Source organism: Schistocerca nitens, chromosome 4 (genome assembly GCF_023898315.1).
Source record: "Schistocerca nitens isolate TAMUIC-IGC-003100 chromosome 4, iqSchNite1.1, whole genome shotgun sequence".
Taxonomy (NCBI): Eukaryota; Metazoa; Arthropoda; class Insecta; order Orthoptera; family Acrididae; genus Schistocerca; species Schistocerca nitens.
Window position 1 is genome coordinate 707,097,317 of NC_064617.1, and position 72,089 is coordinate 707,169,405.

Here is a 72,089-nt window from a genome sequence, read left to right on the forward strand (position 1 = left end):
AGTCTGATGACTCACATGTACGTCACGCGCAACAGTTCTTGTGCTTGACTCGGGTCTATCAGCCACTATGTTCAAGATGCGTTCTTCCAGTCTTGGAGTGCGTACAGCTCTTAATCGACCAGCGTCATGTCTGTTGACGCCGAACGTACCTGTTTCACAAAGTTGACGATGTAACCGTTGAAAAAGTCTATGATCCGGCATTCGTCGATTAGGATACTCCGCGCGATACATTCGTAACGCAGCTCTGGCGTTACCATTTGCACGGCCGTACATGTAATGCATGTCTGCTTTTTCTGCATACGTAAAGTCACCCATCGTCTACGGCAGCACAATTGTGAATGGCGCTTGTCCCTACTGCGATACATCATGTTCATCTACTGCCCTCTACCGGCAGTGACACCAACCGATCACTCCATTTCTCTTTCCCCTGTTTACGCCTCACCGCGTCACCTGCGACTATACATTCCTATACAATAAATCCTTGTTACAATGTCCTGTACCTACCATTAAAGTTTGTACCATGAATTCGGGACCACCCTGTATAAACATCTATAGATGGGGTGCTAGGCAATTTGAAATGTCATCATGGAAAAATAAATGCCTACAAAAGCAACTGATTGCAGCTGATTTATTATAAATTACCTCCTACTTCAGTAGTCGCTGTGTTATACTACGTCCACAAGGGACAACAGTCATTTACTAACGTTATTACGAGAGAAAAATAAGAAAAGAGAAAATACTTCAGTGAGATACGCAATCATAGTCCTCATGGAATTAGGAGTAACTTCGTGATTTTTCGCCACCACAAGGTCATTCAAGTGAAATTTAGTTTGTTGTTTGGTTGATTCGGGGTAGGAAACCAAACAGCAAGATCAACGGTCCCATCGGATTAGGGAAGGATGGGGAAGGAAGTCTGCCGTGCCCTTTCAAAGGAACCATCCCGAGCTCTGCCTGAAGCGATTTAGGGAAATCACGGAAAACCTAAATCAGGATGGCTGGACGCGGGTTTGAACCGTCGTCATTCCGAGTGCGAGTCCAGTGTGCTAACCACTGCGCCACCTCGCTCGGTGAAATTTAGTGCGTAAATATCCACAAACACTGCTAACAAGCAATTTTTAAATATTTGTCCAAAAATACTTTTGATGAGTGATCACAAATGGCATGGGTTGTTTCTATGACACTAAATAAATTAAGTGCTCATGTTAGACTACAAACGTGTTTAATTTTGTTGTTCCATTCCAGCGGTGGTGAAATGGCTTGGGCGGAGTAAGTACGATATGAACTGCAAACCGGAGGCGAGCCGAGTATCAGCGTAAATATCCATAATATGCCTCCCGGGAGGAATACAATGAGAATACCTCACTCTCTCTCCCAAGATTTTTCCGTGGGCCGGATTGAAACCCTGTTCTCAATGAATTGATCTAATCATGGAACGAAAAGACCCCCCAAAAAACACCATAGATCTGCCCCCGGCATATACTACACCCCCACACATTAAGAGGTAAATGCCTGATTCGGTTTTCAGTGCATTCGGCGCCTTGTATCATTTGGAAAGAGGCAAGAAAACCATGACTTTTCGGAGCACACTACATGCCTCCAAACAACTGGTGTCCAGTTTCTGTGTAGTCTTTGGTCCTTTGGTCCACTGAAGACGAGCAACATTATGTGCCGATCTGACCAATGGCCTTCTGCGAGAGATCATAACGTCCACTGCAAGCACTTCCCTTCAGTGTTCCCTCGAAGATTGGTTTAGGCAGGCCTGCAATGAGCCACAGCAGCAATTTCTGACGGGTTTCAAACCCGCTGTCACTGACATAATGTGATGACCTTCTCGGGACCTCTGTCAATTGCGATCTTGTAACGACCACCGTTCTCAGGTCGTGTACTCATCCACGAGTTGTTCACCATTTCTTGCACTCACATGGACAGTCTACGTTGGTAGATCAATGAAGTATATAATAAAGATGTCGTAAGGTGTCCGAACACTGTGGTTCCTTTCTGGCATACGCAACAAACTGGCGTCTATATGCCACTTCACTGTCACGACTCATGTCGATAACTGAGGACCGTAGGACCTCCTCGCTGTTGTTCTACACCGTCTACAACTTTCCAAAACGAGCCCTGTGTTTTTGTAAAGGAGTTACTAATACTGTGTACTGCTAGCTTATATTTCAGCGACCTAACACTAAACGTAATTCAAATAAAGTTCGCATTACTTGTAAATGTCATGGTGTTATGAATATTCTTGTTCAGGAAACAGTAACAGAAGAAATTTTGGGTAATGATCTTCTAAGAATTGGTATTTCGGAAAAATGAGTTATCTCTTAGTTAAAAATCAAAACACTGTATTTATTTTCATACAACAACTAGCTGATCTCGCCCTCGCCTTGTTGTGGCTCGGTCTGTTTAAATGAAAAAATAAAGAAAAGAGAAAACACGCAGCTCAATAAGTATGGGAATTGGATGAACTTCCTAATCTCCTCCCCCCCCCCCTCCCATCTCTGCCCATTTCCTCCTCTCCCCTCTTTGACCACATCTCCTCCTCCTCTTCCTCTCTTGCCCATCACCTGGTCCTCCCTTTCTATTTTTTTCTTGTACGCCTCTCTCCATCTCCTCCTGCCCACCGTCTCTGTCTATCTTGTCCTTTCTGCTCCCACGCCTCAGTCCATGTCCTATTCACCGTCTTATTGGCATTGAGCCTTGCTCATTCTCATTGCAAATTCAGATTTTGTAGAAGTATTTTAATCAGAAGCGCATAAGCCATAAACAAAACTTCACTGTTTGCTAACTGTATGTATATGGTGCTCCAGTAGAGACCTATGAAGACGCTCGGTATTCGCATGCAGTGTTGTGTCAAATTTTCAAAGAAATCGTTGAAGAACTTTCGGAGGTATGTGAATTTCAAGAAACGTACTTTTTGTTTATATAGATTATAATAACACACATCATTAGTTCAGAAGGACTAATTCAATAAATAATAGTATTCTTTGTTGTGGGTACCCCCACTCAAGAAAATTTCATATGGAGGTAAAATACTATTGAGCACACTAAATAGATGAGTTCATCATTTCTCATGTCACACAGTTGCATATTTTGGTAATAAATAAATCAGTATCTCGATATATTTAGCGTATTTCCATATAGTGCGCAAGACAACCATCGGAAACGGTGAGCTTGTGTTCTGTCACTAACAATCTTATCGTCGACGGCACACTGAATCAGAATTAAGAAAAGAGACACATGTATTATCACTTTCATGTTGTATGTTTTTACATGTGTGATTGTAGCAGTTAATATTTAAATTGATAATTATGAAGAATTGTATTTTCATATTGTTTGTTGCAAAATATTTAAGTTTAATACCCATTATTGTGAGTTTCAAAAAGCTATAAATTAAGTTGAACTTCAGTTTCTACAGATTCTATATTTCATTTAGTTCAGTATTTCATACAGTGGAAATGACATTCGTTGGATCTTACCAAGACACAAAGGTCCTTCGAAGTCACAAAATCTGTAATTTGCCAAATTAACATTGTATATCCTTTATGTCAATGTACAAAATTCGATAGTTCTCTTCGGAATAGTTGGTAGTATTTGATAGATAGTAAGTGAATCGGTCGCTCACAACGTATAATCTTTCTGTTTCGGTCTCTATATTGAGGCTGCTGACATACTCCAAGCGTTCACTGTCTTGAGCTATCATGCGGAAGTTCTTTGGGTCGTGAGGCTTGGTCGTGTTCCAGCAGTAGATGGCCACATCATCTTGCACGGGGAAGAATAGTAGTTGTCCATTGGGATGCACCACCATTTCTCCGCTCGTCCCAGATAACTCTCCAGGCAGGTTAAGCTGAAACAGATACAAGAGCCCCTATCAGAGAGACAAGAAGTTTTGAAAACATACTGGAACTTGACAGATCTTTGGTTTATACAAGAATAAAAAGGCACAGCTTAAGTTAATTTCCATTAGTCTTACTAGTTGCGGCCAGTTTCGTAAGCAACTGGAGGCAGATGATGGTCTTACCCAGTCAAAAAATTACGAAGGGGTTGTGGCTAGGTAATAGGTAAGTATTATAACAGCATCGCTCTAACTTTTGCACATAATTCCGAATTTCTTTAATGTTACCAAGGAATCTCTAGCGCAAGTAATGTGATATTTCTGGACACACCAATTATGTTTCTTCATATTTATTTCCTTACTGATATTTAAGTTTATTTAAAGACAGTGAATATAATCGTGTTTTCTCTTAGACCGTAACAGTGTCCACAAGAGCACAGTCGTAGCATGCGTAGCAATCTGGCCATAAGACAGATCTACTCTCGGCTACATGATGGAGGGCCATGTGGATGGAAAAAGTCTGCAAACTGTGAGGATACGTACATCTAACAAGGTGGAAAGTGTACTTCCTATTATAACGATGTTTCCTCCTATTCAGAAATCTACTAATGAGAACTTGCGCACAATTATCTGAATTCCTACGTTTATGGGTGACGAGGGGATAGGCATAACAATTTGATTATCACATCGATAAAATAAAGCTTGGTAGGTACCGTTCTCGTCGAAGCAAAATCCCACTCCATCATTCAGCCACTTTCTCATAGCCCTTCTCAGTAGCAGGAGTCCGACTCTGGAGTAACCTCCCGGATTATAAACGGTCCAGTCACAGCAATGTTGCCACCGCGTATGCTCGACGTCAACGTGGAGTACGAGTGTAACACTTGTCCAACGTAACAGAGCGCCTGACAGCCCTAATTGGCTCTTCTAAAATAAAATGAGATGGCCCAGCCCGTAAATAAAGTGGTATGCCGTGCCGTAATTAGTTTTCTACATTTCAAGGGGCACAATGCAGTAACAGTCTTCACTGCGACGGTGGAAGAGTGCAGCACCAATGCACCATCATTGACTTTGTGTTATGTGTTACAGAAGCTTTTAGTGTGCTCAGATATGTCTGAATGATGGAAAACGAAAAGCCAAACTGACGTCTCTGCGAAGTACTAGAAATCGTCACAGAAGTGGGCCTCCTGGTGTTCAAACACCACCGTCTGGTAAAAGGGAAAATTAATCACGCATAAGTTTTCAACACCTTGCATGACATTCTGAACACTACACTGCTGGAGTGCGTGACTTTCCACACCCCTCTAATAAGCCAGCAGAACGTAAGTAACAGCAGTATTAGGTCAACCCAGATGACTACTATAGCTGTGTAGTCAGCATGAAGGAGACCGATGAAGAAAGCAAACAGTGGAAGCATATGGAGCCACCACTGCCAAAACAAGGCCAAGAACCAACCTCCGGGAAAGATGGTGCTGTCATGGTGTACTGTGCTGATTATGCTCCTAAGGGGCAAACCTACAGAGGAACAAGCAACGAAAGCCGAGCATCGTGAGGACCTGCGCAAGGGAGCTCTCCCCAGGACCACATCCCAGCCTGGTCTGCATTGGACACATCACAAATGGCCCTTCTTGGGCTATCAGACTTCGCCTCATCGGCATACTCTCCTGTTACGTCGCGCACTGATTTATTCCTCTTTCTTGGATGAAGAAACCAATGTGTGGGAGCCATGTCCCTGAATTGCCAAAATTCAAATTTATACACTCAAAACTTCCGACGAGCCGTCCGTAGTTGGGGAAGATGTTTGCATTTATAGACGAAGACATGGAGAACAACTAGCAGAATCCTCATGTTTCATGGTAGTAGCTTGGCTTTATAGATTATATAATGAGAACTTCTAGCCAGGAGATAGACGAGTGGCACTGGGAATTGCACAACAGAGTAATTGCGAGACTTTTCTCACTCAAGAATTTCAGTATCTGCTGAGGCTCAACGAAGTAACTTCCCTCTCGTTGTGTAACGCTTATAAGACAGTTATTTGTAATTCTGCCACTGATAACTTAGGACAGAATTAATTCTGCTTGGACGGTGTGGATTATAAGTAACTAGTAAACTTTCAAACCGTAAACTTCCATAAAACGTCCAGTTTTTCTTTTCCGTCCTCGATGGTTTGATCTGTTCCGCGACGAATTACTCAATAGCAGTTGCAGCCTCCATCCTCAATTATTTGTCGGATGTATTCAATCTCTGTTCAAACAAATTTCGGGCTTGCAGCCGGTCGTCGTTCAATACTTCGCACGATATTTCAACTGGGCACCTGCCAGTCATCTTCAGGTGAGCCGTCGCAGACTAGCGATAAAGTTCTCCGCTCCGCAATATATAGTGTACTGTACTTATTTTGCGCATGCGTCGAAAACTTGATAGTTGAACCAACACTGCCCGCCGGCAGCGCCCTCGCTGGTGGAATAGCGGAACTCAGTCGCCCTCTGCGTTGCTGTTTGCCACGGCCGTCGACGCACTCTGTCGTCTTCGATTTGAGCAAATCGTGGAGATGATGGGATTCCATGCACTGTCCAGCTGGTAGCCGCTGTCACGGTTTAACAGATTTTCCGCCAGTCGTATTTCTATGGATTCTTTAAAAATGGAGTCCCAGAAAGACGTTGCTGTAGACAAAATCATTGTTTTCTCATACTCCATTGAATGTCCAGTAGAAATACAATGTTCAGCAATAGCGGACTTGCTTGGCTGCAAAAGGCGGGTGTAACGTTGATGTTCAGTGCAGCGTTCTTTCACGGTGCGTGTGGTTTGACCTATGTAAGCCATACCACATTGGCACGGTATCTTGTAAATTCCGGCCTTTCGTAGTAACAGATCGTCCTTAACTGATCCCACAAGGTCCGCAATCTTCGATGGTGGGCGGAAAACCACTTTTACCTGAAATTTTCGGAGGATTCTCGCTATTTTAAACGAAGTGTTGCCAACGAAAGGAAGAAAAGCTAAAGATTGTTCCGGCATGTTCTCCTCTTTATTCACTTCCTGCTTCTTAGTTTTAACTGTTAGTGCCCTGTTAATCTGCCGGATGGAATACCCATTTTCGCTGAATACTGTCTTTAGATGGGCGAGTTCTTGAGATAAGCTATCTAGATCTGAGACAGTATGAGCTCTATGAACAAGCGTTTTAAGCAAACTCAATCTCTGTCTTCCTCAACCGTTTTTAGTCTCTGCTGTTCCCACCTTTACTACAGAAGCTATTCCCTGAAGTCTTGACACGTTTATCGTCCTCTTCTTCCTTTTTGCTACTTTTTCAACATGTCATTCTTTCGTCGATTCGGCAGAGAACCTCCGTCTTCCTTACCAATCCACCTTCAATGACAAACAGGAGTAAAATTATGTTTATTTCGGTTAATTAGATTTTTATGAATGGTACGGCAGTATGAAGGCCATTATCTGCAATAATCTATATCAAAAGCGCTAGTCTCTTTTGGGACAAATGGAAAGCAATGGGCTAGGAATGTTGTTCTGTGCAAGCTTAGTCTAGTACTGCAATGGGAGACAATGTAGGATTGCCACTCTGTTATACACAGCTGCGTAGTAATCCTTTAGAGTAAACAGAGGTTCACAGAAATTGACCAAAATAATATTCGAGATACCTGGCATTACAACAACAGAAAGTTTTCATCAGTATGAAACTCTTTCATATGTTGTGCGACAGCCCAACACATTTACCATTACCTGCGTCTTGATGTCCAATACCTCCCCGTCGGTTGCATCGTGAACCACATGCTTGTCCACAACGCCCTGGATGTTGCTGGCGAACGCTTGGAAGTAGAGTTTCCCGTCGCAACTCTCGCCCGCCGTTACACCACACAAGCCGTGCGGTATGTAGTAGGCTGGTCCTCCTGCCTTGGTGAAGAAGAAGCCTGGCTTGGGGTGGAAGTACTGGCTCTGCAGGTGTCTCGAGGCTCCAGTGGTGAGGTCGGTCACCGTCAATACATAGGCTCTGGTGTCGGAGATGTAGGCCGTCAGACTACCAGTGTCGCACGAAGCATCCACCTGAATACAAATACATGTCGCTGTGTGTCCTTTAACATGCCATCCCTGTTCTAATAGAAATACTGTTGAAGATTGTGGAATAATAGCTTTTAACCTCTGAAGAAAAGAGAGGCTGTGACAAACAATATGATTGCAATAACTAAGCAATAAGTATTAAAATAGTTATTTGAATAAAAAGAAATTGATAATAAAACCCGTTTTTGTATCGGGCAAAAGTATAATTTCACCCAGTTCCTTACGGATTCCTACCCCCACAGATCTGGTTCTCAAAATTTGTAAGATTTGCAACGGAACGCTTGGAATTGAAAATAGGAGTAACTGAGAGTTGAAGTTTTCATGCATCAATTACATATTTAGGCACCCCACGATTTTCTTCATAAATCTTATAAGTACTTTTGTAGGTATTAAAATGTCATGATGACAAATTTTCAGAACTATCTGAATTGGTTTACGAAGCTGTATGGGGCTAGGTGAAAGTACTTTACATTTTTAGTCTGATTTAAAAACATGTTACGTATTAAATTTCTTTTTATGTAAATAATTAGTTTCTGCTATTTAGTCTTGTGTGTGAATTTTCTCAATGGATTGTACACATTTTGCTCAAGCTATAAGAGAAACATGTGTTAAATTGGAGGTGTATTTCAGTGTCATTTCGCCTGATTGAAAGAGACTCGTACTATACCTACTTATTAACATGTGCATCATGTTAATAGGAAATCTATGGATGAATGATAGAGGACGGAACAGGTGACTGCCCCACCTAATCCTGGGAAGGATATGATGATAACGATGATGATTTATGTAGAAAATGAAATAAATAAGCAAGCAAGATTAATTTTTATGACTCTTTATATTTCACTACTGGAATTATACCCGTAGGTTTGCCCTGTATGCATATGTCATGTATGATGCACATATCTTCTCTTTCACCGTCTCTCTGTCCATCTCATTCTCCCCCTCCTCACTATGCATTTCCTCCTCTTCCCACACTCTGCTCTGCCATGCCCGTCTACAGGTACACACCCAGATACGCACTCCTATACCACCGGCAAATTATGCCGGTTCTGCAGGGCAGCCTAGACGTCAAATATTACCAAGCTCCTTTACCCTCACTTCCACTATACCGAAAAAGCCGACAGTGAAAATGAGTTAATACTGCACTGTCATCCAGTTCTGAGCTTGTAGGGAAGCAGCCTACTCACGCTGCAGCAAATTCACATCAGTTCCATTGTGTGTTAGTCAGTCTGCTAGCTCTGACGTCATAGATGTTGCGCAATACCTTAAAAATCAAGCAAATGACATAAAACTTTCCTAGTATGTCTGGAATAATGATAAATTAATGTGTGTTAAATATCAGCTTGATAACTTCAGCCGTTTCCTTTATTTGGACGTTTTTCTATAAAAATAATTGGCGGCACAGAAAAGAGCTAGAGACTTCAAATTTTGTATTTAGATGCATCTTCCATAATGATTTAATAAAAACAGTACTTTGGATTTCACAGATTAAGATTATAGTGTAAATTCATGATTTTGTGGTTTTCATCTCAAAACTAGAGGAAGCAAGATAGATTAAGTGAGCTTATAAATCATACTAGGATGTTTAGATTTTAATAGGTTGGAGGTCCGCTATGATGATGAAGCTGTAAAAAGTTTCTTTCAAATATCTATTAAATTATAGCAATAGCGGATCTCAGAAGGGACAGTTCAGAGCCCATCTGCTGCGTGCAGTGCAATTAAATTAATTCTCTCGCCTAAGTTATTAAAGTTAGCCACGTCAAAAATTTATTATCAATACTTCCCTGCGTGCTGAATGCACTGTTAAATTAGGAGCTTCATCGGCCTTCAGCAAGAGAAGCTAGAATTTATTATGTAACTTGAAGTGGTGCGTTACTAGCCCAGCGGCTAGTCGAGGCAGCCGACTTGGTCGAGCGTTCCCTCCGCCGTCCGCACCGCGGCTTTATATATAAGAGCACTGTGCGAGGAAAAAAAGGGCCCCAGTTCTCTCCAGACGCTGAATGACACGCCATCTGTGTCGGGAATCGCGCCGCGCCAGTATCAGTGCTACTAACAGCCTCGGGTGCCGTATTCTGTTACTCGAGATGCGCGTAACCAGTAAAGCGTTTCAGGTAAAGTATTAATTCGGGAATGATTTTCATTATCTAGCCTCAGTGTGCGTATTGTCGTATTTTCACGTGCCGTCGCGGGACAGACATTCTACTACTAATATAGCGTGGCGTTTGATGAGATATTTCATCAAATTATGGCGAGCATTCATTTCAACAATTATTTCGGACATTTATAGTTGCATTGGCGCAATAGACTCTGAACTGTTCTGTTAGTTAGGTTGGAGGGATATTTGTGTGTATATTTGTGATTTTGAGAATATACTCAACTATTTTGGAAAGTCGTCTTTGATTAGAAATCCCGAACAACTTCCTGACTCTACAGAGCTACAAGCTGCAGCTATAATTGTAATCTCAAGGAAGTGGGCACTAGGAACTCTATTTACAGGCTTCAGGTTTTGTCAAATCGCTTTCTGGGGGTCTACAAAGTAAATAGAGAGCCAGTGTTGAGAACGGCGAAAGAAAGCATTAACAGCATTTTAAAAGCTAGAAACTGACAGCAAGCAAACATTAATGCAGCAGTTATATATTTTACAACATCAAAAAAATTTCTACTCCTCCGCCGCCCCACAAGCTGTGTTTAAAATTTCATGTCTTTAACTCATCGGGAAATTGGTTTAAAATCAACTGAAAAATTTGTTTCTAACAGACAGACACGAAAGTAAGTGGCCTAATAAGAAATGAAATAACGAACTTGTGGATAAACCGTGAATCCTAATGGGAGGCAAAAACCAGGAAAATCAAATAAGGTGCTGAATATCACGTAGAAGACTTTATCGTTTTATGTTGTAACTTGGAATTTCAAAGTTAGGTCTTTGATTGAATGAAAATATCAAGTAGTAAATTTTGTTCATAAGATGTCCATCATCGATAAGGAACTGCAGCGTTCAGGGAACACGAATCCCAGATCCCAGATTGTGTAAAAAAAGTAATACAGAGCATCATGATCTCTTCCTCCCGCCCTTTCCCTCCGCCCTCCATCCACCGCAACCCAATACACCCAGACACATTTTTGGAGAATAAGAATGCTTTCTGGACCTAAAATTTCATGCTTGTATGAACTCATCATTGTTCTCAGTACATATACTCCAGCCTTGAAACTTTTCCAGGTTGCTAGCAAACGGACGACAATATGCCTTCAGGAATTACTGTAATCTGTAATATGTCTATTGAAGTACTTTTACTCAAGGAAGTCAGAAACCACCAACATGAGAAAGCCCAATTGACGGAGGATAAAAGAAGAGAACAGCTTGCTTGCGAAAGCGATCCAAACACCTATACTCAGAATGATTCTAGAATTGTTACCAATAAAGCTCATCTTTCAGCCTTTAGAGCTGCCAACAGCATCTGAGCTGATAAGCAACAGCAGAAACTTAAGGAACATCACAGAGAAGTAAAACGGGATTAAGGAGTCCAACGGCTCAACAGTCTGCAAGACATCCTGTACAACTCTAATCAGATGACGTTATGACTAAGGCATACAGATGGATCCCCAATTAGAACATTATTTTGATCTGAATTTCATTCAGAACAATATGATCAAAATTGCCCTCGTTGTTGTCACCCCCCCCCCCCCCCCCTCCGTAGGGGTCAGTTACGAAAGAGTCGTACTTAGCTCTTACTATCGAGAAAAATACAGCAGTGTACCACATACTACGTGCTAAGCCGACAGGGCGAACAAATTAACTTTGCTAAGATCATAGAGACCGAAAAGTCGGCTCGGCGTTAAGGTGCGCACGCAATTTTTTGTGGGGTAAAGGGCTAAATTTCACAGAATACGCCCCGATTCTAGGAAAAAACTAAAAAACATCTCGGATAATGTCGAAGAACGAACAGATACATCAAAAACAAAACACGGGAAGTGACACTATATAAAAAACTTTAACACAATTTTTGTCCTTACTTACTGAATGGATGGTGGTCATGGATCAAATCTAAACAACAAGTGAGTAGAATTAAGATAACAGAAATGAGCTGACTCAGAGCCGTAAAATGTAGACTAGTTTTATTTAAGGATAAAGACATTTAGAATAAATTAACATACGCAAAATACTTAATGGACTGAACACATTGATGGGATGACCAGTTAAAGATTACCTGCGAAAATCGTAAGATACAATTACATAGTTTATGAAGTGAATGAAGATCATGGATATCACTTAAGAATATGCAGAACGCTTGAAGTATAGAATAAGAATGCTAGACAGATGACCTCAGTAGTTTCGTCCCTTAGGAATTCACACACACCCAATAATACAAATCAGCAAACTCTGTAGACCTTTCTCATATTTTTAATAATGTTTGAAGAAGTAGACACTGGTGACGATCTTGCACCTCTACTAACTTCATGAAATCTGTGATTGCGGAATATTTCTGACATTAGCTGCATTAAGTATGAAGATATCTGTTGGCGACACATGAAAATTTGTGCAGGCCGGTTCTCAATCCGAATTTCCCGATTTTCGCAAGTTGTCGCCATAACCACTTTGGTTATTCGCGTGCTCTTCCTGGACGAACTCAAACATTCATTTATATCATACTGTCTACGACTGCATCGCTCACAACTTTTTACATGCATTCTCGTCACAAGATTTCCAGAAGCTAGAGTATTCGACGTTAGTATTATGACTGTCATTTTGCCCATCGAGGTGTTTTAATAGTCTTAAGTACTACTAGCCTCGACAGGAAAAATTTCGATTGTAATACTAACGTTAAATACGTTCGTCTCTTTGAAAACCTGTGGTGGGAATCCAATTAAGAAAGTAGCGAGCGATGGGATCGTAGACAGTATGACATAAGAAAGTTTGGGTTAGTCCTGGAAGTGCGTTCGGACTGCCGAAGCGGTTAAGGAGCCCCGTCGTGACAAGCGGGAAATCCGGGTTCGAGTCCTGCTCTGGTAAAAATGTTCATATCTCAACAACTGGTAATACCTTCATACATAACGCATCTAATATCAGCAAGATTTCGCTGTTGGGAAAAGATTTCATGAACTTTCTCATATTAGCATGTCACAAGAATATCAGAATTTGCAGGACGGGGTAGCCGCGAGGTCGGGGCACCATGCATGGTCGGTGTGGCTCTCCCCGTCGGAGGTTCGAGTCCTCCCTCGGGCATAGCGTAAGTTAGTTTAAGTTAGATTAAGTAGTGTGTAAGCTTAGGGACCGATGACCTCAGCAGTTTGGTCCCATAAGACCTCACCACAAATTTCCAAATTTCCAATCAGAATTTGGTAAGAAGTCAGTCGATAGAAAATGTAGCTGCTTTATTAATACATTGTCGTTTCATACAAATACTTACCCATAAAGAAGAGTACATAGAGTTGCAGGCTGCGTTCTGGATGACTATGGAGTTGATAACCTCATCGGTCCGCAGGTCGAAGGAGACAATTTTGGGTGGACACACATTTTTGGGGCTCGTTGTCAAATCCAGAACACCATTGTCAATGGCATACAAAGTGTCATCATCCGACCATGTTTTCTGAAACAAACGGTCAAAGATTGTATTCACATTAGACATTTATGACAACAGATGTCTGTCGAGGATCGCGGATTGCCCTGATCATTGCTGCACTCAGAAAATATTACTCGCTCCGTCTCTTAGAGCTCCTTGCCCTTACTTGGTATGTATCTACTGCTTTTGTACTTAACTGTCTGCCGTTTAAAGAATCGCAACAAAAGTGAGGGGACAAGCAGTGGTGGATGAAGAGTTGTCGTATGTTATTGGCTAGCTTTTAAATAATGAAATTCAGAATTCTAAAAGGAATACGACCCTTTAATTGCAGCGAGAAAGATTTCTATAATCAAATATTCTTGTTAAGTTTAAAGAAAAGCAATAGGAATGGTGAATGTTAGTGGCAGGTGACAATGAATGGACTTCTGTATTTCGGGAAGTAATAGTTTTCTATGGTGTGTCTGATATTACGCACGATTGCCGAATGTTTTCAGTTTCTTTAATACTGTTATATGATGATATCAAGGTAAATACATTGTTTGTTCTCTATTAATATCTTTCATTTGCTAACTATCCCTATCAGTAGTTAGTGCCTTCCATAGTTTGAATCTTTTATTTAGCTGGCAGTAGTGGCGCTCGCTGTATGGCAGTAGTGGGAGTAACCAAGATTTTTGTGAGGTAAGTGATTTGTGAAAAGTACAGGTTAATGTTAGTCAGGGCCATTCTCTTGTAGAGATTATTGAAAGTCAGATTGCGTTGCGCTAAAAATATTGTGTGTCAGTTTAAACACAGTCCTGTAAAATTGTTCAAAGGGGACGTTTCACTGTGACAAACACATTTTTCATAATACAGCATTCCCCCTTAAATAAAGACATACTAACAAACCGAGCGAGGTGGCGCTCTGGTTAGCACACTGGACTCGCTTCCGGGAGGACGACGGTTCAATCCCGTCTCCGGCCATCCTGATTTAGGTTTTCCGTGATTTCCCTAAATCGCTTCAGGCAAATGCCGGGATGATTCCTTTGAAAGTGCACGGCCGACGTCCTTACCCGTCCTACTCTAATTCAATGAGACCGATGACCTCGCTGTTTGGTCTCTTCCACAAAATCAATCCAACCAACGTACAAACAAAAAGATATGGCAGTAGGACTGGAAACACTTCTTGAACAATAGCGTCCTTTACTCCACGAAAAACGAAGATAATAAAGAAAAGACATAACGGATTAGTTTATGCAGAAAAAATCCTAGGATATGGAAGAGATGTGTTGTTAGATCGAGATGAAGTGAAAACATCTGGAAGAGTGTTGCCGATCGGATAAAGATGCTAGTTTCCTGCTGGAATGGAAGAAGAAGACAAATTAGTATACCAAGAGCATATGACATAAGGAAAGTTTGTTTGCCTCCAAATATCGAGTCGTATTATGCATTAAATTACCATAAAGAAAGAAGTTTTCGGAATTTTACGTTGGGAACAGGGCACCATATGTGAGTGAATGAGGATGGCATCGTATCAAGTAAAGGAAATAACAAACGAAACAACAACTCGGAAGGTGCGCTACCGATGGACACTAGATAATCATAGAAAACTTAAAGGAAAATTTACTGTCAGGAATAATTTAATGTAGAAGTAAACGATAATCCTTACTAACAGTAGGAATATGTAGTTGCCACATTGCATAGGAAGTTCTCAGGTACCCAAGTGAACAACACTAGTATCACCTTCATATGTTTTTGTTTTTTGTTACTAGTCGGGTTCCACTGTAGGTCATCATGTCCCACTGACTACGTTTTCATTCTAGGTCAAACATTTAAAATTTGTTTTCAAATTCGCTTGTTTTCTTCGTTATGCATAGTTTCTCTTTCAAAGTCAGTGAAACTATTAGTTTAATAAAATTTAACCTTCCTCTTTTAGTAGTCTAACATCACAGTTTCATAATTAATCGAAAAATATTTAGTCATTGTTATTGTGTTGCTTCGAAATGAAGTTATCCATCGTACTCAGTTTGCGGAAAACACATTTTTTCGCCAGGTACTTCATATTCTGTTCGTTTAATATCGTATGTTCAAGCGTATAAATTTTACATTCCATTCTGAAACTGGTTTCTACAGCTGGAATGAGTTTCCTATTTCCTTCTAGACGTCATCCTCGTGCATTACCTTGGCGTTTCTAATGTGTTACGTTCATTTTCATACCGTGTACTATATTTCCGCTACCACTCGCTGACAGAGTGTAATTTATTATGTTAACCGCAATACTTCGCTGGATTTTTTCGCATATTCAGTTGCCTAATGTTCACACACTTTTATCAGGTCTGCGACGTGGCAAGAGATACGAAATGATCGTATGCCATTATTAGCTGGGAGACCCCAGGCGCGGTTGTTCGCCCGGCCAGTCAGAACTTTTTTATTCGACGTCACTTCGGTGACTTGAGCGTCGATGATGACGAAATGATGAAAACACACTAGCCAGCTCCGAGCGGATAAAATCTCCGACCCGCCCCAGAATCTCACCCCCAGCCCCTGCCGATTGACATTCAATCTTGCTAGCTACTCAGAAATCTATGGTTGCATACATTAGAAGCTGTTTGCCCTTTGTTACTACTTCAATATTATTAAATTTTTCTGTCTGGATTCTGAATGTTTTTATATTTCATATTTTATAAATGACTGGCCGTCACAGAATAAGAGATTGTGCTAACACAGTTTTACTCAGGTTTTGCCGTGAGGCTTTTAAATGATTAGCATTTGATATCTTTCGTTGTATATTATTTTCATTTGAGCCTACAGACACGAGGCTAAAAGTTCGTTTTATCGACGCGACCAAATTAAGTGCTATTGTTTATGACTTACTTATTCCTACAGTTCCGTTTTGATTTATTTTGCTCTTGTTAACTATTTGTTTGAGGGAGGTATGAAGAATTTTGGCTAGAAGTTTATTAATAAGTAGAAGTATATTTTCAAACGGCATATCGAAGTTATATGGCTGACAAGAATCACTTACATGCTCGGGGAACCGCGCGCGGTATCCGCGCGGTCTAAGGTGCCTTGCCACGCTTCGCACGGCTCACCCGTCCGAGGTTCGACTCCTCCCTCGGGCAAGGTTGTGTGTGTTGTCCTTAGCGTAAGTTAGTTTAAGTAGTGTGTAAGCTTAGGGATCCATGACTTCAGTAGAGTGCTCCCTTAGGAACTTATCACCACCATGCTAAGTGTGATGGAAATAGATACACAGCGTTCTAAAGGTAACTTCGGCGTTGTCTGTTACTACATGCACGTTATACACTATGTAATACATGCGATGAGATAGTTTGCATGAGATAGTTTACATGAGATGGTTTGCTTCGGCAGGTACGACATACGTCGGTATGTTTGCATGCTTAACCTATACTTTATCTGAGATTATATCTGCAGCTTACGCTTCATTACAACAAATCATTAGCGTCAGGTAAAAAATAAAAGCAGTAGTTATTAGGGCCTAAAATAACCATTCAGTAAACGTGACTGTCATTAATTGTTGGCCGAAATTTTAATATATTGTGGTTAATGTACTGATTCTTTTATCACATCCGTCTTGAAAGCCAGGGAAATGCACCTCCTCTTTCTTTTCACTTTACTTACTTGAAAATTTGGCTATTAATAAATGGTAGAATACAAATAAAAAGAAAATAAAAACAAGTATACTCCACACAAGGAATTTTAACACACGAGAATACTAGTGATTTAAAAAGAGTATTTTATATGCTTGCCGATGTTAGTACTGGCGGAAACTTAAATATCGCGTCTTAGAAACATGTGTCGGACAATAAAGACTTTTTGATATAATGCCATTTGTCCGTTATTACAGCCTTCTACCTATTTGCCCTGCACGCTTTCCTTAAGGTTACAACCATTTATAAGTCGTCTATTAAAGAATCACCACCAACAACAAACAGACTTGTCTGACCTCAGATTTGACCAAATTCCAGTAACCTCAATATCGCGTTTAACTCTGCATTGAGTACAGTCAACGAAAACTGAGAAGACGATCACGAGAAACCACAGAGAAACCAAGAGAGTCTAGCAGCTTATGTCTATCTGCGAATGCAGCCATACCGTGTGAACTCGAAATCCACCGGCAAAATTCTCAAGTTAGTTCGGCATATTAGTATTTTGAGTGTTTTGATGGATGGTTCTTATAGTAACCGCAATCTGATACGACCGGGGTACGCTGGCGGTCCGGCCGGGGGCGTCGATGCCGAGTCGCCGAAAACCACCAACGATGGATGAACAATGCGGCAGCGCAACGGAGCGGTAAGCCCGGTGTGTAAGACAGAATGAGAGCCGAGACGTAGCAGCATGTGAAACATAGCAACGCTGTGTACAAGGAACGATACGTAAGTACCGTCGCTGTTACTCACGTAAGGCAGGACGTGGGCTCATATTTGGATCCTTACAACTACTTTGTTGGAGGGTATACTTCATTCAGTGTGGTGTGTAGCTGCATAGAGTGGTGGTGGGATGTGTGTTATCTTGAATGCCTTTGGACTGTTCCTACCATCCGCAACTGCCGAGTTGTGCCGCCAAGTTGGCAGTTGTGTCCAACATTTTCTGTGCTTTCTCTCTGACATTTGCTGCAGGGTCTTTTCCTGTACTGTGTCGTGAACTTTCGATGTGGGTGCCCCACCAGCAGGCTTCCCGTGCCATACGTAGACAACTGTTTTGTATTAAGTAAGGTATCTGAAATTCGTTGTACATGTTGTTCCTCAAGATGTCGGACCACACAGGAACGTAGGTTCCACTATTGCTTTGTAAAGCTGTATCTTCTTGTTGGTGTTCAGGTGAATGCTCTTGAAAAATGATACCAATGGTTGAAGCATGCGTAGTCACGCTTCTTTGTTATCTTCCAGGTAATGTGTGAAAAGATGCTTGTTATCGACATGGTCCCCCAAGTATTTCACTATTGAGGATCATGGGATAAGCTGGCTTTTGATTGGGTCTGGGCCTGTAGGCTGTTTGCTTTAGATCGCGGCCGAAGGCGCTGATGGGCTAGCGCTGGCGACTAGCGCTGAGGGGGCGACGGCTGCTCTAGCTAATATTTGGAGCGCTGCATAGCGGCTATCGTCTGGATTCGTGCGTTATGGCAGGCTTTCGAACCATTCATGCTGGGATACCAGAGGTTTCGTGCTCTACAACCCGTTACAGAGTAATGTGTTTTTTTTTGTTTTTTTTTGTTTTTTTTTTTGTTAAAATACAGCCGCGCGGATTGGCCGCGCTGTTAGAGGCTCCATGTCACTAACGCGGCCACTCGCGTCGGAGTTTCGAGTCCTCCCTCGGGCATAGGTGTGTGTGTTGTTCGTAGCATAAGTTACACTACTGGCCATTAAAATAGCTACACCAAGAAGAAATGCAGATGATAAACGGGTATTCATTGGACAAATTTATTCTACTATAACTGACATGTGATTAAATATTCACGCAATTTGGGTGCGTAGATCCTGAGAAATCAGTACCCAGAACAACCGCCTCTAGCCGCAATAACGGCCTTGATACGCCTGGCCATTGTGTCAAACAGAGCTTGGATGACGTGTACAGGTACAGCTGCCCATGCAGCTTCGACACGATACCACAGTTCATCAGGAGTAGTGACTGGCGTATTGTGACGAGCCAGTTGCTCGGCACCATTGAACAGACGTTTACAATTGGTGACGGATCTGGAGAATGTGCTGGCCAGGGCAACAGTCGAATATTTTATGTAACCGGAAAGGCCCGTACAGGACCTGCAACATGCGGTCGTGCATTATCCTGCTGAAATGTAGGGTTTCACAGGGATCGAATGAAGGGTAGAGCCACTGGTCGTAACACATCTGAAATGTAACGTCCACGCTTCAAAGTGCCGTAAATGCGAACAAGAGGTGACTGAGACGTGTAACCAATAGCACCCCATACCATCACGCCGGGTGATACACCAGTATGGCGATAACGAATACACGCTTCCAATGTGCATTCACTGCGATGTCGCCAAACACGGATGCGACCATCATGATGCTGTAAACATAACCTGGATTCATCCGAAAAAATGACGTTTTGCGATTCGTGCACCCAGGTTGGTCGTTGAGTACACCATAGCAGTCTCTCCTGCCTGTGATGCAGCGTCAAGGGTAACTGCAGCCACGGTCTCCGAGCTGATAGTCACTGCTGCTGCAAACGTCGTCGAACTGTTCGTGCAGATGGTTGTTGTCTTGCAAACGTCCTCATCTGTTGACTCAGGGATGGAGACGTGGCTGCACGATCGGTTACAGCCATGCAGATAAGATGCCTGTCATCTCGACTGCTAGTGATACGAGACCGTTGGGATCCAGCACGGCATTCCGTGTTACCCTCCTGAACCCACCGATCCCATATTCTGCTAACAGTCATTGGATCTCGACCAACGCGAGCAGCAATGTCGCGATACGTTACACCGCAATCGCGATAGCCTACAATCCGACCTTCATCATAGTCGGAAACGCGATGGTACGCATTTCTCCTCCTTACACGAGGCATCACAACAACGTTTCACCAGGCTACGCCGGTCAACTGCTGTTTGTGTATGAGAAATCGGTTCGAAACTTTCCTCATGTCAGCACGTTGTAGGTGTCGGCACCGGCGCCAACTTTGTGCGAATGCTCTGAAAAGCTAATCATTTGCATATCACAGCATCTTCTTCCTGTCGGTGAAATTTCACGTCTGTAGCACGTTATCTTCGTGGTGTAGCAATTTTAATGGCCAGTAGTGCAGTTCAAGCAATGTTTAAGTCTAGGGACCGATGACCTCCGCAGTTTGGTCCCTTAGAAATTCACACACATCAGAACATCTGTTAAAATACATTGAAGCGCCAAAGAAACTGGTACAGCTATGCGTATCAAATACAGAAATATGCAAACAGGCACGAAACGGCGCTGCAGTCAACAACGCCTATATAATATAACAAGTGTCTGGCGCAGTTGTAAGATCGGTTACTGCTGCTGCAATTGCAGGTTATCAAAATTATGAGTTTGAATGTGGTGTTATAGTAGGGCACGAGCGATGGGACACAGCATCTCCGAGGCAGCGATAAAGTGGGGATTTTCCCATACGACCATTTCACGAGTGTACCGTGAATATCAGGAATCTGGTAAAACATCAAATCTCCGACATCGTTACGGCCAGGAAAAGACCCTGCAAGGACGGTACCAACGACGACTGAAGAGAATTGTTCAGCGTGACAGGAGTGCAACCCTTCCGCAAATTGCTGAAGATTTCAATGCTGGGCTATCAACAAGTGTCGATGTCCGAACCGTTCAACGAAACATCATCGATATGGGTTTCCGGAGCCAAAGGCGCACTCGTGTACCCTTCATGAGTGCACGACACAAAGCTTTACGCCTTGCCTGGGCCCGTCAACACCGACACTGAACTCTTGTCAGAAGTGAGAACAGTGGGTGAGTGAGTGAGTGAGTGAGTGAGTGGCACAAGGATGGTTCAGACACGACACTCAGGGAATACCGTCGACATTCGCAATGTTGTGCAAATGTATTCATTGCCTTACAAATACGGAAGTTAAAAGTGGTAAGAAACAATATAAAAATTACTCTGTACCAAGCCCCAGGTGACCGTGTGTCCCTTTCAACAAATTACTTAAAAATATCTCTCAACAGCATGTTAAATTTTGTCAGTGGACTTAGCAGTCACCTTGTGTAGCAGTGGAGCTAATTTAAAGTGTCTAATACGAAATACATGCATAGAATTTCAGTTTCTCCTGTGCCTTGTAAGGATTCTGTAATATCACAGGTCGAGTTATTTACTATCATTTCTAACAGGTGAGAGTCAGTTTATCGAATTGCTTAGTCGCAATGACTTTGTTGCAGGTACCTCTGTTTTCGCCGAGATAGAATATTAAAGTAATTAATTCCCACTGACAGTGTTCGGAATAAAGTCCACTTTCTGTTGCTGAGCGCCACTGGTCAGCGCGGAGAAAATCTCCGACCCGGCCAGGAGTCGAACTCGAGCCTCTTCGCTTGGCAGTCGCAGCGCCGACCGCGCAGCTACTGAAGCGGAGCAGTTCTATTTTAATTATTTATTTATGTTTTTCAGAATACCTACGAGCCCGTAATGTTCTGTTAAAGTGGCTCATCTGTTTGGTAAACGACTAATCGCGCAGCGTTATTTCAGTTGAGAGTTTCACAATATAGAAATTGTTTAGTGGCACGCAGAATATTAATTATCTGTGACCGAGCGGGATGGCACAATGGTTAGTGCATTGGAGACCCATTCGGGAGGACGACTTTTCTATCCCAGACATCCCTGATTTAGGCTTTCCGTGATTTCACTAAATCACTTCAGGCAAATTTAGAAATGGCCCTTTGAAATGGCACGGCCAATTTCCTTCTCCATCCCTCCCTAATCCGAGATTGTGCTGCATCCCTTAAATGACTTCGTTGTCGACGGGACGTAAAACACTAATCTTTTCTTCCTCCTCCTCATTTATTGTGAATGTGTAAAAGTTTTTGCCGTGTCGTCTTTTCAATATGGACAACCGTCAGCTGAATATTGGAATAACAACAGTGAAAATTGGTGCCCGACCGGAACAAAAATCCGGATTTCCCACTTATCGCCGGCCGCGGTGGTCTAGCGGTTCTGGCGCTGCAGTCCGGAACCGCGGGACTGCTACGGTCGCAGGTTCGAATCCTGCCTTGGGCATGGGTGTGTGTGATGTCCTTAGGTTAGTTAGGTTTAAGTAGTTATAAGTTCTAGGGGACTTATGACCTAAGATGTTGAGTCCCATAGTGCTCAGAGCCATTTGAACCAACCCACTTATCGCCTTGCCGTCCTATCGGAGTTCGGTTCACGGCCAGACCCAAACTTCCATATGTCGTCAGCCCTGTGTCTACAACCTGTACTCGTACACCCATTGTGAATATTACCGTACAGCGGAGACGTTTTGATTGAAAGACGCATGCCCGGTGTTGGCGGATAAAAATGATATTTAAGTGCGAGTGTTGTTCAGAAATACTATGAAATTTCTTCAGACATGCATGTATGACGGAAGGACCGTTTAATGGTATTTCTGAACAACTCTGGCACTGCATTAGTGGATAAAAAACTACCGTTCGTGACTTAATAATAGTAATTGTTCTTTATAGTACCCGTCATTATCTGCTTCCCCAAAGCATCAATCATTGGGTTATATCAGTCTATTTATGAACACAGTTGGCCGAGGCAGCAGAATAGACATAACTGCTGCATCACCAACGCCACCCCGTTATAACCTCTTTAATCCTGATACTGCTGTGTGGCTGAGTAATCAGGCTGGCAGTCTACATAGAAGTGACAAAGGGTGTGAAATAACGATAGGCACATGTGCAGGTGGCGGCTGTATCGCGTACACGAGGTATAAAAGGTCAGTACATTGGCAGAGCAGTCACTTGTACTCAGCTGATTCATGTGAAAGGATTCCGACGTACTCCGGAAATTAACAGACTTCGGACGCAGAATGGTGGTTAGAGCTAGACCCATGCGACATTCCATTTAGGAAATCGTTATGGAATTCAGTATTCCCAGATCCACAGTCTCAAGAGTTTTCCTAGAATACAAAATTTCAGGCATTACGTCTCACCATGGACAACGCTCTGGCCGACGGCCTTCATGTAACGACCGAGAGCAGCGGCGTTTGCGTAGAGATGTCAGTGCTAACAGACAAGCAATACTTCGTGAAATAAGCACAGAAATCACTGTGGGACGTACGACGGAAATGTATTCGTTAGGACGGTGCGGCGACATTTTACGTTAATGGGCTACGGCAGCAGACGACCGAAGCGAGTGTCGCTAACAGCGCTACACCACCCACAGCGTGTCTCTTGGGCTCGTGGCCATATCGGTTGGACTCTGCACGACTGGAAAACCGTAGCCACGTCAGATGAGTCCATATTTCAGTGGATAATAGCTAATGGTAGGGTTGGAGTGTGGCACAGACCCCACGCAGCCATGGACCCAAGTTGTCAACAGGGCACTGTGCAAGATGATGGTGGCTCCATAATGGGGTGGTCCACGTTTACGTGGAGTGGACTGGGTCCTCTGGTCCAAATGAACCTACTATTGACTAGATGTGGTTATGTTCGGCTACTTGGAGATCATTTCCAACCGTTCATGAATGGAACTTTTGTAGATGATAATGCGCCAGGTCACTGCGCCACAGTTGTTCACGATTGGTTTGAAGAACATTCTGGACACTTCGAACGAATTATCTGGCCATCCAGATCGCCCGACATGAATCCCAGCGAACATTTGTGGGTTATAATCAAGATGTCAGATCGTGCAAAAAATCAAGCACTGGCAACATTTCACAATTATTGACGGTTTTAGAGACAGGAGACTCCCAAAGACTCGCTGAGTCTATTCCACGTCGAGTTGCTGCGCTGCACCGAACAAAAGGAGGTCCCACACGGAACTGGGAGGTATCCCACGATTTTTTGCACCTCAGTATATTTCAGCCTTCGTTTAGGATTGTATTTTCCACACATCAAGTGGATTTAACTAACGCTTCACACTTGTTAGAAATTGCCTCGTTGTTCACGAACGATTATAGAAAATTTGTCCTATAATCGAGCGAGCAACAGCTTGGAATGCCGATGTGATTGAAATTTCCGCCGGATGGTAGGTGGCAGCTCTGCAGCCTCTGCACAGAAACTGAGTATGGAGCCACACACTGTGACGGGGCTTGTAGAGCACAAAGGTAGATGTATGTGCCTCAAGAGACTCACCACAGTTGTGACGATGTCCACCAGCTGATTTTCGCAATCGGTGATGGTGTCCTCCGTGGTGCGGTGTATATCCAGGTTGGGATACGGCTTCTGCTTTGGATCCTCCTCGCCGTCGAAGGGGATGGTACTCAACGTTACCGGAATGCCTCGCCGCATGAGAGGCGTCGTCAGGAGTATGCGGTTCCGCTGGTAACTATCCACTGAAACCCAGTGAACGTAGACAGTTAATTTTGGGTTTATTGTCTGGTATCTAACAACATAATTCACTGCGACAGCAACATGATTACATCGGATCAAACGATATTGAGTGCACCCATAACAGCGTATTCAACCTATCCTAATGCTAAGTTGCCCTTCCGCTTTGTGCTCAGTTCTCCATTACGTCATGAACTTATGTTACAGCCTGCTATATTTTGAAAACCACGTTTTGGTAGTAGTGTGCTTGTTTGCTGCGATTGGTACACAGATCTTCACAAACTAAATTGGCAATCCTTTGTTTCGAAACCATAGTGGCGTGTATCAGCAACATACAAGAATACGAAGATTTAATGTACGGACACTGCTATTAAACCATCGCCTCCATACCATCGTGGTTTTTAACCAGTAACATATTTCACCATGATACTGTGGTGCATCTCTTATTGTGTTACAAACAACTTTCTCGGTATGGCAACCACAGAGAGACATTGTGAGTAACAATGAACAGAAAACACTCATCATTCAATCACCAGCAAAATATCATAAAAATTATAAAAATTAAAAGTCAAGAATGATGAGGTGTTTCCAAAAGCCACGTTGCTGTATGAAGATACTTTATTTGCAATGACCGGTTTCACGTCACTATGGACACATCTTCAGCTTTATCTGCGAAATCACTTTGTGAGACTGTTTTGAAATGGTATAAATTCAAAATCATGCGTACTGTAACTATTCAACAAAAAGCAATGACAAGTACTCACAATGCCTATATTTTCGTAATAGGTGGATGGTTACAGTGTCTCAGCATTCGGGAAGTTATCCACGTTAAGAGTCAAATCACACTGGAGGCTTGTCATAATAAAATTTAGTACATGCAAAAGACGCTTATAAAAATGTACAGAGCGTAACTGATCAATGAATCAGGCCTAGAGAAAAGCGGGAAAAACCAAATAATGAATGGAACGCTACTGTAACCGTCAATAAATCTCTAAAATTTAACCAACATCTACTGAAAGTACTATACGTATACAGGATATATCATCCAAAAATAATACTGTAGTATGGAACCGAAACGTTGAGAATGGAAGAAACCGGGAAAATAGCTTACCTGATAACACCATGCAGGATATAAGATATGGTAGACACCATCTGTATGAAATCAATGTAAGGGCGTACTTCCGCCGTATTGCTAAAAGTCCGATGTGGTGTGGGCAACACCTGTACGCTAGCAATACACTGGAAGGTGCAAGGCCATGGTGTCATGGAGGAATAGAAAGTAAACACACGAGCAGCTGCAAGGCGTTCCTAGTTATGATTTCAACCTCTTAATTTGTAACATCTCTCCACATCAGATCATTCCATATGCTATCGGTTTGGGTTTCTAAAAGTATCACAAGAAGAAGCTTTGAATTACGTTTTTCCAGTTTTGACATCTACGGAAAAGTAGTCTCTTTGTATTGCTTTGCATTAATTTCTTCTTTTTCTTATATACTAACAAAATATAGGGAAAGAAAATATGTAACTCTGTTGTATTCCCTTATTTACATTCTCTTTATCATTTTGCACTTTTATTATTTTTATCGATTTTTATAGATGTTGGTGTGTATTCTTCTGTCTCTATGGTTCTTCTACTTCAGGTATGGGCAACCTCTAGTGTCCCGTGCCTCTGATTTACATATTTACTTAAGCGGGCCGGCGTGTCGCCTGATGGTAGAGGGGCACCCCTAGCGATTAAGTTACAACCATAGTGTTCGTGAAGTTAATCTTTGTGAGGTAATGAATATATAGGAATGGCATCGCTTTCCCGACACGCTACCCAAAGAAAATACGCACAAAAAATCATTTTTGAAAGTACATCCATTTTGTGTTCACCCGATCCTCAGAGGTTAGCATTCGTTTCCGTGTGGTGAATAGCGTTTCTTTACTTAAGACAATTTTACGGTAGCTGTCTTAAAAAGTTCCATAGTAAAATAATGCAATGCTGGTAGTAAAGAAACAAAGGTCACGATACGTAAATAAGTGTAACCCTCGTAAGATGGGCTGCCAATTATCTTGAAACGTCACCATGGAAAAATGAACACCTAAAACGTCTAAAAGCCTTATTGGGATCCATTATACAGAAACCAAAATACGAACAACAAAATGGGGAACATCCGAAACTATGTAACGTGTGGAGTACAATGTCAGCGCCTCGCTCCCCCACGAAGTTGTTGCGCAGGCCGATTTGAAAACAATTGCTGGATCCATCCCTTGCGCGCCGTGCTGTCCACCCCTGTTCTACGCTTTCAATCGACGGAGATTTCTTTGATATCAACAAATCCAATGAAGTTGTTTTTCTTTTTCCTCATTCTTTCATTCATTTGTATCCATATTCCCTGATTTGTCGTGAAATGAAAGTGATTTGTGTCCAGTAAAGTTTTTTCGTTAGCAACGTACAGTCTTGATACTGATTTACTCACACTTCGTCAGCAATGAATTATGTTTCTCTGCACATCTTGTGATAAGTTTAATGCACTGTAGTTTTGGATGCCCCTTCAAAATACTGTTTAGTTACTGTACCTGCCAGACATATTACAGTTTTGAACGGAACTCATGACCGTTGTTGATATCCTTGAACTCAATTTATTCCGGTGAATTAAATATGTATCTTACTTATTTATTTTAGAGTAATTTCCTCCTGTCTCTGTGGGATAGATCTCGTGAGTATACAAGCTCGGCTGTCTGGAGGCTTAACGTAAGGGAGTTATATAGCGGTGAGATAGAGCTTCTATCTTTCAGCGCTGAGCACAAAGGCGAATGAGTCTGTTGCTCGCGGTTTTGAACGTATGCCCTTCTGTCAAAAAACGTCACTCTGCAGTCATGAAATGGAAACCTGCGATTATTACAGGTAAAAATATTAAAATTACGTAACATGTACCTACGAAACAAGCGACATCAGATTGTGCATTTTGACGTCACAAGTCGACTGCAGTACTGCACGATGCTGTACAAAATGTATTTTTTGACAGTCACTGATATGTATAAACGATAACTGAACCAGTACTTTACGTTATGCAGTTGTCAAACCAATGTTACCATACACGTAAACAATTGTCAGTGTATCTGAGCTGTACAGCACACGCATGCTAACCTAGTTCATCTGAAACTTAATTCGATAAAAAATAATATAGAATTTGATCACCAATATTCTAATTGACTAGAGCTCAATACAGCTAATGTCGGAGTGTTTTACCTGTACTTTTATCCTTCTACAAAGCGATTTCCCTTTTCGTAATCCAAAATAGACCATCATTTAAATAAGCCATAATTTGATTTGACGAGTGCCACGTAATAACCCAATGTTCCACGTAAATGAGCAAGAAATTCTGCTCTATCTTGGCATGACACACTTGTGCATATATACGTTTTTGTTTGTAGTTTGTAATTTTAAAAGTAATGAATGACAGCATCTTATTGTTTATTTATTAATATTCACCGAATATACACATAGTTGGGTTGGAAACCGACTAGCGTAGGAAGGTGTTCACGTCAATACGATTAGCTGCAAGGAGACAAATGTACTCGTATATTCAATTATGGTTATTCGAGCAACAATTTTGTGACAAGTCATGAACATGATTAGCGTTGTCTTGTTTCCGATTTGTGTTAAACTGGCAGCGCTGACATCCCTCCCTGTCATTTAAGATCGGTCGGCCTTCGGAGGTTCGCTATTGTCAGTCTTTCATATTTAGAACTGATGATAAGTCCGAGTAGTGTTCGGCCGGAAATTGAACTTGGCTGGAGGGCGGCATCGTAGTCGCGCTCATCAACAATTAGAAATTTTGTCGGTGCCAGAGTTTGAGCAGCACTTGGGGGATGTTGACTCTTTATGGTACTTTTCAGTGACGTATGCTGTCACGGCTGCAAAACTAAAACATTACACATATTTTAGTTTACTCCATAACGAACTTAGTAGAAAGAATGTGCATCGCCACCAAACAATTTCAATACGATGTAACCGGCATTCGGGCTTTGGTTTTACAATCTAGTTAGCTGATTCCACTGGGGACTGTTGTAAATATGATTACTATTGACGCAATCTACACTGCACTTAATTGTGATTTTAATTCGTTTACTGAAGGTGGAAACTGACATCAATTTAACAATTTTATGAATTTTTATTTTTTATTTATCTTTCTTTGTGTTTCTATTGCAAATGAACTTCGTTACTGTTATTGGTACAGTACTTAGTAGTTAGGTTACACACTTTTACTCATTTTATTTAGCTTTTTTAGTGGTAATTTATTACTGCAGTGTGTGCAGGAGTTCGTTTGTGCTTGCCTACCCAATCCCATAATAGATACGGAGGTCTGCAACTGCAAAGGCACACTTTGTTGTCGGCGTCGTTTACTGGCCCTGACTTCAAGAATCCTAGTACTAATCAGGGAACGCAAATGCAAATTGTCTCAACAAGGGGGAGTCGCCTTGCACTTTGGGATCTCTTGCGAACTTCCTAAGTTCTACTGTCGCTCATCGGCACTTCGGCTTTCACATACCAAACATTAGCAATTTGAAAATCGTAGTTACACGGAATTATGTTTTCATTCAGTTTGCCTGAAATTATGTTTAATCTCACAACCGGAATGTGAATTTTGCTATTATGCATTGCGTCTTGCATCGTATTTTGCTTAGTTAAACTTAATTTTTATGAGCTTTAAACTGCTGGCTTTGGCCTTATCATTTAAATCCAATAATTATATATAGTCATTAATGGAGAGCACTTATTGTGTTATCAGTATCTTTTTTAGTTCTTAAGTTTGCTCTTGCAGCAGTAATCTACGTTTATTTTCTCAGTTTCTTCTTCACATCTCTTGCTTTCATTTTTACACCTCGTCAGAAATGGTACAGAGAATTTCTACTTCGTCTTATAATTTTTTACTGTATCAATTTCTCACTTCATAGTTTGTTTCCTTGCTATACTCTTTAAGAATGCTGTGCAATTAGTAACCATAAATTTTTGCGTTCAAGGTTCCGCTGTTGTACGTTTATATCCAGCTACCGCAAGTGCACAGTGAAATGCATTGCGGAGAGTTCTTCCTGTTGTAGCGCGTTCTCGGTCCATTCACCAATGAAGAGAAGGAAGAACAACTTTTAAATGCCTCTATTTATGAGTATACTGTTCTTAGTTTAATTTGGTGCAAGCTGAGCGATTCTACTTCTGGGGCTATAGTATATAACTAGATAACGCTCTTAATACTGCTTCTCGAAACATCGTAAGTATTTTACAGTGGGATACTTGGCCTGTAGCTTCAGCAATCTGCCAGTTCTGGTTTTCACCATTTTCCTGACACTCCCCCGTGCTTCAGTCCGGAACCGCGCGACTGCTACGGTCGCAGGTTCGAATCCTGCCTCGGGCATGGATGTGTGTGATGTCCTTAGGTTAGTTAGGTTTAAGCAGTTCTACGTTCTAGGGGACTGATAACCTCAGATGTTACGTCTCATAGTGCTAAGAGCCATTTGAACCATTTGAACCACTCCCCCGCGAACCAAACAAACCAGCGACCATTCCTGCTGCATCACATATATAAGTTCATTATAACTTCTTTGTTATCTCTGCTATGAGTACTACAAAGGTGAGTAATATTCTGTGATGGTATTTTATATTTATTGCAGTTACAGACCATGTAATTAATTTAGGTCTGTGATAACCGCCTTCAGATCTGAGTACAAACAATTATACATCAACATCGAGCCAACATATGTTTGAAGTTTTTCATCGTTGACAAAACTTTATTATCTGGCATAAAATATAAATGTATAATACGGATTTTCTAACTATGTCGCAACTTGTGATATTATGGTGGTTTACATGAAAGTCTAGACTAGCTGCATTTTTACAGTATCCTCTATATGAACTGAAGTCTCACATCAACTCTACCTACGACTGAGCCCATTTGATCATTTAATTTTATATCCCCAGTGCTCTCCATTTTTAACTGTGACTTACCGATATCATCAGAACATATGTCATATTTACGCCTCCTACAAAGGGTATACAGAACAGCATACCTCGCGCAATCTACCCAGAAAATAATCCAGTGGTGCCAGCTAACATAGAAATTACCTGTACTACAGCAACTCGATGGGTCTGCAATTGCTCATTTAGACTGTTACAACTTCCCCAAAACTATTTTGCCGGATTTCTAAGTTTGCCACTCTCTTATATGTTTCCTCTTATTCCCTTCTCTGTTTTATTTTATGTAGGAATTAGGGCAGCGTATTTACCAATTTTATTGTGTTTGTGTCGCCTGCTTGGAACTGATCAGTTTCAGGTCACACGCCCAGCTGTGAAATTGTCATTTAAGCTGATTCCTTGTGGGAAGAGATCTTATAGATATACAAGGTGAGTCACCTAACGTTACCACTGGATATATTTCGTAAACCACATCAAATACTGACGAACCGATTCCACAGACCGAAGGTGAGGAGAGGGGCTAGTGTAACTGTTTAATACAAACCATACAAAAATGTACGGAAGTATGTTTTTTAACACAAACCTACGTTTTTTTTAAATGGAACCACGTTAGTTTTGTTAGCACATCTGGACATATAAACAAATACGTAATCAGTGCCGTTTGTTGCATTGTAAAATGTTAATTACATCCGGAGATATTGTAACCTAAAGTTGACGCTTGAAACATTGTCCTCACTTCATTGCAGGGGCCCAAACAGCTGCAACATACATCGCGTTTCTACAGAATGATCTGCCAACGTTGCTCGAAAATGTCCCACTGGAAACGCGTCGACGTATGTGGTATCAGCATGATGGTGCACCTGCACATTCCGCAATTAACACTAGGCTGACCCTTGACAGGATGTTCGACTGGCGTTTCATAGGACGTGGAGGACGCGTAAATTGGCCAGCCCGTTCTCCTGATCTTACACATCTGGACTTCTTTCTGTGGGGTACGTTAAAGGAGAATGTGTACCGTGATGTGCCTACAACCCCAGAGGATATGAAACAACGTATTGTGGCAGCCTGCGGCGACATTACACCAGATGTACTGCGGCGTCTGCGCCATTCATTACGCCAGAGATTGCAATTGTGTGCAGCAAATGATGGCCATCACATTGAACATCTATTGGCCCGACATGTCGGAACACACTCTATTTCACTCCGTAATTGAAAACGGAAACCACGTGTGTACGTGTACCTCACCCCTCATGGTAATGTACATGTGCGTCAGTTGAAAAGACCAATAAAAAGGTGTTAGCATGTGGACGTAATGTGCTGTTCCAGTCTCTTCTGTACCTAAGGACCATCACCGTTCCCTTTGGATCCCTACGTAATTCGGTGCTCTCCGATACACATGATCGAACAGCGGAGGAGTGGTACTCAAGCGTCAACTTTAGGCTACAATATCTCCGGATGTAATTAACATTTTACAATGCAACAAACGGCAATGATTACGTATTTGTTTATATGTTCAGATGCGCTAACAAAACTAACGGGGTTCCATTTAAAAAAACGTAGGTTTGTGTTAAAAACATACTTACGTGCATTTCTTTATGGTTTGTAGTAACCAATTACACTAGCCCCGCTCCTCACGTTCGGTCTGTGGAATCGGTTCGTCAGTATTTGATGTGGTTTACGAAATATATCCAGCGGTAATGTTAGGTGACTCACCCTGTATAAGGGTTTTAACTTCGAAACGATGCGCCTCTTAACGTAATCTAATTTCAATAGAAATAATTATAGAACTGTGAACGATATCAAGCTGCAGCACGTGGTTCTCACTATGTGTGACGTAATAGCAGGGAGCGCTGGAGACTGCCGTCATCGAATGAAACTCTCGATTCACTTGCCACGATTTTTCATGAGGTCGTTAGTACTGAATGGAACTGAGTCCCATTTTATGCCGTTCGCTATGTACTGAATCATCAGTTTTGCAAGATAGAATACCAGTAGATCCTACCCATTTTAATTCGTTAACGAAGACCGTATGCTCATCATGTTGGATCGAGATTCATCTGACCTTAACCGAATTCTCAGATCTTTCCCATTCTCACTTGTTTGTTTCGTGAGCAGACAGAACACTCGTTTTTGAGTTATCCTAAAACCGCGCACGTCTCTAAAATACCATACACCTGCACAGTCCAAGTTGGGTCGTGTCTACACTGTAAGACATCTGGGGAGGCCTGGCAAGAAAAGAATTGTGTCAAAAGCTTAGTACATTCGCCATTTATTATAAAAGGCTGATATTGACCATAATACGAGGCCAAGCTTAACTTGTGTGACTACATTTCTAAGGACTGCATTATTTGACACCGATTTTCATAATAATCGTGTGATATTGGATTATCTTCAAGAGTGTATCGGCCAGGATGGCTATCCATTTCCTCTGATCCGGTCCCTTAGATGCGTGTGTACGAAACCTGTAACTGTCTGTTACCTTACACCATAAGCTGACTGCAAAGTTCATAGCTAAATGTCACCAAACTTTAGAACTACTTATGAATTTCCATTATCAGGATTAACTACGCCCCAAGGGAGACCCTTTGTTATAACCTTCCATCGTTCTTGAATTATTTTATTTCTACATTAGGGGGTACTTTGTGTGAATCGTCCACTACTGAAAGTGATTCAAATGAAAGGTTTATCCTTCCCAAAATTTCCTATTGCCACTCTGCACTCTCTCTCCTCCAGAAATAGTATTAGTTCTACAGTAAACGTTCAGATTGAAGAGGTTGGTATTTTTTCTGTTAATTAAATATGCATTATGCGATAATAAATACGTATTTATAAAGAATACAAGAGATATGTTTCTAATTGGAGTACTTACTCGTCACATCATATACCAGAACCATTTTGGGGTCGTAGCGTCCGGTTGCCTTCATTTCCTTTTCCAACGTCCCATCGTCTCCGAAGTCGAATTTGATCTCTTTGGTTGCCTTGATGGTCTCCAGCTTCAGCTCCTCGGAAGCGCCCTTGCTCCTCGTCACTGGGGACGCCTTGCCGATACCGTGAGCCGCTCTGACACGTCCGCCGTGCCTCGTGGCGTGGCTTGACTTGTGGTGAGCGTCACCAGCCGCCACCAGCATCAGCACCAACAGGGCAAAGGTGCACACGTGAGATCCCATTGGATACGGCTCGCACCTATTTGTAAATATTTTCTATATAAGATTCAGTACTGTAACAAGTTACAGTATAGCAAACGAGAAATAAACATCTCTATAGTTGCGACTATTTTAATGGTAAAATGAAATGGAGTAATTCATATATCCACACGGATAATTAGAACTTTTACATATAAACTGCTGAGTCAATAACAGCCAGCTACAGCAAGAGTGCTCCTTGAAAGCACCCTGGTGGTGGGGCTTAAATGCTGGGTAATGGTGTAGCCTGTTTATCAGTTATCTTAAATACGGGATGGCTTGCACACGGCTAATGATACGCAACACAGGGACGTGGATCGGAACATTTAATGACCGTGTGCCTAACAGAGTGTTCCTGTTTCGCCTTGAAGCTTCCCATTTCAGTTCTGCAACTTCCAACAAAAATTTAATCCTGAAATTGTTTATGTAACTAACTGCAAGTTGAGGGTGCATGCAAAATATGAGAACCACAAATATTAGGTACAGGAACACATAGAGTCTACCAGTAAAACATAGTAATTTGGGCTGCACGTTTCAGACTATTACGGTCGCACAACAGACGTAAACTGTGATTGGTACTTCACCCGCAGTGGCCCACTTTCAGTAGATTGGAGCCTAACCTCGTGCTGTCCAATCACACAGTTCGCTTAACAACACCTCAGTCACACAGAAATAGCTGATCTAATTATTACACTACTGGCCATTAAAATTGCTACACCACAAAGGTGACGTGCTACAGACGCGAAATTTAAGCGACAGGAAGAAGATGCTGTGATATGCAGATAAGTAGCTTTTCAGAGCATTCGCACAAGGTTGGCGCCGGTGGCGATACCTACAACGTGCTGACATGAGAAAAGTTTCCAACCGAATTCTCATACATAAACAGCATTTGACCGGCGTTGACTGGTGAAACGTTTTAGTGATGCCTCGTGTAAGGAGGAGAAATGCGTACCATCACGTTTCCGACTTTGATAAATGTCGTGATTGCGGATTATCGTATCGCGACATTGCTGCTCGCGTTGGTCGAGATCTAATGACTGTTAGCAGAATGTGGAATCGGTGGGTTCGAGAGGGTATTATGGAACGCCGTGCTGGATCCCAGCGGCCTCGTATCACTAGCAGTCGAGATGACAGGGATCTTATCCGCATGCCTGTAACGGATCATGCTGCCTTGTCTCGATCCCTGAGTCAACAGGAGGGGACGTTTGCAAGACAACAACCATCTGCACGAACAGTTCGACGACGTTCGCAGCAGCAGGGACTATCAGCTCGGAGACCATGGCTGCGGTTTCCCTTGGCGCTGCATCACAGACAGGAGCGCCAACGATGGTGTACTCAACGACGAACCTGGGTGCACGAATGGCAAAACGTCATTTTTTCGGATGAATCCAGGTTCTGTTTACAGCATCATGATGGTCACATCCGTGTTTGGCGACATCGCGGTGAACGCACATTGGAAGCGTGTATTCGTCATCGCCATACTGGCGTATCACCCGGCGTGATGGTATGGGGTGCCATTGGTCACACGTCTCGGTCACCTCTTGTTCGCATTGACGGCACTTTGAACAGTGGACGTTACATTTCAGATGTGTTACGACCCATGGCTCTACCCTTCATTCGATCCCTGCGAAACCCTACATTTCAGCAGGATAATGCACGACCGCATGTTGCAGGTCCTGTACGGGCCTTTCTGGTTACAGAAAATGTTCGACTGCTGCCGTGGCCAACACATTCTCCAGTTCTCACGCCAATTGAAAACGTCTTGTCAATGGTGGCCGAGCAACTGGCTCGTCGCAATACGCCAGTCACTACTCTTGATGAACTGTGGTATCTTGTTGAAGCTGCACCTGTTAACTCCATCCAAGCTCTGTTTGACTCAATGCCCAGGCGTATCTAGGCCGTTATTACGGCCAGAGGTGGTTGTTCTGCGTACTGATTTCTCAGAATCTATGCACCCAAATTGCGTGAAAAGTTAATCACATGTCAGTTCTAGTATAGTATATTTGTCCAATGAATACCCGTTTATCATCTGCATTTCATCTTGGTCTATCAATTTTAATAGCCAGTAGTGTAGTTTCTTGTAATTACCGTTAGTTCGTCCTGACGCTGCAACCAACCACTCTACGAGCGAATCTCCTAAATATTTTAATCGCACTCGGTTCGTAAGTCCTTCTTCATTTATAAAGTTCACTGAATTATGGTCGAGTCCACGATTGAGGCTAAAAGTTACGAACACACGAATGCAGAGAGTATACTTCCCACAAAAATTCAGAGTTAAATTTGCTCATGAACTCTGATGTTCGCTGTGCACCTTCTATAATGAAGGTTTTAACTCCATGTGGGCAACACAAAAGGTGGCATTTTCAAGGCGGCGGGTCCGGTTATGTTAGAGGCGTCCACAACAAAATCTCACGCACAATTCCTTTACTATCACACTCTGCGCTCTCGAGAGAGGCAACTGCCGGTTCAAAGGCGGACAAAGACACTGCAGTGCTCTTACATCTTCAGTATTGATTCGAGCGTCGTAATGGACTGGTAAACATTTTGGACTTTTCAAGAGGACTTTGACGAATTTCGTTCTCGAAAACTAGTCATGTTTTCTGGAGATTTTACTGGTGCCCTCTGGGAAGGTTGATAAAGCCAATACTTTTGGCACGACATATCTGCTATATTTGCGTTGCTGAGGTGGTGCATAAAAGAGCAGATGCCTGATTTCAGGTAGTGACTTACCTTCAAAGTTGATAATCACGAAGTAGATTAATTTAAGGAATTCTGCTATCTAGGCATCAAAATAAACTGTGACGGAAGGAGCAAAGAGGACATACAAAGCGGAGTAGCCTAGCACTGGAAAAATGGCATTCCTGGCGAAGAGAAATCTGATAGTACCAGCCATAGGAAGAAATTTCTGAGAATACACATTTGGAGCACAGCAGTGTGTGGTAGTGAAAACCGTAATAGAAGAGAATCGAATCATTTGAGATATTGTGCTACGGATATCGAAAACTAGGTGAACTGATAAGGTAAGAAAAAGGAGGTTCTCCACAGAATCGGTAAGGATAGGAATATATGTAAAACAAAGACAAGAAGAAAGGATATGATGATGGGTGATCTGTTAAGACATCAGCGTATACCTTCCATTGTACTAGAGGAGGCTGTAGAGGGTAAAGTTTTAGAGGAAGACAGAGACTAGAAAACAATCAGCATACAATTGAGGAGGTAGGTTGTGCAAGTGCTATTCTGAGATGAAAGGATTGACAAAGCAGAGGAATTCGTGGCGGGCGGCATCAAACCTGTCACAAGGTTTATGATACAAAAAGAAAAAAAAGGAAGTGACCTGCACATAAGAAGGCGGGTTGGCACGACGATGCACGGTAGCGAGAGGGAGTGAACTACCTAAAGCTTCAGTCAACAGCGCTATTTCATCTCCTCTAGTTTTCGCGTGCACTTCGAGATGTGCGTAAAATATTTAGGATTAACTATCGTGTTCATATGCAAGGTGAGGAAGCTTAGCTGTTGTCGCGGTAGTAATAACTTGAATAAAGTAAACACAACAAATGTTGTGTTAACTAGCGACAGCGTTAGATTTCGCAGCATGCAAATTTGTGTACAGAGAGTCATAAGCAGAAAAAGAGCCAGTGCCGTGCTTCCTCTAGAACTGAAAGTTATCAGTCTAGGAAGTAAGCGGAGCACGTGGTCTTGGACAGCCAGAGGGCACAATGGTGACACCACAAAATGAGTTCCGTCCTTCCTGTGCGGAACGCATCACACAGTTGCGTTCTTACCCCGTCAGTCCAAAAGGTTTCGGGACTGGATTACCAATAAATGGAGAAAAGTTAATACGGTACTTCTAATGTTTCAAGTGCTCTACCTAGTCGCTCCCACGCTTAAATAGAATGTACAAAACGTTCATACAACTATGCGATACTGCTAAAAGTGTGCTTCTTTGGAATGTTTATTCAACTCGCGGGTCACATCCGCACCTGCTTCGGTCGTGAGGAAAGGATCAGAGACCCATTCTGCACTTTGTAGTTCTGTGGTAGATTCCTATAGATAGCAGCAAAGTCTTCTCATCCGTGATATTTTGCATAAAAGAATTGCCTGCGGTTTTTTTTACAATTGTTCGGAAGTCAAGATGTGCTGACAAACCGCTCACACTTTCCTCTCTTTCAAAACGTTCGGGAGAATGTCTTGAGCAGCTTATTCAGAGATGAGGAGGTCGTTGTTCCATTGCCATCTGCGACACAAGTGTTGCCACACTACGGTCGTAGTACACTACTTAGCTCTGCCTGCCCGCAACTGACTGGTGGAATGCACATCTGTTATGTACAATTGTTACGTCAATTTCGCACAGTAGTTAATGTATTGAAGTCACTTTTACGTCAGGAAAAAATAAGTCTCCGAACTTTCCAGACGGACGATGTGGTCGCACACCATGTTACACAGAAGCGCCAAAGAAACTGGTATAGGCATGCCTATTCTAACGCAGAGATAAGTAAACCGGCAGAATACGGCACTGCGGTCGGCAACGCCTACGTATGACAACAAGCCTATGGCGCATTTGTTAGATCGGTTACTGCTGCTACAATGACAGGTTATCAAGATGTGAGTTTGAATGTGGTGTTGTAGTCGGAACACGAGCCATGAGAAACAGAATATCCGAGCTGGGGATGACATGGGGATTTTCCGATCGACCATTTCAAGAGTGTGCCGTGAAAATCAGTAATCCGATAAAACATCAAATCTCCGACATCGCTGCGGGTGGAAATAGATCCTGCAAGAACGGGACCAACGAAGACTGAAGAGAATCGTTCAACGTGACAGAAGTGCTATCCGCTAATCTTCCGCAAATTTCTGCAGATTTCAGCGCTGGGCCATCAACAAGTGTCAGCGTGCAAACCATTCAACGATGCATAATCAATATGGATTTTCGGAGCCGAAGGCCCACTCGTCAACCCTTGATGATTGCACGACACAAAGCTTTACGTCTCGCCTAGGCCTGTCGACACCGACATCGGACTGGTGATGACAAGAAGCATGTGGCCTGGTCGGCCGAGTCTCGTTTCAAATTGTATCGAGCAGATGGACGTGTAGGAGTATGGAGACAAGCTCATGAATCCATGGACCCTGCATGAATCCATAAATTTTTCAAGCCGGTGGAGGCTCTGTAAGGGTGCTGGGTGTATGCAGTTGGAGCGATATGCGACCCCCGGTACGTCTAGATACGACTCTGACAGTTGACACGTACGTAAACATCCTGTCTGATCACCTGTCCATTGTGCATTCCGATGTACTTGGGAAATTCCAGCAGGACAATGCGACACCCCACATGTCCAGAATTGCTGCAGAGTGGCTCCAAGAACACTCTTCTGAGTAGCCGGCCGGAGTGGCCGAGCGGTTCTAGGCGCTTCAGTCTGAAACCACGCGACCGCTACGGTCGCAGGTTCGAATCCTGCCTCGGGCACGGATGTGTGTGATGCCCTTAGGTTAGTTAGGTTTAAGTAGTTCTAAGTTCTAGGGGTCTGATGACCACAGAAGTTAAGTCCCATAGTGCTCAGAGGCTTTTGAACCAACTCTTCTGAGTTTCAACACTTCCGCTAGCCACCAATCTCCCCAGACATTATTGAGCATATCTGGGATGACTTGAAACGTGCTGTTCAGAAGAGATCTCCACCCTTCGCACTCTTAAGGATTTATGAACATCTCTGCAGGATTCATGGTGTTCCCTCCAGTACTGCTTCAGACAGTCGAATCCATGCCACGTTGTGTTGCGGCACTTCCGCGTGATCGCAGGGTCCCTACACGATATGAGGCAGGTGCATCAGTTTCTTTGACTTTTCAGTGTAATTCAGTGCGGTGGCAGTACATACACTGTTGCCTGGACTGCCGTAACAGGTGAGCACCGCTTGCAGATTCTCGAGCAAGTGCCATACAAACAGAGTTGTAGTAGCCGGAGGGTCATTTAGCATCATTAGAATCTATTTCCTGGAAAGTAGATTTTACGAGAATCGCCTCTTGTTAGACTAACTTTAACATCTTACCACTGTGCAACTCACCACAGGGTGAACGACGTTAAGCAGCTTTTAGTAGTAACAGCGTGTTCTGCATCGTCTTTTGCGAAGATTATATGCGAATAACGCAGAAGTACACGACAGTGAAACACAGAGCAATCTCTTTTCCTCCTGGTGTAAGAATCATTTCCTACATCGCCCTTGTGGCCGTACATGTCTAACGTTTATTGAGGGAGCATTCAGCCGTGCAGAACAGACTTTCGCCATTCCTACAAAGCAAAGTTTGGTCTTTCAACCTTAATATTATTACTCAATTAATACTGTTCGTACCTCGATGATACTGTTATAAAATTCGTTCAAAATTTGTTTCAAACTGGACTTCTCAGGATGGTTTCATGCGGGCGGCCGCAATTTTCAATCCCATGAAATCTTCAGCTCAAATTAATGACCACCGTCATGTTCGACGTCAGCGTACAATTATCACTCACAGACGGCAAGTGGTAGCACTAGCAGAGGAGGGTATTATAAAATGGCTCTGAGCACTATGGGACTTAACATCTATGGTCATCAGTCCCCTAGAACTTAGAACTACCTAAACCTAACTAACCTAAGGACATCACACACATCCATGCCCGAGGCAGGATTCGAACCTGCGACCGTAGCAGTCGCGCGGCTCCGGACTGAGCGCCTAGAACCGCAAGACCACCGCGGCCGGCCGAGGGTATTATAAAGCGTGTCGATGGAACGCACAAACAGTCGCTGTCCTAGTGTGGAAATTGAGCGATTAGTCTGACGTCCAATGCAATTTGATTATTGTCTTCCGGGTCGATGGTGAAGGCATTTCCGTAATGGCTAAGTTTCTAAACTCTTCGCATGCCGCCTTCGTTACACAGTATCCAAAACCGAAGTAGAGGCAACTGTCGTGCACGATGGGTAATACACTACTGTCCATTAAAATTGCTACACCACGAAGATGACGTGCTACAGACGCGAAATTTAACCGACAGGAAGAAGATGCTGTGATTTGCAAATGATTAGCATTTCAGAGCATTCACACAAGGTTGGCGCAGTTGGCGACACCTACAACGTGCTGACATGAGGAAAGTTTCCAACCGATTTCTCATACACAAACAGCAGTTGACCGGCGTAGCCTGGTGAAGCGTTCTTGTGATGCCTCGTGTAAGGAGGAGAAATGCGTACCATCACGTTTCCGACTTTGATAAAGGTCGGATTGTAGGCTATCGCGATTGCGGTTTATCGTATTGAGACATTGCTGCTCGCGTTGGTCGAGATCCAATGACTGTTAGCAGAATATGGAATCGGTGAGTTCAGGAGGGTAATACGGATCGCGGTGCTGGATACCAACGGCGCCGTATCACTAGCAGTCGAGATGACAGGCATCTTATCCGCATGGCTGTAACGGATCGTGCAGCCACGTCTCCATCCCTCAGTCAACAGATGGGGACGTTTGCAAGACAACAACCATCTGCACGAACAGTTCGACGACGTTTGCAGCAGCATGGCTGCGGTTACCCTTGACGCTGCATCACAGACAGGAGCGCCAACGATGGTGTACTCAACGGCGAACCTGGGTGCACGAATGGCAAAACGTCTTTTTTTCGGATGAATCCAGGTTCTGTTTACAGCATCATGATGGTCGCATCCGTGTTTGGCGACAACGTGGTGAACGCACATTGGAAGCGTGTATTCGTCATCGCCATACTGGCACATCACCGGGCGTGATGGTGTGGGGTGCCATTGGTTACACGTCTCGGTCACCTCTTGTTCGCGTGGACGGCACTTTAAACAGTGGACGTTACATTTCAGATGTGTTACGACCCATGGCTCTACCCTTCACTCGATCCCTGCGAAACGTACATTTCAGCATGATAATGCACAACTGCTTGTTGCAGGTCCTGTACGGGCCTTTCTCGGGAAAGAAAATGTTCGACTGCTGCCGTGGCCAGCACATTCTCCAGATCTCTCACCAACTGAAAACGTCTGGTCAATGGTGGCCGAGCAACTGGCTCGTCACAATACGCCAGTCACTACTCTTGATGAACTGTTGTATCGTGTTGAAGCTGCATGGGCAGCTGTACCTGTACACGGCATCTAAGCTCTGTTTGACTCAATGCCCAGGTGTATCAAGGCCGTTATTGCGGCCAGAGGTGGTTGTTCTGGGTACTGATTTCTCAGGATCTATGCACCCAAATTGCGTGAAAATGTAATCACATGTCAGTTCTAGTATATTAAATCTATCCAATGAATACCCCTTTATCATCTGCATTTCTTCTTGGTGTAGCAGTTTCCATGGCCAGTAGTGTAGATGTGTGCGAGCGAACAGATGTATATGTGTTGAGCAACTGCCCGGATAAACCATAGGTGTCCCTTCATCGAACGTTGCTGCGTACGGGTATTCTCAGCAGGTGCCTGATTCATGCGACGAAGGCTGAAATTTGCACGCCAGTACCGCAATTGATTGTCCACTGAACGACGATAGGTAGCGTTTCCGGATGAATTACGACATATGCTCCATCGGGCACATCATTCTGGAAAGAACAATGGATCTGAAGAATTATGCTTCTATCCTTGGGGATCACATCCGTCTCTAAATGCAGTTTCTTTCCCCTCGGCACAGTAGTGTCTGCCAAGAGGACACAGGAAGGTATCTCACAGCTCACTGTGTACATGCTTGGTTCGAAGAGCACCAAGATGAGTTCACAGTACAGCCCTGGCCACAAATCTCCTCGGATTTAAAGAGAAACTATAATCTGTGAGACCACCTCAGTCGGGGTGTTCCCGCCATGGATCCTCAGCTGCAAGAGCTAGCGCGGTTGACTATGGCAGTGGATTGGGAGTCTCCACATCCTTGTTGGTACCTTCCAGAAAATCAGTCTCTTCCGACTGTGATTCATCGCTGCTAATGCATTAGCTGCACATCTCTCTTCCACCGTTGTTTATACTTAGTGGCGTATTTTACCCTTTAAACTTCGAATACCTTGAACGTGATTTAGACTGGTAGTTAGGGCCTGACAAATTATAAGTTAGGATACCTTTGAGCATACTACCGCACAGCTACTCTAACGGCTTAGCAGTAGTCACTACATACGCCAACCATGTCGCCTTTTTTGACTATCGTGTATATTGCGAAAATCTGAATAGCATCACGACTTGCGTAATCGCTACAATAGCCGAGCACAGTCTGATGGGCTTCCATCAGACAGAAAGTCACAGGAGTCGTAATTGACTTAGGTGTTTAGCTACATTTAGTACCGTTCGGCAGTCATTGGTAGATTTTCGTTTCCTGGCAGCGAATCAGTGGTTTGTGGCGTTGTGGTCTGTTTGCCATTTGATCAAGTTCCACAGGTGGTATGTTGCTCGAATCTTCTCGGAATAGCACTTTCAGTATCACAGGGAAAAATATAAAGGACATTCAAACCAAAACCGAACAGCCACCAATATTGTACCATGGACTGGTTGCATTCACCATACGCCTTAAAACATTTATCACACTAGAAGACGAGACGATCAGCTCCCGTTTCGTAGAAAGCGACTGGCTTGCACTTCCTCGTCCGACTGAAACTGACGTCGATGCATGTTTTACTTCATGTTCCTCAACGTTTAGACTTTACGGTGCGTCTGCGAAGTGACTTCATTGCGTTACTTATTGACTGTGGCTCCACATGCCAGAAACTCGACGATCAGAGGGCCCATGCAGTCGAAGAGGTAGGTCGTAATGACCTCACTGGAACTTGTGTGAATAGCTTTGGATGTCTTTGGCGGAGGAGATGTGGGATATTTATGCTTTGGGTTTTTCCTTTTATCCTTGCGCTGTCCGAACGCTGTCGGACGGAACCATCCTGTTACACGACAATACCCCCTACTTCCTCCGTGAAGCCGGGAACTTTCACCCTGTGATTTTCATATCATTGGCGACCGGAAGGAAAACATGCATGGTGGTCGGTTTCCGCCAACGAGGAAGATTAGATTAGATTACATTAGGATTATATTTTCGTTCCATAGATCCGTGCTGAGGAGATCCTCGTGGATGTGGAACATGTCATTTTTTTAATAAAAAGCTGAAATAACAATACCGATAGTATGAATATATATACAATACGTCATTTGTTTCTATTAAAAAATTCGTCACTGGAGTAGAATAGTATGAATATATATATACAGTACATCGTTTGTTTCTATTAAAAAATTCGTCAATGGAGTAGAAGGAGTTGGTCTACATCTACATCTACATCTACATTCATACTCCGCAAGCCACCCAACGGTGTGTGGCGGAGGGCACTTTACGTGCCACTGTCATTACCTCCCTTTCCTGTTCCAATCGCGTATGGTTCGCGGGAAGAACGACTGTCTGAAAGCCTCCGTGCGCGCTCTAATCTCTCTAATTTTACATTCGTGATCTCCTCGGGAGGTATAAGTAGGGGGAAGCAATATACTCGATACCTCATCGAGAAACGCACCCTCTCGAAACCTGGCGAGCAAGCTACACCGCGATGCAGAGCGCCTCTCTTCCAGAGTCTGCCACTTGAGTTTGCTAAACATCTCCGTAACGCTATCACGGTTACCAAATAACCCTGTGACGAAACGCGCCGCTCTTCTTTGGCTCTTCTCTATCTCCTCCGTCAACCCGATCTGGTACGGATCCCACACTGATGAGCAATACTCAAGTATAGGTCGAACGAGTGTTTTTTAAGCCACCTCCTTTGTTGATGGACTACATTTTCTAAGCACTCTCCCAATGAATCTCAACCTGGCACCCGCCTTACCAACAATTAATTTTATATGATCATTCCACTTCAAATCGTTCCGCACGCATACTCCCAGATATTTTACAGAAGTAACTGCTACCAGTGTTTGTTCCGCTATCATATAATCATACAATAAAGGATCCTTCTTTCTATGTATTCGCAATACATTACATTTGTCTATGTTAAGGGACAGTTGCCACTCCCTGCACCAAGTGCCTATCCGCTGCAGATCTTCCTGCATTTCGCTACAATTTTCTAATGCTGCAACTTCTCTGTATACTACAGCATCATCCGCGAAAAGCCGCATGGAACTTCCGACACTATCTACTAGGTCATTTATATATATTGTGAAAAGCAATGGTCCCATAACACTCCCCTGTGGCACGCCAGAGGTTATTTTAACGTCTGTAGATGTCTCTCCATTGATAACAACATGCTGTGTTCTGTTTGCTAAAAACTCTTCAATCCAGCCACACAGCTGGTCTGACATTCCGTAGGCTCTTACTTTGTTTATCAGGCGACAGTGCGGAACTGTATCGAACGCCTTCCGGAAGTCAAGAAAAATAGCATCTACCTGGGAGCCTGTATCTAATATTTTCTGGGTCTCATGAACAAATAACGCGAGTTGGGTCTCACACGATCGCTGTTTCCGGAATCCATGTTGATTCCTACATAGTAGATTCTGGGTTTCCAAAAACGACATGATACTCGAGCAAAAAACATGTTCTAAAATTCTACAACAGATCGACGTCAGAGATATAGGTCTATAGTTTTGCGCATCTGCTTGACGACCCTTCTTGAAGACTGGGACTACCTGTGCTCTTTTCCAATCATTTGGAACCCTCCGTTCCTCTAGAGACTTGCGGTACACGGCTGTTAGAAGGGGGGAAAGTTCTTTCGCGTACTCTGTGTAGAATCGAATTGGTATCCCGTCAGGTCCAGTGGACTTTCCTCTGTTTGATTTCAGTTGCTTTTCTATTCCTTGGACACTTATTTCGATGTCAGCCAGTCACTAGTAAGTCTTTCAGGCTCCTTTTAAACTGATCTTTATTTGTAACTAAATTTTTTATGTTTGCTGGCATTTTATTGAAGATGAGTGTTCCTGAGTAGTGGACCCCTTTTCGAACTAAAGTAAGTGCTTTTAAGTCCTTGTGCAGATCATTTTTGTTCCTGGTATTGTATGTATGAACTGAGGTGTTTCTTGGAAAAAGAGATATATTATTTTGGACAAATTTCATTAAGGAGTAAATATACTGAGAGGCAGTAGTTAGTATACCCAGTTCTTTGAAGAGGTTTCTACAGGACGTCCGTGAATTAACTCCACAAATAATTCGTACCTGTATTACACGCTTTTGGACTCTGAAAACTTTTGTTTGACTTGAAGAATTACCCCAAAATATTATACCATATGACATTATGGAATGAAAGTAGGCAAGCTTTTTCATTTTTATGTCGCCTCTGTCTGCTAACACTCGAATTGCAAATACAGATTTTTTAAGGCGTTTCTGCAGTTCTGTGGTGTGCTCCTCCCAACTGAATTTATTATCAAGTTGTAATCCCAGGAATTTAAGACTGTCAACCTCTTCTTTCTGCTCTTCTTCATACTTTATGCATATTCAGGGTAGAAACCTCTTACAGGTTCTGAATTGCATATAGTGAGTCTTTTCGAAGTTTAATGTCAGTGAGTTGGCTTTAAACCATTTATTAATATCCATGAAAATATCATTAGCAGATCTTTCTAGAACTACACTCGACATACTATTTATTGCATTACTGTGTCATCTGCAAACAAAATGAACTCTGCTTCTGACAGTGTAACTGATGAGAGATCATTAATGTACACAAGAAAAAGCAATGGGCCTAAGATGGATCCTTGTGGGACACCACATGTAATTTCTTCCCATTCTGATAATGACTGATGACTTAATTCACTAGTCCCTTGCACTGACACCATTTGTTTCCTGTCAGTGAGGTATGACTTGAACCATTTTGCAGCATTGCCCATGACACCATAGAATTCTAATTTATTTAAAAGGATGTTGTGGTTCACTCAATCGAATGCCTTTGACAAATCACAGAAAATACATGTTGCTTCTAACTTGTTATTTCATGAAGTACATTTTCACTGTAGGTGTAAATAGCCTTCTCGATATCAGAACCCTTCAGAAATCCAATCTGTGTTCTTGATAATATGTTATTTGTGGTCAGATGGTTGAGAAGCTGCCTGTACATTACTTTTTCTAAAATTTTTGAGAATGCTGGCAAAAGTGAAATCGGTCTGTAGTTTGATGGTACCTCTTTATCCCCTTTCTTGAATAGCGGCTTAACATCTCAATATTTTAGCCAGTCAGGAAACGTCCCAGTAATAATTGACTGGTTACACAAGTAACTCAGAATTGTGCTAAATTCACAAGAACATGCCTTAATTAACTTTGTTGATATTTCATTGTAACCACTAGAATGCTTTGTTTTTAAAATTTTATTATGGAAGTTATTTCTTTTGGTGAAGTGAGTGACATATTCATGTACCTGAAGCTATTTGTAAAGGCTAGTTTCGGATATTCAAGGGCATTATTTACTGATCCTGACAATCCCATTCTATCAGTAACGGATATAAAGTACTTGTTAAATAGATTTGCCACACTATGCCCATCGGTTACTAATGTGTCATCTACCCTTAGTGCTATTTGCTCCTGTTCCTTTCTGGTTCTACCAATCTCCTCTTTCACTATATCCCATATTGTTTTTATTTTGTTCCCTGATATTGCTTTCTTCTTCTCGTAGTGCATTTGTTTAGATGTCTGAATCACTTTTTTAATATTTTACAGTGTAATACTGTGTGTGGTTGTGGATCGGTCAGCGGCCGATCGCGTTCTACGAAACAGGAATTGATCGTTTTGCTTCCCAGAGGAGTAAATGTCTTAACGCGCTGTGGCGGGAACTCGAGTTTCATTTGACTACCTGTCATATATAGATCCAATGAAAAACTGTGTTAAGTACCACTGAAAAATCGAAGACCTAATTTGTCATTTTCGATTAAACACAGAATTGAAGATAAACTTACTTTTTTTAGTGTTAAATACGGTGTAGTTATAACAGTGGCAATGCTCTTACAGGAATCGTAATTTTGGAATTTAAAGTGCGGCATAGTTACAACAATGAGAAATGTTCATATAGAAGGTCATGTCTTCTCAGGGTAACCAAAATAAGTTTTCTCCTTATAGTTTGCTAGTGGGTCCTACCTCCGAGTGTCACTCATTTGCTATGGTAAAACACATGCCGAATGGCTGGATTCGCTAGATAAAGACTGGAACGCAGGTTCTTTCAGTTAAAACACGTGTTGATCACTGATGCGTCTCACCTCACACAGAGTCGTTTCCAAGATCTCGTCTTGTCAGCCACAATTATCTTCCCCGCAAATAATTTCAGGAAAATTCTAGGATTGTTCAGAGAACTACGTTGCACTCGGTAGTTTCAGTTTTTCAGCAAATAGGATAGTGGTGACTCCCCCTTACCTATGTCTCACACTGTACTGAAAATTCCAGTGCCGCAATTATGCCAGCTTTAACGTCTAAAATCGTATGAATTAGGCACATAGCGAGACAACTACTACAGAAGTAGTAGTGTGCAGCAATCCTCGTGATCGTTAGAACATACCTCCAACTCTCCTCACATCTGTTAATCTTTCAGTTGGTATTTGGTTTCCATGTAAAATTGTACAAACCAACTCCATCGTAGCACTCAGTAACTAGCCCTTCAGGGTGATTACTCTCTCTTCCAACATCTCTCCCAATCTCAACTGACCAAACCCAGCTGAGTGAATTCTCATTGGGTGTATGCTTTGTGCGTGCTGTGAACATGTGTTAATAGACTATGTTAAAAATGGACGCACTTAACTGAGCATCAGTTTCATCGGCAGAGTCACCTCCTACTCACTGCTTAGACAAGATGTCCTTATCCACATTTTGTTTGCTTCTGAGTGATGAAAATTTTATTTTACCTCAAGATAAGCCCATTCCCTCATGTAGGTTTCTAAGTACGCCTTACTACCCAATATCGTCTAAATAAGCCATAATCCTCTCTTCATACAGAACTGCCATCACATCACTGAATGAAGTTTCAACTTCCCTGCAGATTCTCCCAATCAACTGAAAATTTACTCGCTTTAAATACTGACTACAATGACATCTGATACTTTCTTTCTTTCTTTCTTTTGTTTGTGCCTTTTCCCGCAGTTAGGCAGGGTCTGCATTGTTAATCGGATTTGGCAATATTAGTGAAATGGGTGGCCGGATGGCCTACCTGCCGCCACCCTGTACCCTCCCCCCCCCCCTCCCCCCGGGATGGAATTAGTGTACCCCAACTGTCTGCGACTAGTGTAATCCATGGAATAGTACGAAAGTGTTCAAATGTCTGTGAGCCGTGTAACTGAGGCGGGATGTGGGGACAAGCCCGGTATTCACCTATGGGGATGTGGAAAACCGCCTAAAAACCACATCCAGGCTGGCCGGCACACCGGACATCGTCGTTAATCCGCCGGGCGGATTCGATCCGGGGCCGGCGCGCCTACCCAAGTCCAGGAATCAGCGCAGTAGCGCTTTCGGCTAACCTGGAGGGTTACAATTACATCAGATAAGAAGGGTACATATTTTAGTAAGTATTGGGGAGAAATAAATATTGGTAGGTGAGAGGTAGTCGTGTCTTTACAAAATGTCCCAAGGTATTGTTTAGCAATAGGAGCAAAAATTCAGCAATGTACAGTAGATATTCAAAATCGTAAAGACACTGAGAATGAACAATACATTGATATGTCATTTTGTATACCAACGTCGAAGAGAAATCAATACATGAAATTATTAGTAAAGTTGCAGCCAACCTTCGCAGTACGGAAATAAGCCCTAGATTATGAGAGAACATGATAAAAAAAGAAAATCGCATTTGAGATGTTAAAAACTTGGGTATACTGATAAGACAAGGAATGACGAGGTTCTCCGTAGAATAGAAGAAGAAATGAATATTTGAAAAACATTCACAATAAGAAGGTTCGGGTGGCAGGACAAGTTTTTAGACAGCAGAAAATAATTTGTATGGAAATGGAGGAGTTTATTTTTAAATTGAAAAAATGAGCCCTCGGTCACAATTATTTTAAGTCTTATTGACCAGGTTTCAACACTTATAAGAGTGCCTTCATTAGAATTAAACAATTAAAATGGCCAATAACATAATCAGAAATTTATAGGAAAAGACATTTTTATATGAAAAAAGTGTAAGTACTGGCGAACAATTAAAGACAGAAGCAGTGCTTACATGTCACAACAAAAAAATTAAGAGGCCAGAAGGGATTAGTCACAAAATATATACAAAGGAAAGCGTGAAAGCGAGCCACTGTGGGCTGCTCGTACCTGTACAGCCACAGGCTTATTTTGAGTCATCAATCTTCTGACTAGTTCCAAGCGCCCGCTACGAATTCCTCTCTCGTGCCAGACTCATCATTTCGAAGTAGCACCTAACTTCCTTAGTTATTTAGTGGCGAATCTTTGTCTTCACTACGGGTATTCCCTTCTACAGTTCTGTCTAGTACCATGAAAGGCCCCTTCTTCTTGGCAGTGTTTCCCATACATATCTTTCCTCGCCGATTCTGCGGAAAACCACCTCGTTTCTTATCAGCATGGTTGTGAAGTACCACATCTCAAACCCTTTGATGGCCTTTTTTCTGCGTCAGTTTCTCTGCGGACATTAATGTTATCAGCAAATCTCATGATTGATATATTGTCAGTCTGAATTTTATTTCAGTACTTAAACCTAGCCTTTACTGCTGTGATTCCTTCTTCGAACAGTTGATTGAACACTTTGAGTGAAAGACTGCATCCGTGTGCTACATCCTTTTTTGATTTGAACACCTCCTTCTTCGTCTTCCGTTCTTATTGTTCATTAGCCATAAATACCTGTTCTTCCTTATGGCTTACACAAATTTTTCCGAGAATATTGGGCATCTTGCACAGTTTTATATTGTCAACTCTTTTCCTAGGTCACAAATTCTATGAAGACATCACCGTTTTTCTTAAATCTTGCTTCCATTATTAAGTGCAACGCCATATTTGCCTCTCTGGACTAGTACAGCTATACGTAAATTACAATTTAGCTTATAAACTAACTTGTTCCGTGCGCTTCAGAAACTAATGCTGAGAACAGTTATGGGGATACTAGGGAATTATTCGCTAATGCTAAAATTTTGAAATGATATTTTACTTTGGATATACATTATTTAAAACAAATAAATAAATTGGAAAGTCTTCTTAAAACAGAACTTGGATTAATAAATTAAAAAGAAGAAGAAAAAAAAACTAGATGCGAGAAACAACGAAACCAGAAGATGGAATTTTGAAATGTTTAAAGTAGGATAGAACAAAGCAAAATTATACAACTTCGAAGACTTGAAGGAGGCAGATCGTAGGCTGCTAAAATAGTTTTATGGGTTTAATAATCACTGAACGATTTAAATGATCAGTTAGAATGCAGAAAATGTGTCTGAAACAGTATGTTCTACGCAAAGCATTTCGTGAGGGAAAAGTACGCATAGTAAAAGAATTGGAATATGTGAAACAGGAAATTTGATGAAAATTAAATGAAGGATCGTAGTACGAAGTGAAGTAATTAAAAAAATAGTGGACGATTAAATACACTGCTGAAAAAATGCAGAGAAGTGTAGAATGTCTGTAGAAGTTGTGGTTACGAACATGTCACATAGGAGAGTGAAATAAAGAAATCGATCGCAGGAGTGAAAACAGAGAACAAGTAAACGATGATTTCTTTAGGAGCTGATCGTGCAGAGCATTCTCCCTGAGAAGGTTTTTGAGTATCGTTTCTAAAACAACTAGGGATCATGGAGGTAGTGGCAATAATGAACTTCACTACTCTAGCAACTTGTACAAAGATAGTCGCTATAGAGAACTAAAGCGCCAAACGAGACGCTATTCACAGCAGTGCAGTGCAAGAGCAGTAAACCCAGTTAAAGGTTCAGTCTTGAAGAAAACGTTGCTTCGATGGCAGTCCTACGACAACCGCCGCTTCAACAGTCAGAGGCCGCTAATGCATCGGGAATGCATCCGGGTGACGTCTTCGACAACCGCTTGTCTCGATAGGTACGCACACTGCAACATGCCGACTAAATGTGAATACACAAGTTGGACTGCCGCAACAAACAGCGGGGCGGCCCTACGTATGTCTTGACCACAGACTGTGATTTAAAGGCCTGCGTTAAATTTCAGTCATCTGTGTAATATTATTGAGAGAAGTTGTGTCACACTGGTCATGATAATCAGATCACCGGGCGTGGGCTGCAACCTAGGCTATTCGGCTATGCCTGGCTGCCATTCGAGTGAAGTCGATTTAGTGTAAGCACTAAACCCCGTACGCACTAAGCACAGCAATATATCTCAAACGAACACTGTGCATCTCTCATCTACTTTGAAGGACTAAGCCAAAGCTGCTGAGGGAAAAAGACTTTACTAATTTATCGATTGAAGAACAAAACGGCACCAGCTACTCAGCGGCTCTTTCTATTTCATTGTTTTTCCCTTCCTTCGTTACTTCTTTTTGTGCCAATTCCGTACCTCCAGTTTCTCATTCATGTTTTTTTACTTTAATACCTGTTCAGGAAGCAGGATTGCATATTGGGTACAAATTTTCAATTGTGCCTACTTTGAGCTAAGAATGTAGCCAATACCAGTAATACAGAAAGTAACAACCTAAGAACACAAGTGGAGAAACAACATGACCAACTGCATTATTATGTAAATTTCATAGAATAGAAAAACAACTGCACCATTATCAGTCCTGACGGCATATATTCACGATGCTGAAAACCCTAAACCAGCTCACTGTAATGTATCTTATCCGTATATGGAAATGCTATGTATGTTTTGCTACTTTAATGCACTGTGCGCTGTCGTGATAATGAAATGTTATACACATTTCACTACCTTAGCGCACTGTGGGTTATTACGATAATCTCTGTTGTGCATATAGAGCGCTCATGGGACGTATATGTTGACCTTTTTACTAACTATTTTACCATTGCTGAAACTGTACGAGATATATAATCACGCTGGTATGAAATGAACCACTTCTGTTCTGCTCTTGAATCTGAAAGGGACGATGTAATCTTATATTATAATAAAGTCAATATTTCATACTTGCAGCTTTGATTCGAGAGGGGAATAGAAACCTCCTTGAAGTTGAAGTATTTAATTTGTTATTTTTGTAATACCTCAGTTCTTCGATAGTTCATCGAAATTTTTAAGGAAAGTTTCTCTGTAGTACGTAGTATTAAAATAGCTCCTACTTATGCTCTTGTCTGGTGCGTACTCTTTGGTAATGAACTGTTTGTTTTGGATTAACTGTTAGTGACAGAACCTACACTTCTTTGTACAGATCCGGTAGCCATTGTTATTTCTATTTGAATGTACAGGTTCACAGTAAATTGCTTCACCACACGAGACGAGACGGATGGAATAATACACTACACGATCCGTTCGCGAAATAAGTTGCAGTTCACAAAAGGGACAGCTTAAATTCAAGTGTTAGGATTTCACACACATTCTGTCTCTAGGAAAGACAGTAATCTGGAATAAATATATTTCCCACACATTTCCGAACCGTAATATCAAGTAAGGTATTTATATTGTATTGGTTTCATTTGAATACACTTCAAGTTCCTAATAACCAATACGCTTCGACTTACCTTACAATGATCACCAAAGGCGTATAATGAGGCGTCTCCTGAAAGTGCGTACGCTCACAGGACTTTTATAGGTGCATTTTGCAACCGGTTTGCAAATTATCAACTTGCGGAAGGTCAGCAGCATTCTCACTGTGTTGTTATTACCAACTACAAGTTTCTGCAGCATTGCATCAAGGAAAACAAAGGAAACAGATATGAACTATGTTGCTAACCTGCAATTACCCATTTATCACAGTTTAATTTATGCACTGGGGAAATTCCGCTCAACGCTTCCGTAGCATTCTCTAAGAGGCAGGTAACGCCTGGATCTCACCAAATGGTGAGCACCTCGCGAAGCTCAGTTTTCGTCGGCTCAGTACAGGTTTGACGAATCCCGGGTTCCTAAGCTGGGACCTGCAGATCTCCGCCTGACGACTGTAAACTCTGGGCATGCATCATCGACAAACGTGCGGCAAGACAATCGAAAGTATTCTATTGCAGGAATCTTTTCCTAATTCTCTGATCACAGGTATGGTACAAACCCAGAAGAAAAGAAACTCGACTGAAATCCCTGGGCTAGCAGGACAGAGCGGATGAGGTTATATTTGTAGAAAGGGGCCAGAATAAGTTACTGTCAGTTGCATTCAACATATAAACTTTATTTCTTAAAATACCTACTCACACAAGCAAAAATCAAAAACTCTCAAGGTTTTAACGAAACACCTCTTTAGATTAAATTTAGATGGCCAGAAGGCCACATCGAAAATCCAAGGCACAAGGCCTAAGCAAGGAATTGAGGTACAGGAGTTCTTCTGGAGGTTTTGCGAGGTGCCGGGGCTAGCAGTGTATTTAACACTAAATTCTTCTAGAATCTTCATACATAAAGTATGCCCTAAGCCCCCTCTATTCCAACTCCGACTTTTGCTGTTGCACATGGATTAAAAAAGAAATGCGAACTGACTTCAATCGACCCTGCAAGTGGAGTAGAAAAGAGTTTGGCACCTGCAATAATTTAATTTGATAAATAAGTTAAATAAAGGAAAGTTTCATTAATGTAGTGAGAAATGAAAGGGTTGCTCTACCGATTAACAGAATGAAAGTTCTGTCCAAAATAACAACATGATTTATTATGACTAAAATCAAAATAATAAACAAAACACATGAAACATTTTACAATACATCAAATCGGCTCAAATTGGATACTCAAATAAATGCTGTGAAGGTGAAGTTGTCCATAAACTAGATTGTGACATTTATGACGAAGTGGTATGTGGAGCCAATTCCTTGCAACTCAAATCTTAAGCGAAACACACAGCCACCCCAACATTAATTGCTGCTACAGTAGTGAGAATTCAGACAATGAACACCCAAGACAGAACAAAGTTAGAAAAAGACGAACAGGCGCACTCTGCTTAGCTCTGATTATCACCTAGGAAAATCCCTATCTGCCGGTGCTGCGGACATACATTACCAAACTTTCTTAACTGCAAGAACACGATCTGGCGTACCGGAGGCGATAGCTGGTTGCTTCGACGTCCCGTCGTGGTGCTGATAATGTCGCGAGTATAGCCCGAAACTAATTATCCTGGTCTGGTTGTTCCAGAGTAAAGACTTCCTAGCAATACAAATGTGCCTCTGAGGGAGACGAAGAAGGCTTGTTCCACAATCACTGACGGTACAGTGATTGATTTTAACAAGCGAAGTCACACTGTAACTCCGATACAGTCAACTTCAGCCAAAACTGCTCAAGACAGACAACATAGGCCGCTTGTACGCAGAACGCTCAATTGCCAACTGTACTCGGAATGTTACGTTGAAGTCGAAACTTCAGCAACTTCGTTAAACAGTTACAATCAAATAACAGTATATTAGACACCCAACGGAAGGCAGGCTGTCCAGAGCAGCGAGAGCTTAGTCTTGTAACCTACTCCGACCGAAAGGCGAGAGCCGACTCCCCACAAGAGCACCCGTACAAACCGAACACAGAACATTCCCGCCCCCACGACAGTGGCCATGGTTAACCGTTCCAATCAGCAACTCGAAAACCGGCGGAAAATTCCACTCTATTGCCAGAGCACTACCATTCCACCAATGGAGATTCTTGGGGCTAATTTCTGCGCCGATTTTGCTACGTCACGGAGCTATGCCCTGAGCAAGCCAATCACAGTTACGATTTTGCAGAAAGCGCGGTAATTTGGCCGCCAAAACTGCCTGGGTACACAAGTCATTCCCACGCCTCGCTGGTAGCCCGCCAGAAAGTGTTTTCGCTAAGTTTCTGCGAAGTAACGGAACCTCTAGCCCAGCCGCTACTTCAGGCCCCTGCGGGCGTGTCTTTTGACAATGTCGGCGTCTGGAAAGCATTCAGTCGACTCCCTCACACCCGTCGGCTTACCCTTTCAAGATCTGCAGAGCCCGCCTATCACCAGACTACCTGGGTGACGAGAGACGCTGCGTGGGAAGTCCACGTGTGAAGGAATAGCACCTTTTCAACTTTTGATCTGAGAGGGCTGAAACCTCGGCTGAAGGCTACATACCAACTTGAAACAAATTTACGGCTTAAGGCCTAGGCACAAGGAATTTTCAATTTTAATTTTGAAAGGCTGAAACTCGGCGGAAGGTCACACAGAATACTTAAGGCTGAAAAGGAAATTACTATGTAAAACACAAGGAGCGGAGCTCAGAAGGTTCCAAGGATCGGCTTGGGAAGGTAACACTAACGCACGTTTAGATGAGACAGGCAACCAGACCGACAACCTCTTAATCGGAAGGCAACCAAACCACAGGCCAGCAAATGAACCAACCAACAAGATCAGTTCTGCTCCATCCGACCAGCAAAACGACAAAGAGACGTCAATAGCACAAAGTTCTGGATATTGGTGCCCAATCCAGCCAAGTCAGAATAAACGTCCAAAACTATCAAAAGAACCTCAGCTGTCGAACTACACGCTGTGCTGGACAGCAGAAACACGACGAGGAAAATACACTGCCAAAAACTACATCAACGACCAGAGCAGGCCACCGGGACGTCAACGGCCACAAGGCAGAAGATACCTCTGATACACTTCATTAATGATGGAATGGATTAAATTAAGTTAAACACGACACAAGAAGACGGCCGTAATTCTAACTGGCTTCAATGCACACACGTTGTTGCTCACGGGAATCTCCCAGAAAGTGACAACCAGGATCAAACGAAGAGATGTGATAGCAGTTGAGGCTTGATTGTAGGTTAAGCGAGCACTCAACTTTAGTGTCCAGGATCGGTGGGCGACTAACTTCGTATCCCTCGCAAGAAGCAACTCACAACTCGAACCGCTATAATATAATAAAATAATGGAATAGATGATAATAAAATGTTGAAATGCGTGGCTTTTTAAAATGTATTGAGATTAATCTTTCGGCATGAATGGCAAGCACAATAAGCTGAGCTATGCCTGGAGATAACTTCGTATTAGTTCATATTATTTTGAAGGGGGAAGGAGTTTCTTTCTTCTCTGTAGATTTGTGCTTACATTTCTTTATAATGCTACGTTTGGTCGCCGTGTTCACCTTCGAAGTCTTGACCGTGTTCCCATTGAGCTTATCGGATCTTCGTAATTTTCCAAAGTACACAGGTGGGCTTCAGTTCTTGTAATTATCGTACTATTTGAAATATCAACTCACAGACCTTTCTGTTAATAAAACAATACTGAATTTTTCGAAACGGTGCACATACGAAATACATACTCCTCACTTATTCATAGCTACCCCAAAAAGGCGGTCTACAATTACTCGCTTAAATGGCGTGCTTCTCACTCGTTCACTGGCTGAGCGCGAATCCTTCCTTCCTCCTACTGGTACAAGAAAAACTCCCTTTTTTAACAACTTAAAATCAAAAATACCTGACGGTAGGCATAGGCTCTATGATGGGCTACCGCTTCATCTTTTCTCTTTGCCTTTAAAGCAGACGAAAACACAAAAAATGCAAAAGGTTTATCACAAATGCCCCCCTCCACTGTACACTGTCGGAAATAAGTCTCTTTATTTAGGGAGACAGTATACAGTAGCCTTATTTACCTTGGGGCTCATAGTTTAGTCTCTTGGTGCACGTCAATGGAGTTTAAATACCCTTATGCTACTACAAGTATGTCTACAAAACTCATTTCCTTGTCCATTACAAATTCATACATATAAATACATTCACATATACTTATATCACGTAATTACATGCACATATTTTCATATTACATAATCGCACGTCCATGTTGTGTTAACGTCTTAGTCTCTTATTTCTACTTACATTTGTTAAGCAGTATAAACAGGGGAAAAATGTTACATTTCTTAAATTGTCGTTTCACTATATTTTAAAAATTGTTTTTCTCACTGGCTTTTGGTTCAATAGCCATTCTGAGAAGCGGTTCTTTCGGCACACGCTATCTCATTGTTCGCTGCACTTATGACCAGCAGTAGCTCATTGTTTAACGCGCCCGACGCAGTGACGCAAGCGCCACGTGAGCAGCAGCACTGCCCGCGCACACCCTTTAATGTCGCTCCAGGCTCATGAAGTCGGTGTTGTATATGCCCTCCAGTCCGGAGACTGGATACGACAGATTCAGCTCCAACACTGGACCCGAAGAACACCAATACATCATCTTGCGCCTGGGCGAGTTTTTCGGCCAGTGACATTGAAGGTAAGAGCCGCACTGCAGCATTCGGCATTATCTTCCGTCGTGCATTATAATTCAGCGGTCCTCACACCTCAACTCGTGGTTATACGGATTTCCTCTGACATCTCCGTCGCACACGCATCACACTCTGCATTCACTTCGCTAGACTGTAGCGTTTACTCTTATCACGGCTCAGCCGTTATTTTCAATATTGTTAGGCCTTACTATTTTTGTATCACTTCAGACGTGCGAGTATTTTACTCGTCCGTCGCGTTGCATTTAAAATACATACTTAAATGGTTCTTCCCCAAGAATAAAATTTCACGCAAAATTGATAATAGTGCATACATAGACATAAACGTTGACAATAATGAAGTTGACATATAAATTTACAATTCACATTCACATTTCATATATGGACTCCATGACATGCACCCTCTTACACACTAATATGTAAATCAGAAGGAATCTTTCATTTATTCTGAATATTGGCATTTTCTGTTCTTGTCTTGCAGGATCGACCTCCTGTGCATTTTTACGTCCACAACTACACATAGAAAAGAGTACACACATACATTTCACATAGACATCGATATTAACTACAATATAGTTGGCAAATAAATGTCCAATTCACATTCACATTTCGTATATGGACCCTATGTTAAGCAGCACCTGACACACCAGTAAGTATATTAGAAGGAATCTTGCATTTGTTCTGAATGTTTGCTCTTTCTTGTTATTGCCTTGCAGGACCGACCTCCGGCGCGTTTTACATCCACAACTACAATAGAAAATACTACATACATTTTTTCACAGACATCGACATTGGCAATAATAAAGTTGACACATAAATGTACAAGTCACATTCACATTTCCTATTTGGGTTCCATGTTAGGCATCATCTTACACACTAATAAGTAAATTAGAAGGAATCTCTCATTTGTTCAGAATTTTTGCATTTATTTTCTCTTGACTTGCAGGCCCGACCTCCTGCGCGTTTTTACCTTCACAAATACACATAGAAAATATGTTTCAGCACTACTCACTACATGGAAAACAGAGGATTTGCTAAGGTCTGCTTCAGAGATCAAGCTACTTCTAGGATTGCTATTTGTAGTGCATCGTTGGTGTACTTATTCTATCCTAGGCATTTGATAAATCTTCATACTATGTATCATATTTACAAGTGCTCGTTTGTGAGCGAGTGTGGGGGATGTTTTATCCCTTGACAATCCTGACTTCATCACTGCTTGTTAATCGTCGTAATATTACACATTCGTGTACACATATTTTTGCCTTATTGATACGACGATATGTGCATGTTTACCTTTGTAACATGTGACCGATAATTTTACCGTATTTTTGTCATATGCAGTTCTACTCCTAATTCATTACCGCTAAATAAGAATGCGCACTTGCTGAAGTAATACTTTCGCTCCTGCGTGTGTCAAGAACTCAGTGTAGAAAATATTGCTTCACTGCATTTCGTGTTCATTCCACATACGAATCATATATCATATTTTCATTTATATCCACCTTATAGTTGCTCAAGCTATAACTTAGTCGCTAAGGAAATATTTTTCGTACTAAGTTGTTTTACATTCTGATGTCTGTGTAGCAAACCATTGTACTGTGGTGTGTTTTAAATGTATCATGTATCTTTGTTAGTGTCGACTTCACTGTTTCTTCTACACTCTTCACTGTTTTTTTGAGACGTTCGTTTTCATAATTACTTACCGTACATGAATCATCATACATTACTTTCCACACTCATACAACCATTCATTCTAAGACTTAAAACTATATACTGTATTCTTTCTTACGTCGGCTTCGTGTCCCTTTCCTAGGTATCCTAGCAATATTAATTTTCATATACATCGGCGTATACCCATATAACTATTCATTGAAAATCTTCCACATAAATCGCCATTTATACCTATGTACTACCTACAAGGTTCTCACACTAGAACTACCGCCCTATTTATGTCTTCCCACAAATATAAATAAACTCATATTACTCTAATACACTTTCATTCTCTTCCTAGATTCACTCAATGCATGGTATGTCACCACAAACGTTGAAAGTCGCGAGCTCTATCTTCTTATCTCGTGTTTTCTATTGAAAGTCTCGTGCTTGTACTCTTGTTAACTTTACTATTACAGAGATCGCCTGGACTCTATTTTATTTTATTGGTCCTATGCGCAACAAATAACTTACTTGGTCTTTCTGCTGCCACTGCTTGATCTGCTGCATTCCATTATTTAACAAAAACATAAAAAACCTATTATTCATGCTGAGTGCAATGCATGTTCTGTATGGCGGCTCCTGCTGTTGCTGCGGCTGCTTCTACTTACTACAACTACATATAATTCAAGAGAAAGGGTTTGGTCAAATCTAAACTCGATAAATGATAACCTAAACAAATAAATCTTTTTTTTTCCAAAACTATATTCTGAAAGTGTTTCTTTCTCATTCAATTCAAAACGCTAGAAGTTCTTTGAACAATCACTTCGTATGTAAATCTGCCTCCAGTGGCATTAAAGCAATATTGCAAATTAATCAAACTCTTGAGACAGACTGAGATACTTCTCAATTAAATACTTTGTATTAAGACAAAATTTTATTTCAGGAATTTTGTCTTTGAATTTGTTGGTGCATTGTGTAATAGTTAATTGAACAGTGGAATTTTTAGGATAGCGGTGTATTTTAGTGACATGTTTCCGTTTGCATTGCGACAATGAGGACGCGAGCACAAAAGAAAATGGAAAATAATGCAGATGGTACTGCAAACGCGAACGTAGATACGGTTGCGAAAATGAATGTAGGAGCGGTTTCAAACGCAGTTTCCGAAAATTCGGAAAAGAGAGTAGAAAATCCTTTTGACGATATTGAGATCCGGGAATTTTCGAACAATACTGCGGAGAAGGTGGGTAGATCACGTAACTAATGAGGAGGTATTGAATAGGATTGGGGAGAAGAGAAGTTTGTGGCACAACTTGACTAGAAGAAGGGATCGGTTGGTAGGACATGTTTTGAGGCATCAAGGGATCACAAATTTAGCATTGGAGGGCGGTGTGGAGGGTAACAATCGTAGAGGTAGACCAAGAGATGAATACACTAAGCAGATTCAGAAGGATGTAGGCTGCAGTAGGTACTGGGAGATGAAGAAGATTGCACAGGATAGAGTAGCATGGAGAGCTGCATCAAACCAGTCTCAGGACTGAAGACCACAACAACAACAACAACTGCGGAGAATCGGAATGTAGGCGATCATTTGCCAATAATGCGAGATGAACAACTGTGTGCTACACGCAACTTAGGACATGCCAATACAGTGACGCAAACCGAACTCATTATGAGAAATTCCAGCGTTGCTTCCGCCTCAAAAGTGCAGCGTAATTTTGTTTTCCCCACTTCCGGTGGAAATTCAGGTCTGGTTGCCACTCCGATAGAGCGGAGTAATTTTGCCTTTCCTTCTGTTAGTGGAAATGCAGGTACTGCTTCTGCTTTAACAGAGAAGAGTAACGTTGTACTCCCTGTCACCAGTAATGATGTTTTACAATTATTACTGAGCAAACTCACTGAATTTAATGACAATAATTCAAAGAATTTCAAATCTCTTCATAACGAAATTAACGAGAATCTCACATGGTTTCGGGGTGAGGTGAATGACAATTTAAATAGTAAATTTGAAGAAATGACAGTCAGTTGAAAAGCAAGCTACGTGAAGAATTCAAATCAGATATTAATATTCTTGTATCCCGACTTATGATCACGTACAAAATGTTGATATTGTTGAAGTGAAACGACAGACGTCACGACAAGAACTGCAAGTAGAGGAATTAGCGAAAAATGTTGAGTCATTGCAATTACAGACCACCAATGAAGTTTCAAAGATAGAAACTCAGTTAACGACAGTAGCTAAACAGGTAGATGAATCATCCATGAAAGTGACGGAACTGAGTAGCGGGTTAGAGACGAGGTCAGATGACACTCAGCCGGTAGCGATCGCGGATACCGAAGAATTTCAGTCTCTGCAACGTTTTAAACAAGGGAAGATGACAATTAATCAGAAAAACAAATATGACGTGAAAAATATACAGGAACAGCTTGCCAGCATCGAAGAAAAGTTCGATCGCAGCAATGACACTGGTAGATCCGATAATCACCAAATTGCTAACGACGCGTTAATTATGGAAATGCCGCCCACTTTTCTCGTAGATATGACACGTTTGCGGGACGTAATGAAGGAAACGTGAGTCATGCTGTAAAAGAAAACTCATCCGCTAAGAAAAATTACGAGTTTGACTATAAGCATTTTCTCACAGTTAGGAAATTTAAAATTTTTCGGAATCCTAGTCACTAAATCCACCCTCGAGAGTGGTTACAACAATTGACTATTCTTTTCCACCAATATGGCCAATTGGCCGCCGGCCGCGGTGGTCTCGCGGTTCTAGGCGCGCAATCCGGAACCGTGCGACTGCTACGGTCGCAGGTTCGAATCCTGCCTCGGGCATGGATGTGTGTGATGTCCTTAGGTTAGTTAGGTTTAAGTAGTTCTAAGTTCTAGGGGACTTATGACCACAGCAGTTGAGTCCCATAGTGCTCAGAGCCATTTGAACCATTTGAGCCAGCCAATTGGCCACAAACTGGATTTCATTTGCAGTTATCTCGAAGAAGAGCCTGCGACAAGAATGCGCTCAATAGTACGTGAATGTCACACATATGGTGATTTTTATCACGCATTCTTATCTGCTTACTGGTCAGAGACTACAGAAGGTCGTGTAAAATATTACATCATTATGATGCAAAGTTATGAGCAGTCGAAATTTTCAACTCCAGTGCTATATTTTGAAAACATGATGCGCATGAACAGATATTTAACGAATCCGCACATTACATCGGAATTAATTCGTATCTGTTTGACAAAGCTGCCGATCAGATTACGCCACATAATTTTGGCAGGTAGGTGCAAAGATGACTTGGAGGCATTCCAACCTCTTCTGCAAGAATTAGAATTTGACAACTATGAAAACACACAAAGAGATAATAGTAATCAGTATTGGGAAAATAATAATCCGCGGCGTGACCGTAAACACGTATAGAACTCGGACGAATCTCACGCGTACAGGGCGGAAGAAGATAGGCGCGATATGCAGCATCAACCGTATAACACAGATCGTAGACGCCAGAGAAATGATTTTTATGATCATAGGACCTTTCAGTACAGTAATAGAGATCGCGGACCGCGAGAGCAAAGGCGTTATGGAAATGACAATTATTTTAGAAGGAATGGTCGCGGTAGAGACAACCGAAATTGGCGCGGACACGCAAATTACACATATAATAGACGCCAGAGAAAGGATTTTTATGATCATAGGAACTTTCAGTACAGTAATAGAGATCGCCGACCGCGAGAGCAAAGGCGTTATGGAAATGACAATTATTTTAGAAGGAATGGTCGCGGTAGAGACAACCGAAATTGGCGCGGACACGCAAATTACACAGATCATAGATGCAAGAGAAATGATTTTTATGATCATACGAACTTTCAGTACAGTAATAGAGATCGCCGACCGCGAGAGCAAAGGCGTTATGGAAATGACAATTATTTTAGAAGGAATGGTCGCGGTAGAGACAACCGAAATTGGCGCGGACACGCAAATTACACAGATCATAGACGTCAGAGAAATGATTTTTATGATCATACGAACTTTCAGTACAGTAATAGAGATCGCTGACCGCGAGAACAAAGGCGTTATGGAAATGACAATTATTTTAGAAGGAATGGTCGCGGTAGAGACAACCGAAATTGGCGCGGACACGCAAATTACACAGATCATAGACGCCAGAGAAATGATTTTTATGATCATAGGAACTCTCAGTACAGTAATAGAGATCGCCGACCGCGAGAACAAAGGCGTTATGGAAATGAAAATTATTGTAGGAGGAATGGTCGCGGTAGAGACAACCGAAATTGGTGCGCACACGCCAATCACAATTCCGAACGCGGTGCTCATGCAGAATACAGAGCATCGGGCCCACGTGATAATTATGGTCATAACAATTATGAGACCCAAAACAGCTATGATGAGGGGTCAAATCAAAAGTGGCAGGATCACAGAAATTCCAATTTAGAGCGTGGCGACAATGTAGAAATCAGACCACCCAACCCAAGCAATAATTCGCGGCAACACGAGCTGGCACAACAATTACTAGCAAGAAGGACTACAAAAGACCCGTTTGTAGCGGCGGAATGCCGACACACAAATTATGAAAACTTTGTTGGATTGGAGGACATATTATTACAACAAAATGACAACAGAGAAATTATGTATAGTCATCCAATTAAAAAAATCTCGGTAGGAAATATTCTACTTTCAGCTGTACTTGATTCTGGCAGCCCTGTGAATGTAATTAGCGAGACAATGTTTAAGAAGTGAGAACAGGCATCTGTTTGTCCAACCTTGCCATTATTAAAGACCAAATTAAAGGGAGCCATTCAAGGAAAGAGTGTAGACGTACGCAATCAGGCTTATTTAGTTTTCAGGTGTCAAAGACACGAGTTTTCTGCAAATTTCTTAGTAGTCCCTCTTTTATCAACAGAAATGGTTTTGGGTGTGAAATTCCTACGTGAATATAAAGCAATGTTAAACTTTTGTAATGCTGAAGTTATGTTACGAGCAAATCAAATGCTAGTCACGCTTAAATTATAAGGATGGTTAACAAAGGAGGATGAGGAAGTGAATTATCTGTATTTTCTTTTTCCGCTTGAGGCACAACAATCAATGAATTTGTCTAATAGTTGCACAGACAACATCACTACGTTTTACTGTGAAACAGAACAATCCATTAGTACAGAACAATTAATTAAACGGAAAGTTTACCGAGACGAAGTAGATCCTAATGCAGGCACTGATGAGTTATTTGAAATACTACAAACAAATTGTGAAGTTTTTTCTCACAAGACAGAAACAAGCGATCAAACTGCTGTGCCTCCACTAATGCTAACTGTTGCGTAAGCTTGCAGTTGGCAGTAGAAAGACGAAGCACATCTAACTACGACTCATCCAAAAAAGAAAAAAACGCATCCTTGTAGGCATGTCGACAGGTGAAAGTCGCGAGCTCTATCTTCTTATCTCGTGTTTTCTACTGAAAAGTCTCGTGCTTGTACTCTTGTTAATTTTACTATTACAGAGATCGCCTGAACTCTATTTTATTTTATTGGTCCTGTGCGCAACAAATAACTTACTTGGTCTTTCTGCTGCCACTGCTTGATCTGCTGCATTCCATTATTTAACAAAAACGTAAAGAAACCTATTATTCATGCTGAGTGCAATGCATGTTCTGCATGGCGGCTCCTGCAGTTGCTGCGGCTGCTGCTGCTTACAACAACTACAAGTAATTCAAGCGAAAGGGTTTGGTCAAATCTAAACTCGATAAATGATAAGCCAAAAACATAAATCTTTTTTTTTCCAAAACCGTATTCTGAAAGTGATTCTTTCTCATTCAATTCAAAACGTTAGAAGCTCTTTGAACAATCGCTTCGTATGTAAATCTGAATCAGTGGCATTAAAGCAATATTGCAAATTAATCAAACTCTTGAGACAGGCTGAAATACTTCTCAATTAAATACATAGTGAAACAATTCCCTGACAATTACAAAAGAAATCAATGACAAAAATCAGTACTTAATCTAACAATGGTTCCTTAAGAATTCAACTCCTGTCATTATCAAAATTACCGTCTGCTGCTACGCACATCCACAAACCCTTTCCTTTAAATTAATAAGAGGGCTGCAAATTATAAAAAAATATCAACTAAATACCAAATCCTGTGTCGCTGCTGGCAGACACGGCAGTACGGCAGCACGGCAGCTCGGCGACCCCCTCGCCCAACACACGTGTGCACCACAGCAGGCGGGCTCCTACACTGGCTCCAAAACTGCCACTAGTTAATCCGTGCGCTGCGAGGCGCGACAATATCTTAGATTCCAGAGCTTGTGTATGCGCGCTGCAGCCAGCCTTTACATCCTAAGAGAGTATTGCCAACTCTCAACGTAGATTAACTAATTAATACCTTCAATCGAATCTAAAACCTTTCACACTCTCTCTACTTCCAAGTATTATCCAGCAGTGAAATTTCATTTATTTCTCCATGTCGCTTTTTAAACATACATTACTTACCTCCGTTTTTTTGTTTTAAGTTCATGTAATTACGTTGTGTGCGTATTTGTTGGTTTTTGTATTTACTTAGCTTATCTCCCGCGTGTTGCTCAATTCACGTTCACATCTTTATTTTTCTGCTTTTACTATAAGGTATCGTGTAATTAACAGCAAATTTATAGCAAATTTGTGGGTATCTATTCTCCCTGTACATTAAGCTCACTACTTCTAATGTTGTCTGTAAAGAAGTGTAGTTCTGTAAGTGCACAACTGCTCCTCTCGCTAAATCTTGTACAATATGTTATTTTATAGTTTACGTCTCAGTCACACGCATTTTTCTATGTGTGTATCTCATTCTACCTTTCACATCGTCGCAAACTTATGTGTTGTATGTAAGTCGCTTAGTTCTTAAGTTATATGCTAATCGCTTTCTTTTAAGTGTACATGTTGCTACTTCTCTTTTCAACTTGTCTTAATCCTGTTGTATATAGTCGGATAGGTGATTTCCTGTGTTTATTCTCTTCTAATTTGAATACTTAGAAATAAGTATAACTATGTACGTTCAATGGACTGAGTTAACTTCACAAATGTAGCGTATTCTACGCCCCTTATGTTTTACTTGCGTCAATGCGCTCATTTTCTTAAAGCTACATATGCTTAACATAATGATATACTCTTAAAATTAGTACTCTTTACAGTACAGACGCCGACTTAGGAATAAATGTCTGTATTCGTTTCGTTTGTGTAGCTGATCTACGCCAGAGTAACCAGCTAATAGGTACCCAATTTCCTGTCGCTTCTGTTTTGTCCAGTTGGCTGCGCGGTGTGGATGCCGATTCGCTTAAATTCTAGAACGGTTTCCGTCGCGGTGCGCAATGTGTTTTTGCGCATCTTACAGAGGACACTGAAATCAACCTTGCTTTTTGCCTACTTGGCCCCTACGATCACCTGTTGGCCGATTCGTATACAGGGTGAGTCACCTAACGTTACCGCTGGATATATTTCGTAAACCACATCAAATACTGACGAACCGATTCCACAGACCGAACGTGAGGAGAGGGGCTAGTGTAATTGTTTAATACAAACCATACAAAAATGCACGGAAGTATGTTTTTTAACACAAACCTACGTTTATTTAAATGGAACCACGTTAGTTTTGTTAGCACATCTGAACATATAAACAAATACGTAATCAGTGCCGTTTGTTGCATTGTAAAATGTTAATTACATCCGGAGATATTGTAACCTAATCTTGACGCTTGAAACCTCCGACGTTCAGTTGCGTGTTGTAACAAACACGGGCCACGGTCGGCGAGCAGCATCTGCAGGGACATGTTTACGATGACGACCGTGTTTACGAGTGTGGCTGTAGTGCACTGTTGTGGTTTGGTCTAGCTGTCGCAGTGTCCGCATGTAGCGCTTGCTGCTATTGTTATTCTGCATTCGTCTCCGCACGCAGACCAACTGTAGCACACCGTGTTACCAGACGTCTGTGATAGTGTAGAGTTGTAGGAACTGTGACCATGATGTATTCGAACTCTGAAAAGGCGGAGATGATACTCATCTGTGGCGAGTGTCGACGAAATGCAGCTGAAGCCTGCAGGGTGTACGCAGAACGGCACCCGGACAGAGAGCATCGAACGTGCCGCACATTGCAAAACATCTACCGCCAACTGTATGCTACAGGTATGGTCGTAGCACGCAAACGGGTCCGTAACAGGCCCGTCACAGGAGAAGCGGGTGCAGTTGGTGTGTTAGCTGCTGTTGCCATGAACCCACACATGAGTACATGGGAAATTGCGAGAGCGGGTGGACTGAGTCAAAGTAGTGTCATGCGCATACTGCATCGTCACCGCTTTCACCCGTTTCATGTGTCGCTACATCAGCAATTACAAGGTGATGACTTAAATCATCGAGTGCAATTCTGTCAATGGGCATTAACAGAGAATGCGTTGCAGTTCTACCTGTTTACCGATGAAGCGGGTTTCACAAACCACGGGGCAGTGAATCTACGGAACATGCATTACTGGTCCGTGGACAATCCTCGCTGGCTCAGACAGGGAGAGCGACAGCGACCGTGGACTGTAAATGTATGGTGCGGAATCATTGGCGACCACCTCATTGGTCCTCACTTCATTGCAGGGGCCCAAACAGCTGCAACATACATCGCGTTTCTACAGAATAATCTGCCAACGTTGCTCGAAAATGTCCCACTGGAAACGCGTCGACGTATGTGGTATCAGCATGATGGTGCACCTGCACATTCCGCAATTAACACTAGGCTCACCCTTGACAGGATGTTCGACGGGCGTTTCATAGGCCGTGGAGGACGCATAAATTGGCCAGCCGGTTCTCCTGATCTTACACCTCTGGACTTCTTTCTGTGGTGTACGTTAAAGGAGAATGTGTACCGTGATGTGCCTACAACCCCAGAGGATATGAAACAACGTATTGTGGCAGCCTGCGGCGACATTATACCAGATGTACTGCGGCGTGTATGACATTCATTAGGCCAGAGATTGCATTTGTGTGCAGCAAATGATGGCCACCACATTAAACATCTATTGGCCTGACATGTCGGGACACACTCTCTTCCACTCCGTAATTGAAAACGGAAACCACTTGTGTACGTGTACCTCACCCCTCATGGTAATGTACATGTGCGTCAGTGAAAAAGACCAATAAAAAGGTGTTAGCATGTGGACGTAATGTGCTGTTCCAGTCTCTTCTGTACCTAAGGTCCATCACCGTTCCCTTTGGATCCCTACGTAATTCGGTGGTCTCCGATACACACGATCGAACAGCAGAGGAGTGGTACTCAAGCGTCAACTTTCGGTTACAATATCTCCGGAAGTAATTAACATTTTACAATGCAACAAACGGAACTGATTACATATTTGTCTACATGTTCAGATGCGCTAACAAAACTAACGGGGTTCCATTTAAAAAAACGTAGGTTTGTGTTAAAAAAACATACTTCCGTGCATTTTTTAATGGTTTGTATTAACCAATTACACTAGACCCTCTCCTCACGTTCGGTCTGTGGAATCGATTCGTCAGTATTTGATGTGGTTTACGAAATATATCCAGCGGTAATGTTAGGTGACTCACCCTGTATAATTGTTAAAGTACGCTCCACTTTAAGCGCGGCTACACGGCTCAGTACACTTCGTTGCTCATACCTCTTGCTTAAAGCTCGCGCGCTGTGAATTCCTTTCCTTTCCATCGCTGTTGTTAATTTCTTTTTCTCCTTATGTAGTGTAACTACGTCATCTAATGGTTTTCACTCCTGCATTATTATGTATATTTGTTTTAGTTCTTATTGGATATTCCTTTTTTCCTGAAGGTACATTAAATGATTTTCTTTGCAGCTATAGATATTTAAGTCTTAAGAAAGTAGAATATCAAAATACAAGGAAAATTCTTTTCACTAGCCTGCATCTCACTCTCTGCATGTTAAATAGTAGAAGAAAATTGAACATTCCATATTGGCTAAACAGGATAGTAGAAGAGGGAGAGGGCACCGGAAATGTAAATATTGTACCCCCTAGCTGGAGAGGAACCAAGTGTCAGTCGGTTTATTCGTCAAAGAGCGACAAACCTCGTACCTTCTTGCGTTTTATTCATGCTACAGATAAAGAAAGAATGAGACTGGAATTTTCATTTAAAAATCTTTCGCAAATCTTTATCTGGAAAAATGCCTTTTATTTTACCATTTTTTATATTTCCTATCAAGTAGCATCCTGGATGTGGCTTGTCAACAATTATATATGGACCAACATATAACAATTGCCACTTTTTATTCAATGCCTTTAATTTCGATGATTTCGGATGCGTTCTTATTAGTACCTCCTGTCCAATCTGGAATTCTGTTACGTTTTTCAATTTCCTGTCGTAAATTCCCTTCCTTATTTGAGCCTGCTCTTCCAATGTTATTAGCGCTCGCCGTACTTTCCCATCTAAGGCTACGGCTTTGTGCCGCAATTTTGGTATCGGTTTTGCCCATTCATCTAGTTCCACCTTTTCAAACATAAGTTCGGCCGGTGTGTACCATGTTCATGTGTGTGGTAGGTGATTTACTACGTGCTGAAACGGATCCAGGTATTCTATCCATTTCCAACTAGCTCTGCAGATGACGAAGAAATTGAAGAAATGTATGATGAAATAATAGAAATTATTCAGATAGTGAAGGGAGACGAAAATTTAATAGTCATGGGTGACTAGAATTCGGTAGTAGGAAAAGGAAGAGAAGGAAACGTAGTAGGTGAATATGGATTGGGGCTAAGAAAAACAAGAGGAAGCCGCCTGGTAGAATTTTGCACAGAGCACAACTTAACTTGGTTCAAGAATCATAATACAAGGTTGTATACATGGAAGAAGCCTGGAGATACTGACAGGTTTAAGATAGATGGTAAGGCAGAGATTTAGGAACCAGGTTTTAAATTGTAAGACATTTCCAGGGGCAGATGTGGACTCGGACCACAATCTATTGTTTATGAATTATAGATTAAAACTGAAGAAACTGCAAAAGGGTAGGATTTTAAGGAGATGGGACCTGGATAAACTGACTAAACCAGAGGTTGTACAGAGTTTCAGGGAGAGCATAAGGGAACAATTGACAGGAATTGGGGGAAGAAATACAGTAGAAGAAGAATGGGTAGCTTTGAGAGATGAAGTAGTGAAAGCAGCAGAGGATTAAGTAGGTAAAAAGACGAGGGCTAGCAGAAATCCTTCGGTAACAGAAGAGATATAGAATTTAATTGATGAAAGGAGAAAATATAAAAGTGCAGTAAATGAAGCAGGCAAAAACGAATACAAACGTCTCAAAAATGAGATTGACAGGAAGTGCAAAATGGCTAAGCAGGGATGGCTAGGGGACAAATGTAAGCATGTAGAGGCTTATCTCACTAGGGGTAAGATAGATACTGCCTACAGGAAAATTAAAGAGACCTTTAGAGAAAAGAGAGCCACTTGTATGAATATCAAGAGCTCAGATGGAAACCCAGTTCTAAGGAAAGAAGGGAAAGCAGAAAGGTGGAAGGAGTATATAGAGGGTCTATACAAGGGCGATTTACTTGAGGACAATATTATGGAAATTGAAGAGGATGTAGATGAAGATGAAATGGGAGAAACGATACTGCGTGAAGAGTTTGACAGAGCACTGAAAGACCTGAGTCGAAACAAGGCCCCGGGAGTAGACAACATTCCACTGGAACTACTGACGGCCTTGGGAGAGCCAGTCCTGAGAAAATTCTACCATCTGGTGAGCAAGATGTATGAGACAGGTGAAATACCCTCAGACTTCAAGAAGAATATAATATTTCCAATCCCAAGGAAAGCAGGTGTTGACAGATGTGAAAATTACCGAACTATCAGTTTAATAAGGCTCTGCTGCAAAATATTAACGCGAATTCTTTACAGACGAATGGAAAAACTGGTAGAAGCCGACCTCGCGGAAGATCAGTTTTCCGCAGAAATGTTGGAACACGTGAGGCAATATTGACCCTACGACTTATCTTAGGAAATAGATTAAGGAAAGGCAAGCCTACGTTTCTAGCATTTGTAGACTTAGAGAAAGCTTTCGACAATGTTGACTGGAATACTCTCTTTCAAATTCTAAAGATGGCAGAGGTAAAATACAGGGAGCGAAAGGCTATTTACAATTTGTACAGAAACCAGATGGCAGTTATAAGAGTCGAGGGGCATGAAAGGGAAGCAGCGGTTGGGAAGGGAGTGAGACAGGGTTTTAGCCTGTCCCCGATGTTATTCAATCTGTATATTGTGCAAGCAGTAAAGGAAACAAAAGAAAAATTCGGAGTAGGTATTAAAATCCATGGAGAAGAAATAAAAATGTTGAGGTTCGCCGATGACATTGTAATTCTGTCAGAGACAGGAAAGGACTTGGAAGAGCAATTGAACGGAATGGACAGTGTCTTGAAAGGAGGCTATAAGATGAACATCAACAAAAGCAAAACGAGGATAATGGAATGTAGTCTAATTAAGTCGGGTGACGCTGAGGTAATTAGATTAGGAAATGAGACACTTAAAGTAGTAAAGAAGTTTTGCTATTTGGGGAGCAAAATAACTGATAATGGTCAAAGTAGGCTATATTGAAACGTCCCCTTTGAACAATTATACAAGATTGTGCTTAAACTGACACACAATATTTTTAGTGCAACGCAATCTGACTTTCAAAATTCCCTACAAAAGAATGGCCCTGACTAACATTAAACTACACC

The 72,089-nt window shown here is 42.0% G+C and overlaps 1 protein-coding gene across 1 annotated transcript; it reads right to left on the reverse strand.

The window, feature by feature from the left end:
- Positions 1 to 3,404: 3,404 nt before the first annotated feature.
- Positions 3,405 to 53,108, reverse strand: LOC126252514 (major royal jelly protein 1-like). The gene is made up of 6 exons (XM_049953410.1): positions 53,060 to 53,108; positions 33,230 to 33,543; positions 24,210 to 24,409; positions 13,303 to 13,482; positions 7,562 to 7,882; positions 3,405 to 3,847 (listed from the first exon to the last, which is right to left on the reverse strand). The coding sequence occupies exons 2-6, from the start codon at positions 33,525 to 33,527 to the stop codon at positions 3,527 to 3,529; spliced, it is 1,320 nt and encodes a 439-aa protein (XP_049809367.1). The 5' UTR covers positions 33,528 to 33,543; positions 53,060 to 53,108; the 3' UTR covers positions 3,405 to 3,526.
- Between the last annotated feature and the right edge of the window lie 18,981 nt (positions 53,109 to 72,089).

Excerpts from the sequence above, each read along its gene's own strand:
- LOC126252514 (XM_049953410.1), bottom strand. The coding sequence starts at position 33,527 with ATGGGATCTCACGTGTGCACCTTTGCCCTGTTGGTGCTGATGCTGGTG. Across the intron at positions 13,483-24,209 it reads TGGACATCGTCACAACTGTG|AAAACATGGTCGGATGATGA; the intron begins GTGAGTCTCTTG and ends CGTTTGTTTCAG. Across the intron at positions 7,883-13,302 it reads CTATGTACTCTTCTTTATGG|GTGGATGCTTCGTGCGACAC; the intron begins GTAAGTATTTGT and ends ATTTGTATTCAG.